This window comes from Muscardinus avellanarius (genome assembly GCF_963383645.1).
Source record: "Muscardinus avellanarius genome assembly, chromosome: 21".
NCBI classification, from domain to species: domain Eukaryota; kingdom Metazoa; phylum Chordata; class Mammalia; order Rodentia; family Gliridae; genus Muscardinus; species Muscardinus avellanarius.
This window is the reverse complement of record NC_137807.1, coordinates 24,484,368-24,547,599: the sequence shown is the minus strand read 5'-3', so window position 1 is coordinate 24,547,599 and position 63,232 is coordinate 24,484,368. Positions and strand designations below refer to the sequence as shown.

Sequence of the window (63,232 nt, the reverse complement as noted above, 5' to 3'; positions counted from 1 at the left end):
GGCCCCGTCCGCGCGGGCTCGGCCTCAGACGGCCCCGGAGCGGCCGGGGACGCGCTGCGGCCGTTGGCGCCGCGGCCCGGCGCGAGGCATCCCCGCCACCGCCCCGCCGGCCGCCGGCCCTTTGTTTTGGAGCCGCGGCCCGGCCCAGCTGCCGTTAACGGCGGCGGAGCGCGGCGCTGGCCAATCAGCGCGCCGCCCGGCGCCGCCCCGCCCACTTCCCCACCCCTCGCGCGCGTCCCCGCCCCTCGCACTCCGCGCCTGCTCCCACCCTGCCGGGCGGGGCGGAGACACACGTGCCGCGGGCGCGCTGCACTCTGATTGGTCGGCATGCCGGGCGGGGCCTAAGATCCAGCCTGTAGAGGCCGAGTTCTTCGGGGGCGGGGCCGAGAGGGCAGGGCGTGGGGGGACGGGCTCGGCTAGGAGGACCGCGCGCAGACGCAGATTGACCTGGTGGGGGGCTCTAGGCTCGCTGTAGTTTTGATCCTCAGGAACTCCGCACAGTAGAACCTTCTGGGTCACCATCTCCTTCCTCCCTTACGGGTGGATGGGCCGAGGACTTGGTTGCTCGCAGCTCCAGGAGTCGTGCGGGGTCTTCACTCAGTCCCTAGGCCATACCTGCAGGAGCTGCAAGAGCTCACAGTTGGAGCCCAGTGGTGCAGCCAGCCTTCCTCTGGGTCTGTGGTTGGCGAGGTCCTCTGGCTCCCGCCTCTCGGCCGCACTCCGAGCTCTCCGAGTTGGCCTCTCAGACCAGCATCTGGACCCACGCCGCGCCCCGTGAACCACTGTGGAATGGACGCTGTGGAATCGCCACAGGCCCAGGGCCCCAGGAAGCACTGCGCAGCAACCTCTGGGCACCATGGTCTCCTCGCCAGGTGACAGACTGGGATGGAGGCTCTCCCGAGCACCTTCAGTATTTGGTTTGGTTTGGTACTGCGGATAGAACCCAGAGGCATTCTACCTCCAAGCTACATCTTCAGCTTTATTTATTGCAATACTGGGGATTGAACACAAGGGCATTGTACCTCTGAGCTACACCCCCAGCTCTTTTATTTATCATTTATTTACTTATTATTTGCGGTGCTGGGGATGGAACCCAGGGGCATTCTACCTCCGAGCTACACCCAAGTCCTATTTTTTATTCTGTATTTTGAAACAGGGTTTCACTGAGTTGCAAAGGGCCTCACTAAGTACCTGAGGTTGCCCACAAACCGCAATCCTGGTCTCAGCCTCCAGAATGCTGAGATTACAAGTGTGTGCCACCATGCCCGGATCTATTTTTTATTTTTATTTTTTGTGGTACTGGGGATGGAACCCAGAGGCCTATTACCTTCGGGCTATACTCCCAGACCTGTTTTATATTTTATTTGGAACCAGGGTTTCACTAAGTTGCTGAGAGCCTAAGTGGCTTTAAACCCGTGATCCTCCTGCCTCAGCCTCTCAAGTACTGGATTACAGGCATGGGCCACCCCGGCGGCTTGAGCCCCTTGAATTCTAAATGCCTGACTCCTTATTAGTTTTCCTTTAGGGCATGACAGCCCTCTAGGATGTAGGCAGACGCCACTGGCATAGCAACCACAAGCCATCTTATGTCCTTTCCAAATTAAAAGCTTCCCAGCTTTAGGCTTGTGGAGTGCCCAGCGCAGACAGGAGCCCACAAGGCACTTTTGCCATGATGCCGGGCTGCCAGCCAGCTGCCACTCCACTTCTGCATACGAGGCAGGTGCCCGGGGGTGAAGAACTGCCTCCCACAGTGAGGGAGAAGAAAACGGCGTGTTTTAATTGGAAATAGGGAGTAATAGCAAGACATCTTCTGAGGGGCTGGCGTGGTGGCACATGCTTGTAATCCCAGCATTCGGGACGCTGAGAACGAAGGGCTGCACTAAGTAGCTGAGGCGGTCCGCGAACCGCGATCCTCCTGTCTCAGCCTCCCAGATACTGTGATTACAGGTGTGCAACACCCGCCCAGCTTCGATTTGTATTTATGATCTTTATTTTTTGTGGTACTGGGGATGGAACCCAGGGGCCTTCTACCTCCAAGCTACACTCCCAGACCTATTTTATATTTTATTTGGAAACAGGGTCTCACTAAGTTGCCAGTTGAGGCTGGCTTCGAACCAGCTGGCTTCTCACTCTTAAGCCAGTTGAGGCTGGCTTCGAACCTGTGCAATCCTCCTGTTTCAGCCTCCCATGCGCGGATTACAAGTGTGCGGATTACAAGTGTGCATCACCACGCCCTGCATAATCTTTTGTTTTTCTTTTTGTGGTACTGGGGTTTCTGGAAGCCCTTCTACCTCCAGGCTACACTCCCAGGCCTATTTTATACTTTATTTGGAAACAGGGTCTCTTAAGCCAGCGCGGCTGTTTTCAAACCTGCGAGATCCTCCTGTCTCTGCCTCCCAAGCGCAGGGATTACAAGCGTGAGCCACCACACCCTGCATAATCTTTTTTTAAGTTGTATGAATATTTTGTTGATTTTCACTGAAATGAAATAATTATACTATGTAATTCTAAAACTTAACCTTCCAGGTAAACTGGGATCTGCTGTAAAATTGTCCCCATGGCTCTTACCGGCAACATGCACCATTAACCTTGGCTATGAGGTGCGGTGTGATCATGTGACTAAATAGGCGAATGGAGGGGCTGGGGCCGAGTTCTCAAATAGCGGCCTAAGAGCCACCATCACGAACTCAGTCTGAAAACCCAGAACACACATCGTTGGTACTAATGGCAAAAAAAAAAAAAAAAAAAAAAAAAAAAAAAAAAAAAAAAAAAAAAGGCTGGGGCGTAACAGGCTGGGCACTGTAGTGCACATTGCAATGCTAGTACTTTGGAAGCTGGAACAGGAGGACCACAGGTTCAAGACTGGCCTCAGCAAGTGGTAAGACTCATCAACCGAGTGAGACTGCTTCCAAATAAGAAATGAAGTTGGGCTAGGCTTGTAGCTTAGAGGTAGAACGCCTAAATTCAATTCCCAGTGCCCCAACAAAAAACCAAATAAACAACACTTAAAACCAAGCTGGGGGTGGTGGCGCACGCTTGTAATCCCAGCATTCGGGAGGCTGAGACAGGAGGATCGCGGTTCATGGACAGCCTCAGCTACTACTTAGTGAGGCCCTTTGCAACTCAGTGAGACCCTATTTCAAAATAAACAAAAAATAGGGCAGGGGGCGTAGCTCAGAGGTAGAGTGGAACCCCTGGGTTCCATTCCCAGTACCGGAGAGAAAAAAAAAAAAAAAAAAAAAACCCGAAACAGAAATCCAGGAATCTTAGAAGGCACCAAGCAGATGTACCAACAGTCACATCCGGCATCTCGTATTCGTACGGGAGAAAGGCAGAGACAGGGAATCTTGAGGGAGGGCTTCCCTCCTCTCGGGTCTCTTCCCCAGGGCTCGTGGCCTCCTGGGCTGGCTGCGGAGGCTCCCACAGGCCCAGTGCTGCCACGGGGACGTGCCCTCACGGCTGCTTGAGCCCGCCAACGCCCCTCCTGTGCCCCAACCTCCACAGCCTCTTGATAAAGTCTGACTTCAGGTATTCCAGTATGGTACTGAAAATCAGACTAACAGACCTGCAGAGAAAGAACACACTGGATGTATCAGGAACCATGTAAGAAGACAGAGGGGACACGTTTTACTTTGGTGGTACTGTGAACCCAGAATCCTACCTTTAATCTACACTCCAGCCTTATTTTACTTCTTAAGCCAGGGTTTTGCTAAATTTCTGGGGCTGGCTTTGAACCTTAAATCCTATCTCAGCCTCCCAGGCATCGAGATCAAAAGCATGTACTCGTGCTTCCAGTTAGAAACATTCTTTTATTATTATCTTTTGTGGTACTGGGGGTTGAACTCAGGGGCATTCTACTTCAGAGCTACACCTCCAGACCAACTTTATTTATTTTTTTTTGGTGGTACTGGGGTTCCTGGAAGCCCTTCTACCTCGGGGCTACACTCCCAGACCTATTTTTACATTTTCATTTTGGAAACAGGGTCTCCTAAGCCAGCGCACGGCTGGCTTCGAACCTGTGCGATCCTCCTGTCTCCGCCTCCCAAGCGCGGGGATTACAAGCGTGCGCCACCACGCCCGGCAGACCAACTTTATTTGGAAACAGGGTCTTCGCTAGGTTGATGAGTCTATTTGCTGAGGCTGTCCTCAAACCTGCGTCCTCCTATCTCAGCTTCTAAAGCGCTGGAATGATAGGCGTGAGCCACTAAGCCAGGCTTAATTTTTGGAATGTTAAACCATACATGCATTGCTGAAATAAATCCTACCTGGTCATAATTTGAATTCTTTTTATAAATTTTTGAGGTGCTGGAGATTGAGCCCAGGCCCAGGGGCATTGTATCCCTGAGCTATACCCCGGCATGATTTTATGTCCTTTGGAAGCAAGGTTAATGAGAGTCAATACTTGCTGAGACTGTCCAGGTGTGGTGGTGCACGCTTATAATCTCAGCATTCAGGAGGCTGAGACAGGAGGATTGCGGTTTGAGAACAGCCTTAGCTACTTAGTGAGGCCCTCTGCAACTCAGTGAGACCCTGTTTCAAAGTTAAAAAAAAAAAAAAAAAAAAAAGACAGGGCTGAGAGTGTAGCTCAGAGGTTGAATGCCCTCGGGTTTCATCTCCAGTACTGCCAGCTGCAGTTAAAAAAAAAAAAAAGTTCCCGAGTCTGTTTTAAGGAGCCAGTGGATGATGCTCCATACCAGCAAGGCCCGGGGCCCAAGACTCTCAACAGGGCTCCCACGACATCTTCCTGTGGGCCGCTCAAGTCCTTGGAGACGGGGCGAGGATGGGGCTGCCTTCCTCCCTGCTGCACCCAAGGGCCCCAGCTGACTCCAGAGAACTGGCCTCTGCCCCAGTCACTAACTGGTGCAAGCAAAGCCAAAGGAGGCGCACAGGCCGTAATGAAGGATAAGGATCCCACTCTTTCACATGTCCAACTGCAGCTGAACTCTACATCACCATACTATGTGGTTTTGTAACACAGTGACACAATTTAATGATTCTACGGATTTTTTTGTAGTTTTTCTTTACAAGTCAGGTGCCATAAACATTCAAATAATCCATCTTTTAAAAAGTACGTTTACAACATCAAAAGAATTAAGATGAAATATAAACCTTTCTACTTACAATTTTTATACAGATTAACCAAATCACAAATACCACAAATAAATGTTAAGTTGTAACAATATAATGAATAAACATTCAGATTCTTAATAAAATCTTCCTTTAACATTTTTATCTTACCATTATACTAAATAATCTATGCAGAGTTTTGGGGTACAATACCAAGAAGGCACCAACAGTACAAAGCAGACACAGAGCAGTTTCAGAACTTTCTGGAGTGTTCTACACGGATAAACGGCACGAAGCGGCGGCCCGCTGTAGGCCACCCTGGCACGGCCCTGGAGAGCTCGCTCTGGATCGAGGCCGCCGAGAGCCGCAGGGCTGGGGCCGTCCCCGTTCTCAGGGCTGCACATCCGCGTCGCAGGACCATCACGTTTCAAACACCAGCACAACAATTTTAAAGCACAAATGCTTTAAAAATGTGTAAGCTAAAAGGATTGCTCAGATTTTCAAAACCACTACATTTACAAAAATATTTCCCTTAAACTTGGGATTGCTCCAAAACATTGATTTACAAGTATAAAAGTATTACAGAAGGACCCGAAGCATGTGTGCATGTGTGTGTGTTAACATACTACCACCATACTATAGAAAAGTTACCAGTTTAAAAACTGTTAACATAAAAGCAAATAAAGATACAACAGCTCCGCCTCGGCCTAGGTGGTCCACCTTCATCCTTCAGGCCGCGCTGGCCAGCCCGACGCCTCCCCAAGACGGGCAGCGGCACACGCGGCCTGCCCCTGGAGGCAGGCGCGCGCCCGGGGAGCGTGACATTCCCCAGTGTGCACGCATGCGGCCCCGCAACGCCACCCAGACGCCGTGGTGGGTGGCCCGCCTCCGAGCTCTGGACACCCATGCCGGGCAGAGTCTCCAACGAGGGACACGCAAATCCATCCCATCACCTTGCTGGGTGGCTGTTTCACACCAGGGGAAAGGACTGGAATGTTTCAATGGGAATTTTTTGCTTACATTTTAGACACCAAAAGAGACATCCACCTGAAAGTCGACGTGAGCATGCTAATGGTGGAGGTGTTCAGCGCCACCAGCATGGACCGAGAGGCCCCAATCTAAGCGCCACCTGATGAGCCTCCCCACACGAGAGCCAGAGGTTCCACAGGGGACTGGTCAGCGTGTGGCCTGGGAAATCACACCTCCACCATACGAAGGAGGAGCGTGCGACTGCGGCTACGGGGGCTCGGAAGCAGCAAGTGGCTTCCTGCCAGGGTGACTTGTAGGACGGCAAGGGGAGGGGAGAGCTCACAGGCCCCAGAGATCAGCAGACAGCTCTAGTGGAAGATTGCAAAGTAATCTTATAATATCCACACTGCATTTAAAAAGTACAAAGAAACAAAAGTAATAAAACTGTCAATGCTCTTTTAAAAATGAAACAGACTTATTTCTCAATGTATGAAGTAACAGTCAAGTCTCTGTGTCCTGTGGGCTGGGTGGCCCCTGCCTAGCAGCTGAGCGAGCACAGGGGAAAGCAGGGGTCGACATACGACCACCACCGAGGCCAGCCAGCTCCTTCTCCAGCCGCACGCACGGGCGGAGGCGTGCGTCCCACCCTGAGACCTGCCATCTGAGCCAGGAGGCATGCCGGGCTGCCTGCGGTGCCCACGGTGGGACAGCACCTGGGGTGGGAGGTGAGGCCCGTGAGCATCTGTGTGAAGCACAAACTGAACCTGGCTGTCCATCCAGACACCGATCCAGAGGAAATCAACACTGAATCTGAGCACGAGCGTGAAGGTAGCTGTACATTTATTCCCATGAATGACAAGCGCACCACTGTTCATGTTAGCAGGCAGTCTTTATAACCCAGTCCCCGCTGCTGTCCACACCAAATGAGAAAAGGACAGCTGAGAAATGAGACGCCAAAACAGAATTACTTTCCCTAACAATCTGCTGGATAGCATTTTCCGTGGAACACAACTCAGAGGGAACATAGATTTTCATTTCAATCATAGGCAAGTGGCACTTGCACAGTCATCTCTGCACAGGAAGCGTAACAGTCATGCGAGGGCACAGTAACTATGAACAAGGCATTTCTCACCAGAGAGCAGGGCGAGGAGGCACCGCACCGGGACAGAACACCGCGTTAACTCCACAGCACAGCACGGGGCAGGGGCCGAGACAAGGTACGGGCAGGGCTCCGACACGGCATGCCAGCTGCTCCACGGCCTCACCCCGCGGCAGGGAGCGATGGAGAGGACGCGACGACAGGACAGTGCCTCACGCCACGAGCTCCTGAAGGCTTTATTACAAACTGTTATAGCGTAGGTTGAAAATGAACTTGAGATGCTGACATGCTGTAGAAGGAAAGAGAATCGTACACTTTCTCGTTTAAAGACGCAGTGTTACTCTCTAAGTGCTCGGCACTGGCGGTGCTCACTGAAGCAGCGCGGGCCGCCGGGCCACGGCGCCCCAGCTGGGTGTCTTGGCCAGCCTGCTCGCTCGTCTCCAGAGCATCCACAGCTCAGTGTCGCGACCTTCCGCATCTCATCAAGTGCTGAGCATGGCTGCCACTTTAAATCTTTTCGTGTAGGTCTTGCAAACACTAAGTTGTGCATGGAACGCATTTGGCAAGGGTTACATCTCTCTAAATGGTTTAAGTAACCACAGTAAATTTGCAGAATGGCATTGCTGGGTGCAGCACTCCTTTTTATTTAGAAAAATGACTGAACGTTCTAAAAGCTGGGCAAATAGCACATATCTTAATTATGTTATCGAGGAACATGGTATGAGGAAGCTGCCGCGCGCTGAGGGCTCCTGACGCGGCCTGAGCAGGCGGCAGCGGCACCCAGGGTCTGTCCACAAACTCCCGCTCTGGAGATGCTCAGACCACCAGGTACCGTGCGCACTCGCTGCCGTAAAGTGCCCTAGGTGGAAGCCCCAGCCTCACGTGAGGCCAGTGCGGGAGCCCCGCTCTGCTGAGGCGCCGGAGGGAGGGCTCGGAGAGGGGAACCACTGCATCTTTCAGACCAGAAAGCAATTAGTGACGAAAGCGACGGCGCGCAGCGGGCGCACTACAAGTACGTCCTGCTGCAGTCACCGGAGAGCGACACACACAGGGGTGCCAGGAGGAATTCTCTGGCCTGAAGGAATTCTTTGAAAGCATAAAAGCCACAACTACCAGAAACTGCCCCTCCACACGGCTCAAAGGAGTCAAAGTGAACGAGCCGCGACGGGCTGGGAAGAAGAACACCGATGGCCAAGCCCGTCCAGTCCTCTGAGCCCCGGTCCTGTGGAAACAGACAAACCTCGGAGTTAGGACCGAACAAGTTAAAATAACACCAACAGCAGAACCCAGAACAGAAAGGCACAAAGAATGAACCACATTAAAATGCCACTGTCAAGCCAGCTGTGGTGGTGCACGCTTGCAATCCCAGCACTTGGAAGGCTGAGACCAGAGGATCTCAGGTTCACAGCCAGCCTCAGCCACTCAGTGAGGTCCTCCCAACTTAAGTGAGACGCTGTTTCAAAATAAAGATAAAATGAGGCTACAGGTAGAGCTCAAGAGTTTGAACACCCCTGGGTTCAGTTCCTAGCACCACACAAAAAAGTCACTGTCACTATGAAGAAAGAGAAGTTTCTATGTCACTATGAAGAAATCAAAAGCAAGGGAAACTCCTGTTCAAGGCACTTTCGTCTGCGCACACCGGGCGCCTGACTGAGTACACGTGGGTTCTGAAGCCTCAATTCACAGGGGCCCCTCCAGAGACTTCTGGGGAAGCTGTCCTCGAACCGCAGTTCTCCTGTCTCAGCTCCCAAACGCTGGGACTACAGGCGGGCGTCACCATGCCTGGCTTTCATTTCTATTTGGAAACAGTCTCGCAGGCTGGTGGGTCTCACTACTTGCTGAGGCTGGTCGTCAACCCGTGAGCCTCCTGTCTAGCTCACTGAGTTGCGAAGGGCCTCACTAGGTAGCTGAGGCTGCTGGCAAACTGCGATCCTCCGGCCTCAGCCTCCCGAGTGCTGGGATCGCAAGCATGCGCCCCCACGCCCGGCCTTTTTTCTTCCTAAAGGCATTAACTTATTCTTTCTCTTTAGGGCGCTTTAAGCTTTTCAGGTACCTGACAAATTTAAGATCTGTATCCTGGCTGGAACCTAGCGGTCTCTTCAAAGATGAGTTCTTTGAGCTTTTCTTTAGGCAAGTCATCCAATTCCATGTCAAACTTGAACGGCGCTTCAGCAACGGGCTTGAAGGAAACACAAAGCATTCAAGAGTCAGGAGCAGGTAGTTATGGCAGCGATGTGATGCTTCGTAGAGACTGGCTTCCATTCTGAAAGTGATACAAGACTGGGGCCTCATAAAGCCTGGGGGATCTGGGTTGTGGCTCTGTGGTGAAGCACACGCTGGCCGCGCACGAGGCCCACAAACGAGCCCAGCCCTGAATTCTGATGAGCATATACGCGTCTGCGGCACACTCCTGAAAGCACCTTCTCACAGCACTTAATAGACACACTGGGGGCTGGCTCAATGGCAGGTCTGGTGGGAGGCCACTAGCCTAGTATGTACGAGGTCCTAGGTTTAATTTCCAGCGCTGCGCGCGCGCGCACACACACACACACACACACACACACACACACACACACACACACAACTGGCGGCAATTCAATGCTGTATTCTGAACTTGCCACAAATCCCAGAATAATTATGAAATGTTTCCCAGAATTAAATTTTGCAATCAAGGAAAGTACTGTTGTGAGGGCTGTGCTATGTTTATGTAATAAGAACCAATAAAGCCGGGCATGGGGGCGCACGCTTGTAATCCTAACACTTGGGAGGCTTAGACAGGACGGTCTCACTGAGTTGCAAACGGCCTCACTAAGTAGCTGAGGCTGTCCTCGAACTGTGATCCTGTCTCAGCCTCCCAAATGCTGGGATTACAAGCATGTACCACCAGGCCTAGCTCTACTCTATTTTTTATGTGTTTATTTTTTTGGTGGTACTGGGTTCCTGGAAACTCTTTCCTGGCTATATTTCCAGGACCTATATTTTATATTTTTATTTGGAAACAGGGTCTCTTAAGCCAGCAAGGCTGGCTTAGAACCTGCGTGATCCTCCTGTCTCTGCTTCCCAAGCGTGGGGATTACAAGCGTGCGCCAACATGCCCAACTCTACTCGGTATTTTTTAAATTAAAAAAATTTATTTTTTGTGGTACTGGGGATTGAAACCAGGGGCATTCTACCTCCAAACTACATTCCCAACCCTATTTTATTTTTATTTTAAAACAGCACCTCACTAAGCTGATAAGTCTCACTATTTGCTGAGGCTGTCCTTGAACTTGTAATACCTCCTAACTACTAGGATTACAGATGTGTGCGCCACCAAGCCAAGCTATTTTTAAAATTTATTTATTTATCTTAAAGCCGGGCGTGGTGGTGCACGCTTGTAATCCCAGCGCTTGGGAGGCTGAGACAGGAGGATCACGCAGGGTTTCACTAAGTTGCTGAGAGCCTCACTAAAGAAGCTGAGGCTGGCTTTGAACCTGTGTGATCCTCCTGTCTCAGCCTCCCAAGCACTGGGATTACAAGTGTGTGCCACCATGTCTGGCCTTTTATTCTTTCTTTCTTTCTTTCTTTCTTTCTTTCTTTCTTTCTCTCTTTTCTTCCTTCCTTCCTTTCTTTCTTTCTTTCTTTCTTTCTTTCTTTCTTTCTTTCTTTCTTTCTTTTTTGGTGGTACTGGGGTTCCTGGAAACCCTTCTACCTCCGGGCTACACTCTCAGACATATTTTTATATTTTATTTGGAAACAGGGTCTCTTAAGCCAGCAAGGCTGGCTTCGAACCTGCGAGATCCTCCTGTCTCTGCCTCCCAAGTGCGGGGATTACAAGCGTGCCCACCACACGTGGACTTCTTTATTTTGAAACCTGGTCTCATTGAGTTGCAGAGGGCCTCACTAAGTAGCTGAGGCTGTCCGCGAACTGTGATCCTCCGGTCTCAGCATCCCGGATGCTGGGATTACAAGCGTGCGCCACCATGCCCGGTTTCCCAGTCCTATTTTTTATTCTTTATTTAAAACGGGTCTCACTGAGTTTCAAAGGGCCACACTAAGTAGCTGAGGCTGTCTGAAAACCGAGACCCTCTTGTCTCAGCCTCCGAATGCTGGATGTAGCCGAATCCTTCGAGCTACATCCCCAGCCTGATTTTATTTCTTATTTGGAACAGATCTGGCTAGGTTGATGACCTCACTACTTGCTGAGGCTATCTTGGAACCTGTGATTCTCTTGTCTCAGCTTCCCAATTAGTGAAATTTCAGTCATGTACCACAATGCTCGGGTCAAGAAAGCTATTTAAGTAAAATCTAAATTGTCTAGGCTGCTGAACCCCCAAATAAACCGAATGACAAAGACATGAACAAACGAATGCTGTATCGACTAATGTAATAGTACAGAACTAGGCTAACAAGGCTGCTAGCCCTCCCAAGCCACCTCATCCGCACACAACCCTGAGAGGGAGCACGGACCCCAGGTATGCAGCACACTTTGACCACTTGCAGGGGATTCATGTCCACCGAGAACAATAACCCTCCCTGAATTGCTCTGAATTTGCAACGTTCTACCCAGGTCACCACTGTCCAAGGCTGCTGATCAGAACACGGCCCGAGGCGATCTTGAGCTCACACGGCCTGACCTGCGCGGCTCTGCAGGCACCTCTGCACGCCGTCCCCAGTGTCTGGGAGGTGGACATGGAAAGGGAAGCTGGAGACCACTCTTCTGATTCCTATCTTCTTGAACTGGGGAGCTAGCTTCTCTCTTCCTCCTGCAGTCTACCCCTAAGAGCAGGCGTGGGGGCTTTGCTCGCTACGCCCGCGAGCTTCACTGGAGCAAACTCAGCGTCGGGCTTGCGTTGCAGTTGTTATCCTCCAGAGAATAAAGACTAGAACTGAACCGGGGCGAGCCCATGGCATCGAGGGTCTGCACTGGGGGCCGAGCTTGCGCTCAAGAGCTGCCTCACCCATGCCTCATGACGACAGGCTCCTTCCTCTAGAGACGGCCCCGAGTCAGGGGCACCACCCGCCACTGGCATGTGCCCGCTCCCTCCTGGCCTCCTCCCCCTCACCCCCTCAGCTGTCTCCTGGCCCCGAGTCAGGGGGCACTGCCCACTGCCTGCTCACTTGGCATGTGCCCGCCCTCCCCCTTTATCCAGGGCTGGCCCACCTGTTGCAGGTGACCTGAAAGTCTCCCAAGATGGCCGGAAAGGTCCCAGCGTGGGTGCTGGCCGTGTCCCACTGCTCACCCTCAAGGCAGAGGTGGTGGGCGGTGCCCCACGCTCCTCTCAGGACAAGCTACGTGGGCAGAGCGAGGCCTGCGGTGGGCTCATGAGGCGGGCAGGGCGAGGCCTGCGGTGGGCTCACGAGGCGGGCAGGGCGAGCCTGCCGTGGGCTCACGAGGCGGGCAGGGCGAGGCCTGCCGTGGGCTCACCTCGTCACTCGGGTCGTAATACTGCTCCAGATATGGGTGGGCCAGAGCCTGCTCCACCTCGATCCTCTTGTGAGGGTTGAAGGTCAACATCTTGTCCAGCAGGTCCAGAGCTGCAAAGGAAGTATTGCTGTGGTGAGAAGCAGAAGCAGTGGCCACAACTCTGTTTCCTGTTTAACTAAATGCACCTGCAGAACCAAGTAGCAAGGCAGCAGGGGTGAGGGGTAAGGGCAGCTTGCTGAGTCTCTGGAGGCTGCGAACGTAGGTGCTGACCACCAGGAAGCTGCACCCCCAGTGGCACAGAGGTGGGTGTCCAGCCGAAGGGCAAAGGCAGAAAAGCTCTAGATCTGTCCACGGAACCTGGACTTTCCTACATCATGCTCTGCTCTGCAGTCGACAAGAAAAGCACCTTGGGCAGGTCAGCTCCCAAGGCATCTCTATAACGCTCACTCTGTCTCTCAACATGCAGCAAAGGCCTCCAGGGTCAGAGAAGAGAGCAGCTGTGAGCGTCTCCTCTTGGCCCTGCTAGCTGCCAGCACTGAGCCCTGCCACGGCTGGGGAATGGAGTGCACGGCAGACCCTGTCTGTCCCCGACTGCCAGAGGACAGCCGCCCGGGGCCAGAGGCTCAGGCGGACATGCAGGAGAGCTTCCTGTGCTAGACAGAACAGCACACACTGGGCACATTGCTGCTCTGGAGAAGGGCAATGAAAGGAACTTCGTTTGGAACATTTTATGCTTCCTTGTACTTGAATTTGCTCAAATCAGTATTTTCAACTGAAGCAGCAACTCCTTGCTTCACACCAAATCCTATTACGAGCTCAAGATATGGATAAGAAGGTAGGCGTGGTGGCGCACACTTGTAATCCCAGCGCCGGGGAGGCTGAGACAGGAGGACGGCACAGGTTCCAAGGAAGCCTCGGCTACTTCACTGTACCCTTCACTGTATGTACCCTTTCTCAGGTCCTAGCTCACACCCTGAGACACCCTGAAAAACCCAAAGTTAAGAAACAAACTTAGTGAGGCCTCCGCAACTTAGTGGGATTATATCAAAATAAAGAAAAAAAAATGGAACTGGGTAGAATGCCCCTAGGTTCCACTTACAGTACTGCAAACAACAATAAACCCCAGGGTTTATGTCTCAAAACCTGCTGTAACGCCGGGCGTGGTGTGTGCGCTTGTCATCCCAGCCTTCGGGAGGCTGCACTGGAGGATCACGGTTCACAAACAGCCTCAGCTACTTAGTGAGACCCTGTCTCAAAATAAAGAATAAAAAATAGGGCCGGGCATGGTGGCACATGTAATCCCCGCGCTTGGGAGGCAGATACAGAAGGATCGCGCAGGTTCGAAGCCAGCCTTGCTGGCTTAAGAGATCCTGTTTCCAAATAAAATATAAAAATGGGTCTGAGAGTGTAAGGGGGGGCAGGGGGATGTACGTAGGTACAATGTCCCTCTAAGTTTGAAAATCTAAGAGCCAACAAAGAACACAAATTTTTACAGACTGTGAGTCTAAAACAAATCAAAAACAGATATAACAAAGCTCCTTTCCTTAGTTACCATTTCTTTTTTTCCTTTCTTTTTCATTTTTGCGGGTCTGGGGATGGAACCCAGGGGCATTCAACCTCTAATCTACACCACCTGCCCTAGTTTTTATCCTTTAGTTTGAAACAGGGTCTCACTGAGTTGCTGAGGGCCTAAGTAGCTGAGGCTGGCCTTGAACCGCGATCCTCTGGTCTCGGCCTCCCAGCGTGCCCACCGAGCCCGGCTTCAGTTACCATTTTGTAGTGGGTTATTTGCAGGTGGCAATGTGAATCTCAACTCACCTGCAAATCAGCATATTCTACTAAGCCCCAAGTGTAGAATGGCAAAGGTCACTTAGTAACGAGATGCACTGGTACAGCTGAATATTCATATTAGCTTATGGAATCAGGTCTAGTATTCTACCTAGGAGCTATACTCCCAATCCTTTACTTATTTATTTCTAACTCTGAAACAGGGTCTCAGCAGGTTGATGAGAGTCTCAATACTTGCCGAGTCTGTCCTTGCCCCTGGGTTCCAACCCAAGTACCGCAATTAAACAAACAAACAAAAAAATCCAACACTGAATGTTCTAAATATTTTTAAACGGTATGATTTTTTAAGAAAGTGTTTAATCACTTATTCTTTTGGAGCCACTTTCATGTGTGTGTAATGATTTTAACTGGTTCTCTTCCAGTAGCCCTCCCCAGCCCTGCACCATCTGCTGGAATCATTCTCCCCCTCACTGGAATCCCTTGTGGAGAGTTCTAGGCTAAGACTCCTTTGAAGAAAAATCTACAATATACTGGTTCAAGGGACTCAAAATGGAAAATTTCCAATATGAGAAAAAAGTTCAATCTCAATGAAAGAAAAACAAATTAAATGCCACTCCTACCCTATCTGGTTGGCAAACCCAAAAATTCAGTACCAGAACTCTGGACAGAAGGCATGTGATGGAGCTGCCAGCGGCCCTGCCCAGGACCCCAAGCCACCAACGTGGGCCCGCGGCCCTGCCCAGGACCACCAACGTGGGCCAACTGGCCCTGCCCAGGCCCACCAACATGGGCCCGCGGCCCTGCCCAGGACCACCAACATGGGCCCGCGGCCCTGCCCAGGACCACCAACGTGGGCCAAGTGATTCTGGCCAGACCACCAACATTGGCCTGTGGCCCTGCCCAGGACCACCAATGTGGGCCAAGCGGCCCTGCCCAGGACCACCAACCTAGGCCCACAGCCCTCCCCAGGACCACCAACGTGGGCCAACTGGCCCTGCCCAGGCCCACCAACATGGGCCCGCGGCCCTGCCCAGGACCACCAACATGGGCCCGCGGCCCTGCCCAGGACCACCAATGTGGGCCAAGTGATTCTGGCCAGACCACCAACATTGGCCTGTGGCCCTGCCCAGGACCACCAATGTGGGCCAAGCGGCCCTGCCCAGGACCACCAACCTAGGCCCACAGCCCTCCCCAGGACCACCAACGTGGGCCCGCGGCCCTGCCCAGGACCACCAATGTGGGTCAAGTGATTCTGACCAGACCACCAACATTGTCCTGTGGCCCTGCCCAGGACCACCAACGTGGGCCAAGCGGTTCTGCCCAGGAGGACCACCTACGTTGGCCCATGGCCCTGCCCAGGACCACCAACGTGGCTGGCTGGGAGGGAGGGAAGGAGGGAGGACGGCACTTTCCATGGCCTTCACCAGAGAGAGAGAAAGAGAGAGAGAGATGGGGAGAGAGAATGGGGTGGAGAAAAGAGAGAGACTACACAGTGAGAGAGTGAGAGAGAGAGAACGAGGGAGAAGAGAGAGCACGTGCGAGCCTGTGTGTGTGTGCACGTGTGTGCACCTGTATGTATCTGGCTGTGAGAACAGCCCTTTCCCCAGCCACACCACTTTGGGGAGAGACTGAGATGAGTCATGAGACAAATTTTCTTTTCTTTTTCTCGGTACTGAGGATGGAACCTGCACACTGTACCTCTGAGCTACACCCCAGCCTTATTTACTTTTTTAATTTTTCATTTTTGGTGGTACTAGGGGTGGAACCCAGAGGCTTTCTACCTCCGAGCTATACTCCCAGACCTATTTTATATTTTATTTGGAAACAGGGTCTCACTGAGTTGCAAAGGGCCTCACTAAGTAGCTGAGGCTGTCCGTGAACCGCAATCCTCCTGTCTCGGCCTGCCGAATGCTGGGATTACTAAAGCCACCACGCTCAGCTATGAGATGGAGTGTTGTCACTCTCAAATGCTTTATGTGAATGGAGGAATGCAGATACAAAGGCCACAGACTGATTCCGTTGATATGACATTCTAGAAAAGGCTACACCACAGGGACGGGAATCAGCTGAAGTGCTAGAGACCGGAGGGTGCTGGGGCCACAGTAGCTTCTCTGGTGGCAATACCTTCTAGACTGATCATATCAGTGGTTATACGACAATACACACTTGCCAAAACTCAAATCCACCCACTGAAAGGGTGAACTTTATGTAAATTACACCCCAAGAAACCGGACTTTAGAAATGATCAAATGACAAACAGTTAAAATGTTGAGCCTCTGAGTCAGTGTCTGAAATACTCTAATACTGCCAAGCTCTACATGTGCGCTGACATGCCTGGATGCCACAGAGGCAAACCCCACACTGACTGACCTCCACAGACCACTTGCTAAGACGACTGAACGGCTGCAGGCACGCACACGGTGGCACGAAGCGTACCTGAATTTCGTGCCTGCACACGGGTCCAGCCCATGACCTCTCCTGTCTGTGTGAACATTCCCAAAGCTGAAGACATCCCCAATCCCAACACTATGGCCCCTGCATTTCAGCTAAGGCACAGACAATCTGTAATTTGTTTTGTAGGAGACTGTGAAAATCCTCCACACTTTTTGAACCCCCAAATGTGAGTTTAACCCAAGTTAAAAAGTTACAAAGCAGCCAGGTGTGGGCGCTTGTTGTCCCAGCATTCAGGGAGGCTGTGAGGAGGGTCACAATTCCTGGACAGCCTCAGCTACTTAGTGAGGCCCTCCACAACTCAGTGAGACCCTGTTCCAAAATAAAGGATAAAAATAGGGTAAGGCGTATAGCTGGAAGGTACAATGTTCCTGGGTTCCATCCCCAGTACCACAAAAAATAGTCACAAAGTAACCATAGTAACCATAGCTAGAAAATTGAAGAATGATCCCCGGATGCTCTTACCCTACCATCATCCATTGCAAATATGGAAGAAGGCTGGGGATATGCTCAGCGGGAGAGCTCCTTCCTGCCTGGCAAGAAGAGGCCCTGGGTTCCACCCTTGAAGAGTGCACTCCAAAGGAGGAATTCCCTACGAGTTGAAGGCTGAGTTTCCAGGTTAGTGACCCAACAGCTTAACAAATACAACAAACAAACAATACGCTGAGACATAAAATTTACCTTTGGAATCGGCATTTGGGAACAGCCTGTTCCACGGCACCTTATTTTTGTGTGGCAGAGAGAGCAAATAGTTTCTAGCTTTTAAGTTTATTATACAATTCAGGTCTTCCTGTGATGGTGATCCAAGAATACCTATCAGATAAAGTAATTAGGTGTTAATTATCAAAATCAAAGCAAAACTACATGCCATAGCTGTGAAGAATGACTCTGGTACTAATGTCTCCCTTTTTTTTCCCCCAGCACTGAGGATGGATCCCAGAGGCATTCCACCTCCAAGCTACACCCCCAGCCCTATTTTTTATTCTTTATTATTATTATTATTATTATTATTATTATTTTGTGGTACTGGGGATGGAACCCTTCTACCTCCAAGCTACACCCCCAGCCCTATTTTTTATTCTTTATTATTATTATTATTATTATTATTATTATTATTATTATTTTTGTGGTACTGGGGATGGAACCCTTCTACCTTAGGGCTACACTCCCAGACCTATTTTTATATTTTTATTTGGAAACAGGGTCTCTTAAGCCAGCACAGCTGGCTTCGAACCTGCGCGATCCTCCTGTCTCTGCCTCCCAAGTGCCAGGATTACAAATTACAAGCGTGCGCCACCGCGCCTGGCACACAAGTTAAGTTTTTACACAAAAATCTTTAACATTTTAAACCAGAGAAGGTCACAAACTCATGTTTAACACAAGTTGTTATAACTCTTCTTCAGTTCATCATGTGACTTTGATATGAACTATGCTTAGGAACCTTACCCAGGATGTGGTTCAGCTGGTCAAGATAATGCTTCCCTGGAAAGATGGGCCTGTTAGACAGCATCTCGGCCAGGATACAGCCCACAGACCAAATGTCAATGGACTTGGTGTAGCCCTGCAGCAGAAGGGAGAAGAGGCTGAGAGTGCAATCTCCTGTTAAACAACAGCACAAGGAGATCTTCCTTTGTGACAGGGTGGCCGATAGAGTTTGAGCCAAGCCGGGCGTGGTGGCGCACACTTGTAATCCCAGCATTTGGGAGGCTGAGACCAGAGGATTGTGGTTCGCGGACAGCCTCAGCGACTCAGTGAGGCCCTCTGCAACACAGTGAGACCCTGTTTCAAAATAAAGAATAAAAAATTGGGCTGGGGGTGTAGCTTGTATGTTGAATGCCTCTGGGTTCCATCCCCAGACCCGGAAAACAAAACAAACAAAAAACTGTACCTCTGAGATACACCCCCAGCCCTATTTTTAAATTTTTATTTGGAAAAAGGGTCTTACTAAGTTGCAGAAGGCCTCACTAAATAGCTGAGGCTGGTCGCAAACCGCAGTCCTCCAGTCTCAGCCTCCCGAATACTGGGATTACAAGTGTGCGCCACCACACCTGGCTATTCAATCACTTCTTTATTTTTTATTTTTTTTGTGGTGATGGGGATGAAATCCTGAGGCTTTCTACCTTTGGGCTACACTCCCAGACCTATTTTGTATTTTATTTGGAAATAGGGTCTCAATAAGTTGCTGAGAGCCTAAGTAGCTGAGGCTGGTTTCAAACCTGCACAATCCTCCTGTCTCAGCCTCCCAAGTGCTGGGATTACAAGCGTGCCACCCTGCCCAGCTTCAATCACTTCTTATGACCAAAACTCAGGCCTTGTTAGCAGTCTGGGTACAACGTGGATATACTTTCCCTTATTCATTTGGATTTGTAGAGGAAGCAGGACCACCATATAATTTTGAAAGAATGCATTATAGCTCCCATTCTTTCCACACCTATGTTTCTTCAAGCACAACAAATTACATGATAATTGTACTGAAGCTGCATTCTTAGCTTATTATTATATATATATATTTTTGCGGGTCTGCGGATGGCCAGACAGGAGAACCCTCAACCAAAACTGAGGCTATGGACAGAGGTGTGCAGCTGTACGTTAAACTAATTAAAGTTAACTTTTTTTTTTTTGGTGGTACTGGGGATGGAGCCCTTCTACCTCTGGGCTACACTCCCAGATCTATTTTATATTTTATTTGGAAACGGGGCCTTTAAGCCAGCGAGGCTGGCTTTGAACCTGCGTGATCCTCCTGTCTCTGTGTGGATTACAAGGGTGCGCCACCACGCCCGGCAACTTGTGTTTTTTAAAGTTCAACAACGAAGCCGGGCGTGGTGACAGAGGCTTGTAATCCCAGCATTTGGGAGGCTGAGACAGGAGGATCGCGGTTCACGACAGCCTCAGCTACTTAGTGAGACCCTGTTTCATAAAAAATAGGGATGGGGGCATAGCTCAAAAGTAAATTGCCCTTGGGTTCCATCCCCAGTACTGCAAAATAAATAAATAAGTTCAACAATAATTTCATTGCTTGAATACATTGACAAGTTAACTTTTAATGCAAACTTGGTCCTTACCTTGGAATTCAACATAATTTCTGGAGCCCTGTACCAACGTGTGGCCACATACTCTGTCAGGAACCCTGTGTGATCGTGATCCGGATCTGCAACACGGGCCAGGCCAAAGTCACAGATCTAAGAGGGAAACGTGGACACTCTCTTAGGAATGCTATCCAGCTTGATATGAAAACATCATAAAAGTAAACTGGGGTCCGAAGCTCCCATGCTGAGTGCGTGGCCACCAGCGCGGCAGGCGCAGGCTGCCGCGGTGTCCCTGAGGACTCCACCTGTCCCTGACTGCCATCGATGAGCAGCTTTTCTGTGGAATGCCCATCACTGTGATGCTTGTCTTGGGGTCAGCTGACCAAGAACTGAACCTATGAACCAGAAGTCAAAGCAAACTGCCTACTCCATGTTGTCCTGGTCAGGGTGACAAGCTAACTCACACGGAAACTGGTACCATATCTGACCAGGAGGGACGTGGAAAGGACTAGAGCTGTATGATGGAGAAGCCTTAAAATGCTATAAGCAGAGCCAGGCATGGTGGCGTGTGTCTGTAATACCAGTACCTGAGAGGCTGAGACAGGAGGATGACAGGCTTGAAGTCAGCCCCAGCAACTTAGCAAGACCCTGTTTCAAAAGAAAGCATAAAATAGGGCTGGTGGTGTAGCTCAGATGTAGAATAGAGTTCGCCCCTCACTACCTTAAAAAAAAAAAAAAAAAAAGTAAGCCGAATGGGTGATTCTGGTGGGAGCTCAGACAGCTGGCATGTTGATAGGAAGTCAAACAGGAAAGACCGTGTTCATGAGTTTATAGATGGGAATGAGTACTGCATTGGGAATTAGAGGAGAGGTCACTCCTGTTACAGTCTGGCAAGAACTTCACTATATTTTGCCCATGTCCTGCCATTTTCTGTGAGGCGCATGGTGGCATTTGCTTGTAATCCCAGCATTCAGGAGGCTGAGACTGGAGGATGGAGAATTGCAGTTTGCTGACAGCCTCAGCTACTTGCTGAGGCCCTCTGCAACTCAGTAAGAGTCTGTTACTATTAAGAGTAAAAAATATGTACTGGGCGTGGTGGCGCACGCTTGGGAGGCGGAGACAGGAGGATCGTGCAGGATCGAAGCCAGCTGTGCTGGCTTAAGAGACCCTTTGTTTCCAAATAAAAAAGTATAAAAATAGGTCTGGGAGTGTAGCCCGGAAGTAGAAGGGTTTCCAGGAACCCCAGTACCACACACACACACACACACACACACAAAAAAAAGCTAGGCGTGGTGGCGCACGCTTGTAATCCCAGCATTCGGGAGGCTGAGACCGGAGGATCGTGGTTCGCGGACTGGAGGCCCTCTGCAACTCAGTGAGACCCTGTTTCAAAATAAAAAATAAAAAATTAGGCAGGGGGTGTAGCTCGGCAGAAGCATAGGTATTGCCGGTAGCTTTTAACCAGGTTTATTGTGATAATAGGGTGCAGAAAACAGAATGATTTTGAAATTCTGCAGTTTGTTGAGAAATTGGCCAGGAAAACATGTATAAAATTGGGAGAAGGAAGTTATGATGTCTGAAGAGATTATTACCACTAAAAAGGAGTATTCAGCTTAAAGGCAATAGGAAAGAGGCCTTATGGGCATCTCAGGGGCCAGCAAGACCACAACCGCTACAGGCTCAAGGGACCCTAAGAGTGGAACTTGTTTCAGAGAGTACCTCTGAGAAGAGGCCTTGGGAGCACTCGCTCCACAGGCCTGCTTAGGAGCTTCTTTCTTTCCAAGATTCATTCCACAGTGTTCAGCCACCAAGATACTCAACTGCATGCCTAAACTGCAATGGAGATGCCAGGAATTAAGAGTTCTGAGGAATGTGGAGCGCCTCTGGAAGAAGGTCGTAGGCTTTGAAAGAGCCAGCCTAAAAGAAGCCATGTGGCCTACTTCTGGCCAGCCATTAGGAGAGCAGATCTCACCACCAGTTCCTGGATGCTGAAGAATGGAGATGTGGAGCTCCGGGATTTCATGTTTGCCCTGTTGGGTTTCCAGTCTTACTTTGGTCTCATACATTCTTTCTATGCCCTATTCTTCTCTTTTGGAATGGGAATGTTTGTTTGTTTGTTTTTGGTGGTACTGGGGGTGGAACCCAGAGGCTTTCTACCTCCGGGCTATACTCCCAGACCTATTTTATATTTTATTTGGAAACAGGGTCTCACTAAGTTGCTGAGAGCCTCACTCAGTAGCTGAGGCTGGCTTTGAACCTGTGCGATCCTCCTGTCTCAGCCTCCCAAGCGCAGGGAGTACAAGCGTGCGTCGCTGGAATGGGAATATTTACTTGGTGCCATTGCATATTGAAAACATGTAATATGCTTTTTATTCTTACAGGGGCTTACAGTTAAAGAGTTTAAGTCTCAAAGAAGACAAGGAACTTCACTAAGTAGCTGAGGCTGGCTTCAAACCTACGCAATCCTCCTGTCTCTGCCTCCAAAGCAGCAGACAGAGAACTTTTGAAAGGTGGGCGTGGTGGCCGCTGCGGCTGTCCGTGAACCGCGATCCTCCGGTCTCAGCCTCCCGAATGTGAGATTACAAGTGTGCGCCACCACGCTTGGCTCCCTAAAAACTTTATACAATTTCTATGTGGTTAGCTTCTGGACTGTGTTAAATCACACTGTCACACAACAAAGAAAGTCCTGAAGGCCTGTTTGTTCCATTTGTGTCCCCCAGAACCCTCCTTCACAGGCACTCCCCCAATTACACGGGACTGTGATTGCCCTTCAAAGGGTTTCTGCAGGCTCAGTCTAGCAAACAACAGCGCAAAAGCCTGGTATAGACAATTTCTCCTGTTAGCTCCACTACAAATATGTCAGGAGAAGCTCCAAACAGGGTCTGTACCCCTGTAAGCTTCTGTGGCCCAGAAGAAAAAGCCTATGCGTGAGAGTCCCAATAGGGTCCTGACCTGCCGACGTCTGCTAGGCCTTGGGCTTCAGGTAACAAGGGCAAAGTGTGTTTACAGAAACGAAAAAGGAAGCTTACTTGCGTTGGCACTGTCTTCTGGTACCAGAGTCAAAAGCTAACGGCCAAGTCATGGAGAAGAGTAATACCCAGAGAGTTCAAGAGTAGAAAATGCTTTAATAACACAGACCTCAGCAAAGAAAGAAATGACAGAACTACCTGCTTAAAAATTCAGAAAAACCTAAGCCAGATGTGGTGGCTCACACTAATCCCAGCACTTGGGAGGCCCAGGCAAGAGGATCGCAGGTTCACCGCCATCCTCAGCTATTTAGTGAGGTCCTCTACAACTTCATGAGACCCTGTTTCAAAATAAAGAATAAAGCGCTGGGCGTGGTGGAGCACGCTTGTAATCCCAGCATTTGGGAGGCTGAGACAGGAGGATTGTGGTTCGCAATCCTCTTAGTGAGGCCCTTTGCAACTCAGACCTATTTCAAAATGAAGAATTAAAAAAGGGGGGGGGGCTGGAGGTGTCACTCAGAGGTAAAATGTCCCTAGGTTTTCATCCCTAGTACCTAAAACAAACAAACAAAAAAGGCCGTTTGGCTGTAGCTCCAAGGTATAGAATGCCCCTCTGTTCAATCATCCTCAGTACTGCAGAAAAAAAATAAAAAAGACCAAAGTAACAGGAGGTGACGTAAGGCGATAGGTTAAATAATTTCCGGCACAGGGGCCTGAGGGAGGGCATCAGAGTCACCACAAGAAACGGAGATTTGAGGCATTAAGGTGATTTCCAGAGTGAGAACTGTTACGTACGCACACGAGCTGCGCCACGGTGGTCCTGTTGGAACGTGCTCGCACGACAGTGCCACGCCACACCCGTCTTCAGAGTAAGATAAGCTCGTAAGCATTTATACCCACGTGAGTGACACATGCTCCGTGCACACATTCAAAAAGTCTGAGTCAGGCGTGGGGGCGCACGCTTGTAATCCCCGCGCTTGGGAGGCGGAGACAAGAGGATCGCGCAGGTTCAAAGCCAGCCTTGCTGGCTTAAGAGACTCTGTTTCCAAATAAAAAGATATAAAATAGGTCTGGGAGTGTAGCCCGGAGGTCGAAGGGCTTCCAAGAACCCCAGTACCACCAATAAATAAATAAATAAATAAATAAATAAATAAATAAATAATAAAAAGTCTAAGTGGACTGTACTAATTTAAATATCTAAAATAGCCAGGCGTGGTGGCGCACACTTGTAATCCCCGCGCTTGGGAGGCAGAGACAGGAGGATCGCGCAGGTTCGAAGCTAGCCGCGTGCGCTGGCTTAGGAGACCCTGTTTCCAAATAAAAATGTAAAAATAGGTCTGGGAGTGTAGCCCGGAGATAGAAGGGCTTCCAGGAACCCCAGTACCACCAAAAATAAAAATAAAAAAATAAATAAATATCTAAAATATCTTCTTGTGTTTCTGACTCTCAGAATGTCAAATTGGGTTTTGAAAACGATGCTTGAATTATGTAGATGTCCAACAACTCAAAACCCAGTGTGGGTGTAAATTCTGGTGAGTATGTGAATAAAAAGGACCTAAGTAAAGACATGTCCATTAATAGTAAGATGACAATAAAGAAAGTACTCTGGTTCTATTTGTTTTATTCTTTGCTTTTGTTTTGTGTAGTACAGGGACTGACCCAGGGGCATTCTACCTCCACGCCACCCCCCTTGCTTTTGTGTTGAAATAGGGTTGTGCTAGGTTGCTGAGTCTCGCCCTGCTGCAGAGGCTGTCCTGGAACCTGGTCCTCCTGTCTCTGCCTCAGCCTCCCAAGTACCGGGATTACCAAGCCCAGCCATTCTCTCACTTTTGATCATAGTCCGTCTAGTCTGCATGAAGATGTACCTCGCTGTGGTTTTTATTTGCATTTATTTTCCTACTAATGATGTCAAGCATCATTTCATATTATTTTTTGGGGAGAGCAGGTACTGGAGATTGAACCCAGGGGCATTCTATCTCCTACCTATACTCTCAATCTTTCCTTCCTTCCTATCTATCTATCTATCTATCTTTGTTTTGGTACTGAGGATTGAACTCCTAGACTTTTTAAAAAAAAAAAAAAAAAAACAGGTCTGGAGATGGAACCCAGAGGTATTTGACTTCCAAGCTACACCCCTATATTTTATTCTTTATTTTGAAATAGGGTCTCACTGAGTTGCAGAGGGCCTCACTAAGTAGCTGAGGCTGTCCGAGAGCCGTGATCCTCTGGTCTCAGCCTCCCGAATGCTGGGATTACAAGCGTGAGCCACCACGCCCGGCTCCTAGACTGATTTTACTTTTTATTTTTTGTGGTACTGGGGATTGAACCCACAGGCTACACCCTCATCTTTTTAAAATTTATTTTGAAACAGGGTCTCATTAAGTTGTGGAGGGCCTAAGTAGATGAAGCTGGGCACAAATCTGCCATCCTCCTGTCTCAGCTTCCCAAGTACTGGGATTACAACAGGGCACCACCATGCTCAGCTTTACCTTTTATTTTTAATTTTTTTTTTTTGCGGTACTAGGAATGAAACCCTGGGCATTCTACCTCCAAGCTATACCCCCAGCCCTATTTTTAGTCTTTTTTTTTATTTTTTGAAACAGGGTCTGAGTTGCGGAGGGCCTCACTAAGTAGCTGAGGCTGTCCGTGAACCGCGATCCTCCAGTCTCTGCCTCCCAAATGCTAGGATTACAAGTGTGCGCCACCATGCCTGGCTTTTACCTTTTATTTTGAAATAGGATCTCACTAAGTTGCTGAGCGTCTGGCCAAGTTGCTGAGACTGGCCTTAAACCTGCAATTCTCTGGCCAGCCTCCTAAATACTGGGATTATAGACACGTGCTACCCAACCAGCTCAAATCTCCCTCCATTAATCTATGCCTATCTTTATGTCAGCTACCATATTGTCTTGACTATTAAGTGCAAGTTCTCCAACTTTTAATTTTTTTTTCTAGAACTGTTTTGGCTATGCTTGGTCTTTTGAATTTCCACATAATTTTTTTTTTTTTTTTTGGGTGGTACTGGAGTTCCTGGAAGCCCTTGAACCTCCGGGCTACACTCCCAGACCTATTTTATATTTTTGTTTGGAAACAGGGTCTCCTAAACCAGCGCGGCTGGCTTCGAACCTACGCGGTCCTCCTGTCTCTGCCTCCCAAGCACGGGGATTACAAGCGTGCGCCACCATGCCCGGCTGAATTTCCACATAAATTTTAAGATGACCCTGTCAATTTCTTTCCTTTTCTTTTCTTTTTTTTTTTTTTTTTTGCAGTACTGGGGATGGAACTCAGGAGCATTCTACCTCGAAGCTACACCTTCAGCCCTATTTTTAATTTTTTTATTCTTTATTTTGAGACAGGGGTCACTGAGTTGTAGAGGTCTCACTAAGCACCTGAGGTTGTCTGTGAACCACGATCCTTCTATCTCAGCCTCCAAAATGCTGGGATTACAAGCATGCGCTACCAGACCCGGCCGGATCTAAGGTTTTCATTCTTATTTATAATGGCATGTTGGGGAGTAACGACAGTAAAGTTAGCTTTTGTGCTGATTTTTGAGTGTTTCTTGTAGAAAACTTGTTGAAGAAAATGATCACCAAAGAAACAGTTTTCTAAAACTTACCCATAATGCGTATAACCTTATATGTATATATAAACTATAAAAGTACACATATATCAAATAATATATAAAAATATAAAAAAATACACCAATCTGTTATAGTTGTTCTTTACCTATGAAGAGGAAAGAATGGGATGGAGAAGAGGAGGACTGGCATTCCGTACTTGCATTTTTTTTTGGTGGTAATGGGGTTCCTGGAAACCCTTCTACCTCCAGGCTACACACCCAGACCCATTTTCATATTTTTATTTGGAAACAGGGTCTCTTAAGCCAGCGAGAGTGGCTTCGAACCTGGGCGATCCTCCCAAGTGCGGGGATTACAAGCGTGCGCCACCACGCCCAGCTCTGTACTTGCATTTTTGCTTTAAGTATTTTCTGGTACAATTTTAAACATGAATAGTGATAAACAGAGATATTTTTTCAGCCTGTATCACCGCAGAGTAAAGAACTGGCCAACCTTAAGATCGCAGGTGGTATTGAGCAGCAGGTTGGAAGGCTTGAGGTCACGGTGCAGAACATTGGCTGAATGAATATATTTTAACCCTCTGAGGATCTGGTAGAGAAAATAGCAGATATGGTCGTTGCTGAGGTGTTGGGTCTTCAAGAGCTTGTAAAGATCTGTTTCCATGAGGTCCTGTACTATGTATCTGTTTGGATAGGTTAAAGTAAAATGCCAAATACTGGTCACACTTAGCAAAGCGTAAGGAACAAAACTTGTCCTCCTGACTCTCTTCTCAAACAGCTCATGATGGTATCAGGAGGCCTTCAATAAGGAGAGATTGAAGAAAACTTGATATACCCTCTTAGAAAGCATCTGAAGCAGTTAACTCTTTGTTTAGGTCCTATGAGAAAACAGGCATCATCCCTGATATGGCTGGTTATGAGCCTAGATTGAGACTGAAAGAGAAATGCCGGGCAGTCTTGAAGTCTCCATCTCCTTGTTCTTCTTTTTCTTTGGGGCAATACTGGGGATAGAACCCAGGGGCATTCTACCTCTCAACTGCACCCCCAGCCCTATTTTTTATTCTTTACTTTGAAACTGGGTCTCACTGAGTTACAGAGGGCCTCACTAAGTAGCTGAGGATGTCCTCGAACCGTGATCCTCCTGTCTCAGCCTCCCAAACACTGGAGTACAAGCGTGCGCCACATACCTGGCTCATCTCCTTCTTTAAGTTCCACCATCCACAAACCCTCTCCAGAGGTTAGAGAGGCAGTGGCCAGCAACCGTCATCTGCCCTTCATCGCTTTGGCCCAGCACTAACAATTAATGCTCCCATTCTTTCTCCTTTCTTTTCCCCACCCTCCCCGATTTCCTCAACAAGCAAACACGAAACTTTGGGAAATGCAAGTCTAGAAACAGACGCCACTAAATCCAACCCTGAGCTGATTGTCTTGATTCTCTGATTACTGTTGAGACCTTACACAAGTTAAGACCAAGAGAAGTCATGCGAAGAAGGGCGTCTGTGCTGGATGCGCTCCTCCGGCCGGCCTGTACCTGAGCACCTAAAGCTAGCTTATGGCTACATTCTTCCCCCATGGAAATTAAGCTAAATGACTTTTTTAGCTTTCACCTTCACCATCATATTTCCTGAGTGGTATTTTTGTGTTTCTCTTATTTCTGCATAAATAATATTCTGTTTCTAAAGGTTCATGCTAGATGAGACCAGCAGGGGACTCAAAGGATATGGAACTAAAACACCTGTCGTCATAAGCCAGTCGTGGTGTTCAATGCATGTAATGCCAGTACTTGGGAGGCGGAGACAGGACAATGGTAGGTTCGAGGACAGCCTCAGTAATATACTGAAACTTACCAACTGAATGAGATCCTGTTTCAGAACTTTAAAAAAGGGCCAAGGGTGTAGCTTGGAAGTAGAATGCCCCAGGTTCAATCCTCATACCCCCCCCCCCCCACACACACACAAAGTAAAGTAGGACTGGCAGGTGGTGGCAGAAGTAGCAGCAGGAGACATTTCACTTAAAATATCACTGCAGCTTATTAACAGAACTGTTTAAAATGGAAAGCACTGCCTAGAGACAGAGAGCTGGGCTCCCAGGGGGCGGACTGGTAGGAATGCTGCCACCTGACCAGTAAGCTCTCCCGGAGCTCTTCCTGAGCACGCCTCCTGCTTCCATCTTACACCTGGCCTCAGCCAGGGACCCCTAACCTGCTTGGTTAGTCCAGATTGCTAATACTGGTCGTAGCTAATCACAACTTCAGCTGTGCTGGCCTGAAAGATCACCACGCACTGTTCCTTCATGTTGCCAGGGGGAAAAAGACCTAAGAGGAGCTGTAAGGGCTCCAGACGCAGGGCAGCGCTGGCCTGGTCAGAGGTATCAGGGCGCCCGCTCCCTCCCTCCCTCCCTCCCTCCCTCCCTCCCTCCCTTCTCTTTTCCTTCTTTTTCTTTTTTTTGCAGGTCTCAGGATAAAACCCAGGAACATTCGACCTCCAAGCTATACCCCCTGCCCTATTTTTAATGTTTTTTAATTTTTTATTTTGAAACAGGGTCTCACTAAGTTACGGAGGGTCTCATTAAGTAGCTGAGGCTGTCCTCGAACTGCGATCCTCCAGTCTCAGCCTCCCAAATGCTAGGATTACAAGTGTGCCCCACCATACCTGGCCCCTCTTTCTTATTCTACTGCTCTTATCTTTCCTCTTAACATCTTTTTTTTTTTTCGTGGTACTGGGGTTCCTAGAAACCCTTCTACTTCCAGGCTACACTCCCAGATCTATTTTTATACTTTATTTGGAAACAGGGTCTCTTAAGCCAGCAAGGCTGGCTTCGAACCTGTGCGATCCTCCTGTCTCTGCCTCCCAAGCGCGGGGATTACAAGGGTGCGCCACCATGCCCAGCTCCTCTTAACAACCCCGCCACTGAATGGAAAACGCACCTGGAAATGATGCTAACTAAGACTTGCCATAGGTACATCTAAAAGAAAATCTGCACTAAAATCAACAGAGAAAACACTGGACTTAAAAGATACTAAAAACTTGTTACTGACATCTGATAAACAGCATAAGTATTACAGTAAACGGCAAGCAGATTACAATCTCCCCTAGATGCGTTCTATGCACTTCCTCTTCCTCGACGCCCTACTGCTCCACAGGTGACCCGAAGCGGGCCGCCAGTTGCCAGAGAAGGATACACATCTTTCATCTGCTCCGTGGTCGGCGCCCGGATGACGTCGTTGATGCCGATGATGTTCTCGTGTCTGAAGCGCAGAAGGATCTTGATCTCCCTCAGGGTTCTCTGGCAGTAAGTCTGGTGCTCAAAAGGACTGATTTTCTTGATAGCTACGCGAACTTTGTTGATATTGTCATAAGCCGAGCTTGAAGGAAGGGGGAAGGGAGAGAGATGGGGTTAAAACAGCCCACAGATACCTTCGGCAGAAGGAGTATTAGTGAAGTATTACATTTACCACTCTGCAAACACTTGTTTCCTAATTGTGAAGGCCACTGGTATGTTATCCACAAAAAGGTCTCAAAGAGGAAGGTGGCAGCTGACAGACAGTAGATGATTGAACCTCTACTTCAGAGCGGCACAGCCCTGTTCCTGGGGGGGTGCCCATTCTTATAACCCAAAGAGGGACTGCCCCCAGATATTCCCACTGTCTTAATCAGCAGCTACATCTGGTGAGAGCAATCACATCTGCGCCCCAAACAACTGCCTGCTGTTACACGGCTTCCTGACTCAGCAGAACACTCCGGTGAGCAGCCACATCTGCAGCTCCCGAACAGAGCCAGCTGTGCCAAACCGCGTCTGCATCAACTCGGGTCTCTCGCTTGCAAAATGACGTCGTCATTTCTTTTGGGGACAGTTTTATGACACAACCTATAAGGAGTCTTCAAAAAGGACTTTCAGAGCCATAGCAGTTCTTTCCGAGTTGTCCTGAAGGTCTGAGTTAATAAAATTCCTAAAGCCTGGCATGGTGGCACATGCCTGTAATATCCCAGTACTTGGGAGGCTGAGAAGGGAGGATTGCAGGTTCAAAGTCAGTCTCAGCTACTGTGAGACTCTTTGAAATTTAGTGAAGCCGGGCATTCGGCTCCGCCGTGGTGGTACAGTTCTCTTTCCTGGGCAGTGCTGGGGATGGAGCCCAAGGCCGCCAGGGAGACGCTCTACCGCTGGGCAGTATTCAGTCCACTGGGCTCACTTTTCAGGCCGTCTGTTCCTTCTCCACCAACTGTAAGTACCTGTGCTTATTTCTACACACACTTGGGTCCTTCCACGGCCCCAAAGTAGGGCACTGTAGCAGCAGCAGGGGCGGACTGGCAGCAGTTACCAGCGGAGGAGCGCCCGCACAAGCTGAGCAGGCAGCGAGCCGGCCTGGCTCCACGAGCCCACGCAAGCCGCCCGCCTGCACCCGCTGCCGTCAGCGGTGAGCGGCCACCTCCAGTCACGGCGCGAGCGCGTCCCAGCCCACCTCCTCCTGGCTCCTGGCCTTCCTTCAATACCATGTTTACTACCGCACCGCAAAGGCGGCAACTGCTAACAGGCTCATGGAGCACTCTCAAGTCTTCTTTCTTTTTAAACCTAGACTCCTGTTTTTGGCGTATTTTATGAAGCAGATGTGTAACTTAGCAACAATTAACGTACATTAAAAATGTGGGATACAAAGAATTCTTAAGTGTTCTAGGTTTTGTTTTACAAAAAAATGATTGATGGGCTAGAGGCATACCTCAGCAGCAGCAGGGTGATGCTAGGAAGCAGGAAGCCCTGGGCTCCACCCTCAACACCCGGGCGTGAGGCACCACTCTACACCTATCACGCCTAATTACTGCATAGCGGCATGATTAAATACCAAGGATAAAAATGTCCAGGTCTACCCGTTAAATCATTTTCTCACTGTACTCTAATGTAAAACCGATAAAGAAGCGGTTGTGGTGGGCACGCTTGTAATCCCAGCATTCAGGAGCCTGAGACAGGAGGATGGCGGTTCGCAGACAGCCTCCACTACTTAGTGATCCTCACAGCGAGGCCTGGTTTCAAAATAAAGAATAAAAAATAGGGCTGCAGGTGTAGCTTGGAAGTAGAATGCCCCTGAGTTCCATCCCCAGTACCGCAAAAAACAAACAAAAACCGATAAAGATTCAAACTGATATCAAAACAAAACCCTAAATGGGGCTCATTACGCAGTCGCCGTACAGTGCGCTGCCACTGACTGAGAAGCTGTTCTGCCTTGGTTCACGGGAGTACAGCACTCAAAATGTTTATTCGGAATCAAGTGGTGATATTAAAAGTTTTATTAACAATCCTTACTTAGCAATAGCTATAATTTGGGTTTTTTTGGTGGCACTGTGACTTGAACCCAGCACCCTGTCCATGATAGGCAACACTGAATGAGCTATATCAAGGCTTGTTTTATTTTTTATTTTTTTTGCACGTCTGGGGATGGAACCCCAGGGGCATTCGACCTGAGCTCACCCCCTGCCCTATTTTTTATTCTTTATTTTGAAGCAGGGTCTACGTTAAGAAGGGTCTCACTAAGTAGCTGAGGCTGTCCGCGAACTGTGATCCTCTGGTCTCAGCCTTCCGAATGCTGGGATTACAAGTGTGCGCCACCAGGCCCGGCTTTTGTTTAATTTTGAGACAGGGTCTTGCTCTGTTGCAGCTTGCAATCCTCCTGCCCTGCCTCCCAAACAGCTGGGATTTCAGGTATGCACCTGAGCTGAGCAGGCTAGTACTGTACAATTTACTGTGTTACCTATGTGTCAGCCTCATTCTTTTGTTAATATCTGCAGATGCAGCCAGGCGTGAAGGAGTGAGGCCCACCACAACTCAGTGAGGCCCTGTTTCAAAATAAAGAATAAAAACTAGTGCTGGGGGTATAGCTCCAAAGTCAAATGCCCCTGGGTTCCATCCCCAGACCTGCAAACAAACAAACAACAAAAAAACTGCTGACCTCTTTCAGAAGTTGGTATTTTAATGGTCAAAGGAGGCAAGGTGGGTATGGTGGCACAGGCACTTGTAAGCCCAGTACCTGAGAGGTAGAGACAGAGACAGAAGGATCACAGGTTCAAGGACAGCCTCAGCAACTTAGGAAGGCCCTCTGCAACTCTGGGTTCAATGCCCAATGACAGACAGACAGACACACATGTGCGCGTACACACACACACACACACACACACACACACACACACACACACACACACACGGCAGGATTTTTTTCCCTACAGTACTGAAATAGAACCCAAGCTCTCCTGTATACGAATATTAGATAAAGTGTTCTCTAGCCAGGTATGGTGGTGCACGCTTGTAATCCCAGTACTTGGGAGGCTGAGACAGGAGGATCGCAGGTGGCCAGCATCAGCTACTTAGTGAGACCCTGTTTCAAAATAAAAGAATAAAAAACTGGGGCTGGGCGTGTAGCTCGACGGTAGAATGCCCCTGCATTCCATCCCCAGTACTAAAACAAGAAAAGCAATTTTTAGCATATGCACTTTCTTTTCTTTCATTTGTTTTGGGGGGTGGTGGTACTGGGGTTCCTGGAAACCCTTCTACCTCCGGGCTACACTCCCAGACCTATTTTATATATTTTTAAAATTTGGAAACAGGATCTCTTAAGCCAGCGCGGCTGGCTTCGAACCTGCGCGATCCTCCTGTCTCCACCGCCCAAGCGCGGGGATTACAGGCGTGCGCCACCACGCCCAGCACATATACACTTTCTTAATGCCTGATTTCAGGCGGGGAGGCAGCAGTCTGGTCATATCTGGCTGTGCCCTCCTGGCAGTTGTGTCCGCGTCTGTGCAACTGCTCTCTTAAGAGTTCTAGGCTTCTTGGTTTCCTCGGGCTCCCGTTGCCTTCTGCAGTTCCCTGGACAGTTGTGAACTCCAACCATACTGATGACTAGAAGCTGCACCAGTCCTTCATGCTTTAGCACCTGCAGCTCTGACATCTCATTCTGAAATGTCTTTATAAAAATAAAATAGGCCTGGAAGCTGGGCGTGGTGGCACACGCTTATAATCCCAGCATGTGGGAGGCTAAGACAGGATGATAGTGGTTCAGCCTCAGCTACTTAGTAATGGCCCTCCGCAAGTTCGTGAGACCCGGTTTCAAAAATAAAGAATTAAAAACAGGGCAGGGGGTGTAGCTCGGAGGTCAAATGCCCCTCAGTTCCATCCCCAGACCTGCAAAAAAAAAAAAAAAAAAAAAAAAAAGGCTAGGGGGTGTCACTCTCAGAGGTAGAATGCCTCTGGATTCCATCCTCAGTTCCACAAATATAAAAAAAAAAAAAAAGAATAAAAAATGGTGTTGGGAATGTATCTTGGAGATGAATGTCCTTGGGTTTCATCTCCAGTACTGTAAAAAAAAAAAAAAAAAAAAAAAAAGGCTGGGGTACACGTGTAACTTGGAGTTAGAATGCCCTGGGTTCACTCCTCAGTCTCTCTCACACACACACTCAAGTTGTTCTAAGTCAGATGTTAGTGTACACCTTAAGTCCTATTGAGAAGCTGAGACTGGAGGATTGCAGGTTCAAAGCCAGCCTTAGAAATTTTTCAAAATTGTCAGTAACTTAGTATTGGACCGTTTCTAAATTAAAAAAGAAAAAGAGGTCTGAGAGTATAGCTCAAAGGTAGAATGCCCCTGGATTTCAATCCAATCAAATACTTCTAAGACGGGCGTGGTGGCGCACGCTTGTAATCCCAGCATTCCGAAGACTGAGACGGGAGGCTCACGGTTCGCGGACAGCCTCAGCTACTTAGTGAGGCCCTCTGCAACTCAGTTGAGACACGGTTTCAAAATAAAGAATTAAAAAAAAAAAAAGGGCAGGGGTGTAGCTAGAATATCAAATGCCCCTGGGTTCCAGCCCCAGAACTGCAAAATAAATAAATAAATAAATAAATAAATAAATAAATACTTCTAGAGCTGGGTGTGGTAGTACATGACTGTAATCCCAATACTTAGGAGATGGAGACAGAAGACCCTATTTTAAAAAAATAATAAAATAGAAGCCGAGCGTGGTGGCGCACGCTTGTCATCCCAGCATTCAGGAGGCTGAGACTGGAAGATCGCGGTTCGCGGACAGCCTCAGCTACTTAGTGAGGCCCTCTGCAACTTAGTGAGACCCTGTTTCAAAAATAAAGAATAGCCGGGTGTGGTGGCGCACGCTTGTAATCCCCGCGCTTGGGAGGCGGAGACAGGAGGATCTCACGGGTTCGAAGTCAGCCTCAGCTACTTAGCGAGACCCTGTTTCCAAATAAAATATAAAAAAGGTCTGGGAGTATAGCCCGAAGGTAGAAAGCCTCTGGGTTCCACCCCCAGTACCACTTTAAAAAAAAAAAAAAAAGCCGGGCATGGTGGAGCATGCTTGTAACCCCAGCATTTGGGAGGCTGAGACAGGAGGATCGCAGTTCTCAGACAGCCTCAGCTACTTACTCAGCATCTGTCCTGAGAAGACAAAAAGAACTCTCAGTTTCAAAATAAGACAACAAAGCAGCTGGACATGGTGACACACCTGCAATCCCAAGTGAGATTTTTTTCTGCTTTTGAAATTGAGACCAGAGAACTTAGCCTCAGCAACTCAGTGAGACTGCTTCAAATAAAGAAATAAACAACAAAAGCTTAGAGAAAAACTTGGAGGTAGACTGTTCCTGGGTTCCCAGGACCAAACAAACAAACAAACAAACAAAGAAACAAATAGAAGCAAAAGAGTAGACTTTATTTTTTTATTTATTTTTTATCTTTTTGCAGTACTGGGAATGGAACGCAGGGGCATTGTACCACCGAGCTACACCGCCAGACCTATTTTTTAGTCTTTTTTTCCTTTTGAAACCGGGTCTCACTGAGTTGCAAGGGCCTCGCTAAGTAGCTGAGGCTGGCCACCAACCACAATCCTCCGGTCTCCGCCTCCCAAGTGCTGTGATTGTAAGAGTGCACCACCATGCCCGGCAAGAACAGATGCTTTCTGTGTGACGACCAATGAGTTATAAGAGATGTCTAAGTTAAAACCACTTATGCCAGGCATGGTGGTGCACCTCTGTAATCCCGGTACTTGGGAGCCTGGGACAAGAGGAGACAGGCTCAAGGCTAGACTCAGCTAGACCCTCAGCCACTTAGGGAGGCCTTGTTTCAAAGCAAAAAGGAGACTGGGCATGGTGGAGCACGCCTGCAATGCCAGTACTTGGGAGGCTGAGACAGGAACCATAGGTTCCCAGCCAGCCTCAGCTACTTAAAACTTAGTTAGACCCTGTTCCAAAATAAAAGAATGAAATAGAGCTGGAGGTGTAGCTCAGAGGTAAAATGCCCCTAGGTTCCATTCCCAGTACCACAAAAAAATAAAATAAAATAAAATAAAAATTTTAAAAAGGGTAAATAAATTGGTACATCCACACAAGGGAACGGAGCTCAGCAATAAAAGGGAGACTCTACTGACACATACAATAACAGCATAAATTTGAAAAACATGATGCTAAGTAAAAGAAGCCAAAGAGAATGCACACCTTCTATTCCATTTATGTAAGATTCTGACAGTGACAGGGACTGAACTGTGGCTGCCTGCGGTACGGGCTGACGCACAGCCAGCCTTCAGCGATGCTGCAGGTGCTCTGGGTCTTCACTGTGGTGGCAGCTACACAAGTACACACACTTGCTAAGATTTAACTGTATACACAGAAGAGACACGTCTTACTTCTTTTTTTATTGAAGCAGAGCCTCACACATGCTAACCACCCACTCTACAGTTGAGCTACATCCCCAGCCACAAAAGATGCATTTTATTGCATATAAATTATACCTCAAATGGTGATTTTAAAAAATTGTGCTGTTACAAAATTATGGGGTTGATTTCCTTGCACGGTTTCTAAGCTCATATTGACGGCAATTGCAAGGGAAGTGTTCCAAGCAGGTCTGACTAATGCAGCATCGGTAGAACATACGGCCAGCCTCCAGCCTCAGCGGCCTGGACAGAGGATTTCTGGTGTGCTCAGGCGTCCTCCCACCCTCCCAGGCCCCTGTCATGACAGTCATGACAGCACAGAATCAATCACGTTTGTGAACAGCAAAGCTTGTCTCAATAAAATGGAAAGCTCATCACATGCAAGCACCACAGAACTGTGCGCGTTGTTACAGCAACTAAAATGCTACCTATCAACTGTGAACGGGTTATTTTTAGAGGAAGCTATTAAGCTGTTCTCTAAGCTACCCGTTTTGGTGAACTTTAATTATCTGAACACGAAACTACAGTACCTCGTTTCACAGATAAAAATTAACTTGTCTTCAGATGCTAAGTAACTAGAATGATCCAAATTAATGTTCCAAAAATAAGTAGGTAGATAATACTAATGACTGCTTTAACAGAAAATGTATTCCTTACTTTAACTTGTTCCTTTCATAATTCACTAGCTAAGAAAGCTAATGTAGAAGTTTTTCAGAGGGTGGAAGCCACTGAGTGAGCAATAAAAACTGGCCTAAAGTCGTGCTGGCTATAAAACCAAGAGGAGAAGATGCTTGGCACTTACTCAACATGTTATATTATTTTAAAAGTCAGAGTAATCCCAGTACTTGGGAGGCTGAGACAGGAGGAGCATAGGTCTGCAGCCAGCCTCGGCTACTTAGTGAGGCCCTCTGTAACTTAGTGAGACTCTATTTCAAAATAAAGAATAGAAAAAAGGGATGGGGATGTAGCTTGGAAGTAGAATGTCCCTAGATTCAATCCCTGGTACTCCCTCCCCCCCCAAAAAAAAAGAAGAGTGGTACAGACTTTTAAAAATTATTTAGAAACTGGATGTGGTGGCACACACTTGTAATCCTAGTAATTGGGAGGCTGAGACAAGAGGATCACCTCAGCTACTTGGTGAGGCCCTCTGTAACTTGGTGAGATCTTGTTTCAAAATATAAAGAATAGCTGGGTGTGGTGGCACACACTTGTAATCCCCGCACTTGGGAGGCGGAGACAGGAGGATCGTGCAGGTTCAAAGCCAGCCTTGCTGACTTCAGAGACCCTGTTTCCAAATAAAAATATAAAATATGTCTGGGAGTGTAGCCTGGAGGTAGAAAGCCCCTGGTTCTACCCCCAGTACAAGAAAGAAAGAAAGAAAAGAAAGAAAGGAAGAAAGGTTGAGGTACAGCTTGGAGGCAGAATGCCCCTGGTTTCCATACCCAGTCTTGCAAATAAATAAATAAATAAATAAAAATTATTATTTAGAGTCAGGGATGTGCCGGGTGTGGTGGCGCACGCTTGTAATCCTAGCATTTGGGAAGCTGAGACCGGAGGATCGCGGTTCACAGACAGCTTCCACTACTTAGTGGGGCCCTCCGCTACCTAGTGAGACCCTGTTTCAAAATAAAGAACAAAAAACAGGGCAGGAGGTGTAGCTCAGAGGTCAAATGCCCCTGGGTTCCATCCCCAGACCCGCCCCCCCCAAAAAAAAAATTGAGTAAGGGGTGGTAACGCATATCTATAATCTTAGCATTTGGAAGGCTGAGACATTCTGGAGGATTACAGGTTTGAGGACAACCTCAGCAACCCAGGGAGACTGTTTCAAATAAAAAATTAAATAGGGCTGACAGTGTAGGTTGGAGGTAGAATGTCCGTAGGTTCAATCCCCAGTACTTCCTCCATACATACATTATTGCGTTTTTCGTCTGATACCCTAAAAGAAAGTAATACCTGAAAAGAACATTAGACCTCAAAGCAGGTCTGCGCTCCAGTCCTGACTTGGCCATGTTATACACCTATGCTCTATTGTACAAATTATGAAAAGAATATTCCATCACTGTGTGATCAGGCTTTTGCCAAACATATGCAGCACAGAAAAGCTCAGTATGAATGTAGAGAATGAAGAGAAGCCCAGGCTCAGGGACCTCGGCTGCCCATTCGCATGTGATGAGCACACAGGAAGGGCTGCAGTGAGGAACGCGAGCAAAGGTCCAGCCAGGTGTGGCGGCGCACGTCTGCAATCTCCAATCACTCAAGCCACGTCAGTTACAAGATGCCCTGCTTCCCAGCGCAGGCTGCCCGCCTGGAAGACGAGCTATTTCCAGTCCTCATGACGAACCAGCCTGGCCTCCCTGAAACAAGCGTCTGGAAGTGGGGCATGGGCGCGGGAGGGCAGGCCGGCGGCAGCAAGAGCACCCAAGGCAGGTAGCAACGTTGAAGACACTGGAAATCGGACCTGGAGGTCGTTACTGGTGCCAATCATGGCAAATAAATGATTCTTCTCCAACACCTACCAGCACCTGTGCGCAAGACTGGACAAACCTAACAACTGGACTCCTACAGTGGACGGCAGGGATCAAGAGAACCTAGAATCTGGTGGAAACGGGGACATCAGCTGCGAGGCCCCCGGGGAGGCCGGGAGAAGCAGTGCAATGGAAGGTCCACGCTCAGCCAGAAGAGGCTGGAGAGAGGGCAGGGAGACAAGGCGGCAGTCTGGGAAGGAGGATGGTCTCTTCACAAGGGTGCCCTTCCCGGCTCTGGTAAGATGTTCCCCCACGATTCCAGTCAAGGGGGCAGACAGCGGCCATGTCACAGAAACAAAGAAATGCATGTCTCTGTGAACTGCTTTACTGTCAGAACGCTCAGCACCTGCTTCAGACATATGGAAAATAACTCTGTAAGAGGGGGACCTGTTCAGACTGCAAGTAGTATTATTACCTAAACTGAAAGGAGCTGCCTGCACAACTAAGCAGGTGGCCAGGTGTTATGTAACAGATGCTAAACTAGGCAAAGTAGAAAATGTAATACATAATTATGACTTTAAAATGGCAGTAAGATCATCTACAGGTAGCTCTAAGAAACCAGTTTCACTTTTTTCCATTAAAAAGTTTCTGTGCTTAGTTTCTTTTGTAACTCATCATGACAGGAGAGAGAAAGAGAGAGAGAGAGACAGAGTGTGTGTGTGTGTGTGTGTGTGTGTGTGTCATGGGGACTAAACTCAGGGGCCTCCTACCTCTAAGCTATACCCCAGCCCAATTTTATTATTTGGAAACAAGGTCTTACAAAGTTGCTGAGAGTGTCACTAAGTTGCTGAGGCAGGCTCTGAGCCTGTGATCCTCCTAAGTACTGGGATGACAGGTGTGTGCCACTGTGCCCAACTAGGTACAGTTTTAAAATATATTCAGGTAGCCGGGTGTCGTGGCGCACGCTTATAATCCCTGCACTTGGGAGGCAGAGACAGGAGGATCGCGCAGGTTCGAAGCCAGCCGCGCTGGCATAAGAGACCCTGTTTCAAAAATATAAAATAGGTCTGGGAGTGTAGCCCGGAGGTAGAAGGGCTTCCAGGAACCCCAGTACCACAAAAAAAATAAAAATATAAACCCCTTGGACCTATTAAAACATTGCCCAAGCCAGGCAGAGTGACACAGGTCTGTCATCCCAGTACTTGGGAGGCAGAGACAGGAAGATTGCAGTCTCAGCTACTTAGACCCTGTTTCAAAATAAGAAATACAAAACGGCTGGTTCCCAGCATTTGGGAGGCTGAGACTGGAGGATCGCGGTTCGTAGACAGCCTCAGCTGTCTCAGTTTCCCAGAGCACCTGGAGCTGGGCAGAGGCCTGTCCAGGTACCAAACCACCACGCTGGTAGAAGGCCATCTGTCTAGAGTGTCCTGGGTGCTGTGGTGGGCCAGGGGCACCCTGACTTTTTTACTTGCAAAAAACAAATACCAGCTACAGTTAAAACTAGATAAAAGAAGCAAACAGATCCCAGAGAAAAGAGACAAGCCAGGCATGGGCGCACACTTGTAATCGCCGTGCTTGGGAGGCTGAGACAGAGGATTGCGCAGGTTCGAAGCCAGCCTCAGCTGGTTTAAGAGAACCTGTTTCCAAATAAAATATAAAATAGGTCTGGGAGTGCAGCCCGGAGGTAGAAGAGTTTCATCCCCAGCATACCCCCCACACACACAAAAGATCCCAGAGACATAAAACATAAAATGTGAGATTAGGACAATGTGAAGAGCAATTACTATGGAGTAAAATGAAGCAAGGCCTCTAAATACAGAACGTGTGCGGGCGCGGTGGCGCACGCCTGTGATACCAGTGCTTGAGAGGCGGAGACAGGAGGATTGCAGGTTCTGAGGACAGCCTCAGCAAGGAGTGAGATTCTCATCAACCTATTTTGGAAACCATTTCAAAAATAAAACCAAAATAGGGCTGGGGGTGTAGCATGGAGGAAGAATGGTCCTGTGGGTTTAATCACCAGCACCAAAAAAAAAAAAAAAAAAAAAAAAAAATCATAAAGGTTAAAAGGCTGAATTAAAGGTTAGCAGTCTTAGAAACAATGAAAACAGAGTAAAGAATTAGTTGATGAATCTGATTATATAAATATTTTAATGGTTTTCAAGAAATAAAGATTAGTACCCAGAGCCAGGTGTGGTGGCACACACTTGTAATCCCAGCTCTTGGGAGGCTGAGACAGGCGGGTCATAGGTTCGAGGCCAGCCTCAGCTACTTAGTGAGGCTCTCAGCAACTTAGCAAGATCCTGTTTCCAAATAAAGAATAAAAAATAGGGCTGGGGGTATAGCTCAGAGGTAGAATGCCCTGGGTTCCATCTCCAGTAACACACACACACACACACACACACACACACACACACACACACGTTTAGTTTTACAAATAAACCCCAAAATAAGGCAACTATAAAGCTGTACCTACAACTATATGCTACTGTCTCACTTTTACTCAATTACAAGTAAAAGAATAACGCCATGCTGTTATAGCAAGTGGGGACAAGAGGGGCAAAGGGATTCTTCTAAAGACCGACGGCAGCATAAATCAAAATGCTATTTCTGGACAGCAATCTGGCCACATATTACAAAAGCTTTATTTTTTTAAATTTGACCCATCATCTCATTTTTAGGAAAAGTTATTCAAATAGGTGTGGGGACTATTATACTAAAAATGTCTATACCTGCATATTTAAAAACAGCAAGAAATAGAAACCATCTGCGGTGGTGCACGCCTGTTGTCCCAGTGCTTGGGAGGCCTAGGCAGGAGGATTCAGGTCCCGCCAGCCTCCTCAACTTAGTGAGACCTTGTTTCAAAAAGAAGAAAGAATAAAATAGGGCTAGAGTATAGGTCAGAGGTAGAATGCCCCTGGATTCCATCCCAGTACATGTGTGTACGCGCGCGCGCGCTCTCTCTCTCTCTCTCTCTCTCTCTCTCTCTCTCTCTCTCTCTCTCTCTCTCATGCACACGCACACGCACACAGGAGGTAACAATCTAAATACTCAACAAATCAGGAAGTTACATAAATGATGTTTTAAACAAAATATAATGTTGCTGACATGAGCCAAATTTATAGATCTGTGAGAGGGAAAAATAAACCCCAGGGTATAATAAGCACTAGGCAGGTTTAAGACCCCAGCAAGCCTTGCTGCCACAGGCCCAGCACAGCAGGGAGGTGAGGGGTGGTGCTGCTCTGCGGGTAGACTGCCCCTGGGAATCGGGATGATGGCGCCCGGGAACAGAGGGCCAAGACCTAGAACAAAGGGTCTAAGAGCTGAAAACCAGAGGTGCCCCAGCAAAATCACATGTTTGCTTGGGAGGCAGCAGAAGGAGGGTTTTCACAAAAAAAGTCACCAATCTAGAAGGAGCAAAGCTGAGAAACACCGTTCACCTTTGGAAGTGTGCACGGTGCCAGTTGGGAGCATGCGCAGGGGCAGCCAGCCCAGCACAGGCCCAGGAGGAGGGGTACAGGCCTCCCTGAGGAGAGCGAGTGAGAGAGCGAGAGTGCGCGTGCGTGCGTGCGTGCGTGCGTGTTGCTGAGGATGGAACTAGGATATTCTACCTCTGAGCTACAGTCCCAGCCCGTATTATTTTTTGTTTGGAAACAGGGTCTAAGGTGCTGATACCCTAAGTTGATGGAAATCGTGATCTTCCTGCCTCAGCCTCCCACTTATTCCCACCATGCCCAGCTAAAGGACATGAAGTTTCAAAAGAAAATCTTTCCCTATAAAACTGGCTAACACAACTGCAGAAAGAGATTACTTTAAATAGGAGCATGCCTGTAATGCAGTCCTTGCAGGCTGACACAGGAGGGTTGCATGCTCCATGTCAGCAGCAGCTGAGTGAGTCCCTGCTTCAAAGTAAAAATAAGAAGCTGGGCTGCAGCTCAGAGGCTGCACCACTGCCCTGGGTTCCTCCCACAGCACCACCAAGAAAACTAAACGAAACAAAAGCTGAAGCCCAGATCATCTCACCAGACTCGGTGACAGCATCTGACAAAAACCTTTTCATGATACAAAATGCTCAGTGAACCGGGAATGAAAGAAAGGGCGCCTACCAAAACGCCCCGTCATATAAAATGCTAAAAAACCAGGCGCCGGGCGTGGTGGCGCACACGTGTAATCCCAGCACATTCAGGAGGCTGAGACAGGAGGATCACGGTTCGCAGACAGCCTCAGCTACTTTAGCGAGGTCCTTTGCAACTCAGTGAGACCCTGTTTCAAAAAATAAACACACTAAAAATAGGGCTGGGGTAGTAGCTTGGAGGTAGGATGCCCCTGGGTTCAATCCCCAGTACTACAAAAAAAAAAAAAAAAAAAAGCTAGGTGTATAACTCAGAGGTAGGACACTCCTGGGTTCAATCACCAGTACCAGTACCACAAAAATAGCTATACACACATTATCACCCTATAACCCAACAACTACCCTCCTAGATAACTACCCAAGAGAAATGAAAACAAATCCACACTTAAAAATGAATGCTCAAGCCGGGTGCGGTGGCGCACACTTGTAATCCCCACGCTTGGGAGGCAGAGACAGGAGGATCGCGCAGGTTCAAAGCCAGCCGCGCGCGCTGGCTTAGGAGACCCTGTTTCCAAATAAAAATGCAAAAATAGGTCTGGGAGTGTAGCCCGGAGGTAGAAGGGCTTCCAGGAACCCCAGTACCACCACCAAAAGAAAAAAAAATGAATGCTCAACCAGGCATGGTGACCCACGTGTGTAATCCCAGTAGTTGGGAAGCTGAGACAGGAAGATTATAGGTTTGAGAACAGCTTCAGCAATTTAATAAGACCCTGTTCCAAAATAAGGGAATAAAATAGGGCTGGTGATGTAGCTTGGAGTTAGAATGCCCTGGGTTCCATCCCCAGCACTCCCGCCCCACACACATGCAAAGCCAGATGTGACGGCACGCATTTGTAATACCAGTACCTGGAAGGTTGAAACAGGAGGGTCGCGGCTTGGAGACCAGCCTCAGCAATTTACCAAGACTCTGTTTGTAAATAAAAGTGAAAATCGGGCTGGGGGGTGTAGCTTGGAGGTAGAATGACTCCAGGTTCACCCTTCAGTACACACAGGAGTGCGCGCACACACGTTCATAGCAGTATTGTTCATAAAAGAACTGGAAGCTGGGTGTGGTGGCACAAATTTGTAATCCCAGTACTTGGGAGCAGAGACAGGAGGATTGCAAATTCAAAGCCCACCCACATACTACCTGAGTTACATCTCCAGATTTTGTTTTTTATTTTGAAAGAGGGTCTCACTAAATTGCAGATCCTTGAACCTGTGATCCTCCTGTCCCAGACTTTCAAGTACTGGAATTACAAGCATGCATGTGCCACCACACCTGGCCTGGTTTTTTTATTATTTTGAAACAGGGTCTCAGTTGCAGGTGGCCTCACTATGTATCTGAGGCTGGCTGTGAGCCTGCGATCCTCCTGTTTCAGCCTCCCAAGTAGCGAGATTAATTAACAAAAGTATGCGCCACCACTCAGAGCGACAAACGTTTAAGAGAGGAAAACACCAGACACAAAAAAACAACATCTTGCTTGTTCGTTTTCATGAAAATTCTAACACGCAAAATAGAAAGGCGGGCCTGCTGTGGGTGAGTAGGGACTGATCGCTAATAGCAACGGAGGTCTTTCTGGAGATGGTAATGTTCTAAAACTGGGCTGTGGCTATGGTTGCGCAACTCTGCACATTTACTAGAAACAATGATTCTAACAGAATTTTATGGTATATCGGTAAAGCATTTTTAAAATAAAAGGCAGAAGGCTAGAGATAGGCTCCTTTGCCTACTGTCAGGTCCTTTGTTTTTCTGAACCAGAGGGGTGCAAATGCCTGTAGTCCCAGTATTTGGGACTGAGACAGGAAATCACAGATTCGAGAACAGCCTCAGCAAGTAGTGAGACTCATCCACCTAGCAAGACCCTGTTTCATTTTTAAAATTTATTTTTTATGTTTTTGTGGTACTAGGGTTGGAATCCAGGGGCATTCTACCTCTGAGCTACACCCCCCAGCCCTACAGGGTCTCACTGAGTTGCAGAGGGCCTCACTGAGTAGCTGAGGCTGTCTGCGAACAGCGATCCTCTGGTCTTCCCCTCCCGAATGCTGGGATTACAAGTATGTGCCATCATGCCCGGCTCCCTGTTTCAATAGAAAAATAAAAAATAGGGCTGAGTACTACTTGGAGGTAGAATATCCCTGGGTCCAATCCCAAGTACTACACCAAAAAAGGGGTGCATAAGGCTTCCTCTTAGCTTGTTTCGTGGTCTTTTCTTGAACTGGAGATGGAACCTAGGGCGCTTGCAAGCGCCAAAGTCAAGCACTTCACATTGCTGAGGCCTCATAAGGGGTCACAAGCATTTTAAAGACCTGTGAACCCAAATTAAATTTGCCTGGCCCCCTAGGAGGCTGGCTCATCTGCCATCTCTCCAGCACACCTGTCAATGCTAGTGATTAAATGACCCTGGCAGTAGAGCCAGACGTGGTGGTACAAGCACGCCTATATGCGTGGGAGGCTGAGACAGGAGGATTGCCAGTTTGAGGACAACCTCATCAATCTAGCAAGATCCTGTTTCCAAATAAGAAATAAGGTTCAGCTGGGGGTGTATCCTGAAGGCAAAATGTCTCTGGGTTCAATCCCCAGTGCCACACACACATTCAAAACTATTTTTTCTGTTTTTCTAGAAGTCTATTTTGCTGAGGCTGTCCTCAAATCTCCCAGGTACTGGGATGACAGGCATGCACTACCATGCCCAGCTGAGAAGCTGCTACAAGATAAAACAAGGCCAGGGGTGTAGTCAGGGGTAGAATGTCCCATTGTTCAATCCCTAATACCACCAAAGAAAAAATTACCCCCACACAAAACCACCATGCACACCAGAGTAACAAGGCATGGACTTGTGTGGAGGACCCAGAATGGCTGAGAAGAAACTAGATTTTCTTGATTAGAATGTACTACCAGCTGGGCGTGGTGGTAATTCCACTTGTAATCCCAGTACTTGGGAGGCTGAGACAGGAGGATCACACAGGTTCAAAGCCAGCCTCAGCTACTTAGTGAGGCCCTCAGCAACTTAGTGAGACCCCATTTCAAAAAAAAAAAAAGAGAAAATAGGTCTGGGAGTGTAGCCCGAAGGTAGAAAGTCTCTGGGTTCCATCCCCAGTAACACACACACACACACACACACACACACACACACACACAGTACTGCCAGAGCCAGGCGTGGTGACGCATACTTGTAAAGAGCCTAAGTAGCTGAGGCTGTCTGCAAACCATGATCCTCCTGTCTCAGCCTCTCTAATGCTGGGTATTCTTTATTTTTACTTTTTTATTTTTATTTATTTATTTTGGTGGTACTGGGGGTGGAACCCATAGGCCTTCTACCTCTGGGCTATACTCCCAGATCTATTTTTTATATTTTATTTGGAAACAGGGTCTCACTAAGTTGCTGAGAGCCTCACTAAGTACCTGAGGCTGGCTTTGAACCTGTGCGATCCTCCTGTCTCCGCCTCCCAAGCATGGGGATTACAAGTGTGTGCCGCCACCCCTGGCCTCAACCCTTTTTTTTTTTTTTTTTTTTTGCAGGTCTGGGGATGGAACCCAGGGGCATTTGACCTCCAAGCTACACCCCCAGCCCTATTTTTTTTTAATCCTTTATTTTGAAACCAGGTCTCACTGAGTAGCAGAGGCTGTCTGCGAACCATGATCCTCCAGTCTCAGCCTTCCAAATGCTGGAATTACAAGCGTGCACTACCACGCCCAGCTGACCCTATTTTTTATTCTTTATTTTTTGAGGTCCTGGGTATTGAACCCAGGGGCATTCTACCTAAGAGCTATAACCCTATTCCTATTTTTTATTCTTTATCTTGAAACAGAGTTTCGCTGAGTTGCAGAGCGCGTCACTAAGTAGCTGAGGCTGTCTGTGAACCTGGATCCTCCTGTTTCAGCCTCCCAAATGCTAGGATTACAAGTGTGTGCCACCACACCTGGCTTTTATTTTGAAACAGGGTCCCACTGAGTTTTGGAGGGCCTCACTAAGTAGCTGAGGAGGCTGTCCTTGAATCCCAATCCTTCTGTCTCAGCCTCCCAAATGCTGGGATTACAAGCGAATGTGCTGGGATTACAAGCGTGTGCCCCCACGCCCGGCTTCCCTTAAGGTTCTAGTTGTCCAAGTGCAAACAAGTGAACAAACAAAACCCTGGGGGTTTTGTTTTTATTTAAAATTAAATGAAGCACGTTTGTAATCCCAGCACTTGGGAGGCTGAGATAGGAGGATCGCAGGTTTGCAGCCAGCCTCAGCTACTTAGTGAAGCTCTCCACAACTTAGTCAGACCCTGTTTCAAAATAAAAAATTAAAAATAGGACTGGGGCCTGGTGTGATGGCGCACGTTTGTAATCCCAACATTTGGGAGGCTGAGGCTGGGGGATCACAGGTTTGCGGCCAGCCTCAGCTACTTAGTGAGGCTCTCCAAACGTAGTGAGATCCTGTTTCAAAATAAAAAAAAAAATAGGGCAGGGGGTATAGCTCGGAGGTTGAATGCCCCTGGGTCCCATCCCCAGTACAACAAAAAATGGACAACCATCCCGCAGATCGAGCGCCTCTAAGGCTAGGCTTTTGATGGTTTTGTTTTCATGGTACTGAGGAGCGAACCCAGAGGCATTCTACCTCCAAGTTACACCCCCAACCGGATATTATTTCTTATTTGGAAATAGGATCTCACTAAGTGGCTGAGGCTGGCCTTGAACCTTCAATCCTCCTGCCTCAGCCTCCCAAGTACTGGGATTACAAGCGTGCGCCACCTCGCCCAGCCTGTGCTTTTGTTTTCCGATGTGTCCACAACACCTCCAGCATCACCTGCTATGAGGAGTTTGCTGAATCAGTCAGAATCGGGAAGGCCCAGGTGGAGTCGGATGCTCTGTCCAGTGGTCTCATAGCCGTTCTGGGTTCTGTTAAAGGCACTGTGGTACACAGTATTTTATTTCCTGGTAGGTATGTCCCCAAAGACAATAGCGCACCGATCCTGAGGAAGGCAGGAATGTGCCCAAGCCTGGCACAGGAGAAGCTCTCTGCCCAGAATCAAAGAATGGGTGTGCAAGCTGCCTGCGATCACACAACTAGGACCTAACACAGGACTTCTTTGCCCCCAATCTAAAGAATCACTTTTGCTTTATATTCCAGAAGGGTGCTCCCAGAGAGGCGAGAGAGGATGTAGGTTTGTCAGGCCCACTGACTCCAAGGAGCACCAGCCAGGTGCTCTGCGCCGGCCCTCAGCCCTCTCATGGACTCCCCCCAACAGAGCGGTGTGTCGCTTCCCTCCTCGCAGATGAGGAGAGAGGTCGGGCTGGCTAGTTGGCCACAGCCACACCCATGCTACTGCCCTGTCCACTGTGCAGACAAAAGGGAGATAAGAACCTGGGGTGAGGACAATGGCCAGACCAAGAATCCTCGCCCAGAAAACCTGATCAGGAATTCACTCAGAGCTGGGCATGGTGGTGCACTTGTACTTGGGGGGCTGAGATGGGAGGATTCCAGACTCTCAGCAACTTAGTGAGATCGTTTCAAAATAATAATAAGCTGGGCATGGTGGTACACACCTTGTAATCCAAGTACCTGGGAGGCTGAGAAAGGGCTTGGTTTGAAGTCAGCTTCAGCGACTTCTGCAACTTAGTGAGACACTGTTTCCAAATAAAAAGAAAAATAGGGCTAGGGTATAGCTTGGAGATAGAAGGTCCTGGGTTCTACCTCCAGTAACACAAAATAAATTTTAAAAAAGGACTGGAGGTATGGATCAGAGGTAGGACAACCTAGGTTAAATCCTCAGTACCCCAACACACACACTCACAAAAGAAGTCACTCAGTAGTAGTGGGTTCTTAGCTATTTATTATTGGGCTGCAGAATACAGAGATAGTTATCCCTCAGATTCCTTGAGGGACTGGTTCTAGGTCCCTTGAAAATCCCCAAACACAGTACAACCCTACATACCTTCCCATCTGGGGATGGAATAATCCAGGGGCATTCTACCTCCCGAACAACACCTCTGGCCCCATTTTCTATTCTTTAACAGGGTCTAAGTTATGGAGGGCCTCACTAAGTAGCGGAGGCTGCTTGCGAACTGCGATCCTCCTGTCTCAGCCTCCTAAATGCTGGGATTACAAGAGTGTGCCACCATGCTAGGGGCTGACCTCCTCCCATCTTAAAGCCTTTCCTAAGCCTGGCCAGCCTCAGCTACTTAGTGAGGCCCTCTGCAACTCAGTGAGACCCAGTTGCAAAATAAATAAAAGCTGGGTGTGGTGGCGCATGCTTGTAATTCCAGCACTTGGGAGGCTGAGGCAGGAGGACTGCGCAGGTTCAAAGCCAGCCTCAGCTACTTAGTGAGACAGTTTCCAAATAAAATATAAAATAGGTCTGAGAGTGTAGCCCAGAGGTTGAAGGGTTTCATCCCCAGTACCACCAGAAAAAATAAAATAAAATAAAAATAGGGCTGAGGGTATACCTTGGAGGTAGAATGCCCCAGAGTTTTATCCCCAAACAGCAGGGACCAGCTTCCGTGGGGAGGCGCAGGGACAGCAGCAAGGATGTTGCCCTGGCAGCAAGCTGTCCGCCAGAGGCCTCACCCTCCATGGTCCCACAGGGCATCCAGGGGCCTTGCCCTCCTAAGTAACCTCCTGGGGCCTCAGCACAGAGGTGGACACTTGACTCAACTGGCTCGGATTCTCCCCCAGGAATCAGAGTGCTCTCCGCTGGTCAAGAGAACTGAAGGCTCGTACCCTTGGGGATTCAGGGTCAGCTCTTCTGCCAAGAGCAGGAGGAAGTAATGAGAGAAGGACAACACAGACTACTGCTCTTGAGGGTGCAGGGTGCAAGGAGACCCTGGACTGGGAGGGGGCCGTGGCCGCCGCAGCTTGTTGTCTAGTCCTGCTTCCACCACACCTGAGGCTGAGCTGCACTTCCTGGCCTGCCGTCCCGATGCTCCCGGCCAGGCCTGGGGACTGGCGCAGACTCGCCCCTAGGCCTGCATCTTAATCATGCTCAGCACCCGAAGCAGCGCCTGAAACACCCCAGAGCGCCTGCCCTGCCTCTACCCAGCTGGTGCCGCTGATCGTCCAGGCCCCAGCCTCTGCAGCCTTGCCCACGACCTTGGCCTGGCCTCTCCTGTCTAAAGGCGACGCTGTTCCTTGACCTCACCGTCCTCAGCGAGCGGGTCTCCACGCTGGACCATGAACACCAGGTAAGAACCACACCTGCTCACCACTGTGCTCCTGAAGCTTCACACATAGGTTACGTCCATCTGACAATATTCAGCAAGTAAGTGAAATTCAAGAAACCAGCGGAAGCCAGATGTGGCAATGCACACCTGTAATCCCAGTACCTGGAGGCTAAGACAGGAGGATCACAGGTTTGAGGCCAGTCTCAGCAACTTAGCAAGACCCTCAGCAGATTAGTAAGACCCTGCTTCAAAATGAAAAAATAAAATAGGACGGGCGTCCAGCTGAGGGGCAAAACATTCCTAGGTTCAGTCCCCAGCACAACAATAAAAGAAAGGGCAGGGTGTGGTGGTGCACACTTGTGATCCCAGCATTCAGGAGGCTGAGATGGGAGGATTGCAGTTTGCCGCCAGCCTCAGCTACTTAGTGAGGCCCTCTGCAACTCAGTGAGACCCTGTTTCAAACTAAAAAATAAAACTAGGGCTGGGGTGTAGCTCAGAGGTAGAATGCTCCTGGGGTTCCATCCCCAGTGCCACACACAAAAAAAAATAATAAAAACAGGGGAGGAGAGAAAGTGGCGGGGGGGGGAGCAGGCAGCTTGAGAAGGAACTGGCACACCCTCTGAGAAGCACTAGCGGCTCTGCCTCCCGTCTCCAGCCTCCTCCGAGGCTCCAGTGGACGGTGACAATCATCTTGCACTTCAGTGCCAATACCCAGAACCCAAGGCTGGAGGAGCACGTGTCCAGGAAACTTGGTGCCATGGAAGAAAGCCGACCACCAAAGACAGACGTGGCAGGCTTTGGGATGCAAACAAGCCCCAGCTCAGCCCAATTCTGCCGCATGTCTGTTAGGTACGGCCAGGGACAGGTTGCAGGAGGCCTGGCTTCTTTACCGTAAAGCGAAACGTCCTCAAAGATGGGACAAGAATGTGAAACTTCCTAAAGCAAGACAGACCTACAGCTAACGTCAGCTAACAGTGGCCACTGATACCCTCGCCACGCCACTCTCCACTTCACAGCTTTACTGGGCGTAGGTTCCGAACCCAGAGCCTGCCCTCAGCCTGAGAATCCGAGATGGACCTTCGAAAATCTCTACACTGTGGGTTTCCTAATGCTGTGTGTGTGGTGCTGGGGATGGGACCCAGGGGCATTCTACCTCCAAGCTATACCTCATGCCCCATTTTTTATTTTAAAACAGGGTCTCACAAAGTTGCCAAGGCTGGCTATGAACCTGTGACACTCCTGTCTAAGCCTCCCAAGTGCTGAGATTATAGGTGTTTACCACCATGCCCGGCTTCCTAATGCTTTTGTGGGGTGGGGGTACTGGGGACCAAACTCAGGAGCATTCTACCTCCAAGCTACACCCCTCAGCCCCTAATTCATTTTTATTTTTTTGTGGTACTGGGGATGGAACTTAAGGGCATTTACTAGGAATGAAACCCAGGGGCATTCTACCTCCAAGCTACTCCCCCAGCCCTATTTTTTTTTTTTTTTTTTTTTTTTTTTGAAACAGGGTCTCACTAAGCTGCTGAGGCTGAATGATCCCAGGATCCTCCAGCCTCAACCTCCCAAGTCCTGGAATCATAAGCGTGCACCACCATGCCCGGCTTCCTGATGCTTTTTTTGGTACTGGGGATTGAACCCAGGGCTTCTACCTCCAAGCTACAACCCCAGCAGGGCCGCACAAGGCTGATGAGAGTCTCACTACTCGCTGAGGCTGTCCTCGAACCTGCCACCCTCCTAAATACCAGGATTCCAGGCGTGTGCCTCAATACCCGAGATTCTTGGTGCTTTCTAAGCAACTGAACCCTTGTCCCAAGCAAAATCTCACCCTGCTGATCCAAATGCACAGGTGATGAATGAACTGAAGGAAAGGAAGAGGAAGAGGAAGGCTGGAAGGGAAAGAAAAAGAAAGAGCAAGGAAAGGAGAACACAGGATTGCTACAAATAAGGAAGCTGAAAACCAAAATATAGCCCAATCTTCCTTTTTATTTTTCTATGGCACTGGGGGTGAAACCCAGGGGCATTCTACCTCCGGGCTACACTCCCAGACCTATTTTATACTTTATTTGGAAACAGGGCCTCACTCAGTAGCTGAGGCTGGCTTCGAACCTGCGCGGTCCTCCTGTCTCAGCCTCCCGAGTGCAGGGATGACGAGCGTGCCCACCACGCCCGGCTCAGTCTTTTCATCTTTAGCTAATGACACAGGCCCACATGAATGTGTTAAGTTGCCTCTGGCTTTATCTTTCTGTGCCTCTGCTCAAACTGCAGAAATCCAGGTTAAAATCCTCCTGAACCCCTCTCTTTCTCTCTCTCTTTTTTTTTTTTTTTTTTGCAGTACTGGGGATTGAAACCAGGGGCATTCTATACCTCCAAGCTACACCCCAACCCTATTTTTTATTCTTTATATTGCAACAGGGTCTCGCTGAGTTGTGGAGGGCCTCCCTAAGTAGCTGAGGCGGGCCGTGAACCTGCGATCCTCCTGTCTCAGCCTCCCAAGGAAGGGATGACAAGCGTGCGCGCCACACTGGTCTCTTCTTCCTCGGGCACACCATGGGCCTTCTCAAAGCTCATGTAGTGGAGCTAAGCATGGTGGCGTCATTGAGCCTCTGAATGGCTACAAAAGCCTGACTCCTCCATTCTGGTTCTTTTTCCTATCATTTTCACCTGTGTTATCCACCTTGTCCCAAACTTAAAAACTGAAGTCTTTTAAAAATGTCAATGAAGCCAGGCATGGTAGCCACACCTGCAATCCCTGCCAGCCTCAGCAACTTAGGGCACTGTTTCAAAATTTAAAAAATAAAATAGGTCTGGGCTCATGGCTCAGAGGTAGAATGCCTCTTCTGGGTTCAATCCCCAGTACCACAAAAAAAAAAAAACAAAAACACTAATGTTTCCCGATGCACAAAATATAGCCTAACTCAGGTTTGCATTACAGGCGCTTTACAGTATGTCGCCTAAGTAGGTTTCCAGGATTAGATTTCACAGTTCAAGCTGCCACTTGCTCCCATTATCTGCTATCAAAGTCACACCCACTCTTAAAGGCCCAACCCCATTTTTTTTTTTTTTTTTTGGGTACTGGGGATTCAACCCAGGAGCAGTTTACCTCCAAGCAGAACCTTCAGCCCCTTTTTAAAAATTTGAAACAAGGTCTTGCTAAATTGCTGAGGCTGTCCTCAAACCCGTGATCCTCCTGTCTGACACCACCAAGTCCTGGGATTACAGACATAGGCCACCACGTCTGGCTGGCTTCATCTTTTTTTTCCCCTTCGGTCCTGGGGTGGAACCCAGGGGCATTCTACCTCTGAGCTACCCCCCCAGCCTGATTTCTACTTTATACACATATATATATGTGGTCCTGGAGTGGAACCCAGGGGCCTTCTACCTCTGAGCTACCACCCAGCCTGATTTCTACTTTATACACATATATATATGTGGTCCTGGGGTGGAACCCAGGGGCGTTCTACCTCTGAGCTACCCCCCCAGCCTGATTTCTACTTTATACACATATATATATGTGGTCCTGGGGTGGAACCCAGGGGCGTTCTACCTCTGAGCTACCCCCCCAGCCTGATTTCTATTTTATACACATATATATATGTGGTCCTGGGGTGGAACCCAGGGGCGTTCTACCTCTGAGCTACCCCCCCAGCCTGATTTCTACTTTATACACATATATATATGTGGTCCTGGGGTGGAACCCAGGGGCGTTCTACCTCTGAGCTACCCCCCCAGCCTGATTTCTATTTTATACACATATATATATGTGGTCCTGGGGTGGAACCCAGGGGCGTTCTACCTCTGAGCTACCCCCCCAGCCTGATTTCTATTTTATACACATATATATATGTGGTCCTGGGGTGGAACCCAGGGGCGTTCTACCTCTGAGCTACCCCCCCAGCCTGATTTCTATTTTATACACATATATATATGTGGTCCTGGGGTGGAACCCAGGGGCGTTCTACCTCTGAGCTACCCCCCCAGCCTGATTTCTATTTTATACACATATATATATGTGGTCCTGGGGTGGAACCCAGGGGCGTTCTACCTCTGAGCTAACCCCCCAGCCTGATTTCTATTTTATACATATATATATATGTGGTCCTGGGGTGGAACCCAGGGGCGTTCTACCTTCTGGCTATCCTCCCAGACCTATTTTATATTTTATTTTGAAACAGGGCCTCACTGAGTTGCAAAGGGCCTCACTAAGTAGCTGGGGCTGTCTGTGAACCGTGACCCTCCTGTCTCAGCCTCCCAAGTGCTGGGATTGCACATGCCCAGCTCTCCTCATCTTTATATCCTTCACATAATGATTTTAAAAGAAACTTTTAAAACAGGCATAATAACTAATAAACTGACTCATGAAATGAAAAACAAAACAAAAAAAAAAAAAGAGTAGCTGAGTAGCTGAAGCAGGCGTGGAGACACACACCTGTAATCCCAGTACCTGGGAGGCTGAGACAGGAGGGTCACAGCTTGGAGGCCAGCCGCAGCAATTTATGGAGACCCTGTCACAAATAAAAAATAAAATAAAATATGGTTGGGAGTATACCTCAGAGACAGAATCCTCTGGGTTCAGCCTCTATTAAAAAAAAAAAAAAAAAAAAAGCTGAAAATCCTTAAATCCTGGAAACATTAAGTTGTTTGTTTCCTTTTTTGTGGTACTGGGAATGGAATCCAGGGGCATTCCACCTCCAAGCTACACCCCCAGCCCAATTTTTTAAAATTATTCTTTATTTGAAACAGGGTCTTACTAAGTTGCATAGTGCCTCATTTAGTAGCTGAGGCTGGCTGCGAACCTGGAACCTCCTGTCTCAGTCTCCGAAATACTGAGATTACAAGTATGTGCCACCACGCCTGGCTGGAAACATCAAGTTTTTAGAGACTGCTAGGCAAATATCCATGTTTCAGCCAAGTCCTCCATATATAATCCCAGCAGTTAATCAACACTGATCAAATGCTAATGTATAATATAGACAATTCAGATATATCACTCACCTCAAGATAACAGGCTATAATCTGGATCCAGGATTCGCATTTTTCTTTTTTCTTTCTTTCTTTCTTTTTTTTTTTTTTTTTTTGTGGTACTGGGGATTGAACCCAGGAGCATTTTACCTCCAAGCTGCACCCCACAGCCCTATTTTTTTTTTTAATTTTTTTTTTTTTTGGTGGTACTGAGGTTCCTGGAAGCCCTTCTACCTCCGGGCTATACTCCCCACTCCCAGACCTATTTTATATTTTTTTAAATTTGGAAACAGGGTCTCTTAAGCCAGCAAGGCTGGCTCCGAGCCAGAGCAATCCTCCTGTCTCCACCTCCCAAGCGCGGGGATTACAAGCGTGTGCCACCACACCTGACTTTTTTTTTTTTTTTTTTGAAAGAGGGTCTTGCAGCCGGGCATGGTGGCCCACACTTGTAATCCCCACGCTTGGGAGGCTGAAACAGGAGGATCGCACAGGTTTGAAGCCAGCCTCAGCTACTAGTGAGGCTCTCAGTAATTTAGTGAGGCCCTGTTTCCCAATAAAATAGAAAATAGGTCTGGGAATATAGGCCATAGGTAGAAAGCCCCTGGGTTCCACCCCCAGTACCACACAAAAATTAATTAATTAATTAATAAAAATGAAAGAGGGTCTTGCTAGGTTGATGAGAGTCTCACTACTTGCTGAGGATGTCCTCCAACCTGTGACCCTCCTGTCTTAGACTCCTAAGTACTGGGATTATAGGAATGTACCACCACACATGGCTTATATATTTGTATTTCTTTAAGAGAAGAAAATTAAGCCGGGCATGGTGGTACATGCTAGTAATCCCAGCATTTGGGAGGCTGAGACCAGAGGATCATGGTATGCAGACAGCCTCAGCTACTTAGTGAGGTCCTCCGCAACTCAGTGAGACTCTGTTTCAAAATAAAGAATAAAAAATAGGGCTAGGGGTGTAGCTCGGAGGTGGCTTCCATCCCAGTACCATAAAAAGATAAAAGAAAAAAAAGAAAGAAAAAGAAAACTTTCACCAGGTGTGGTGGCGCACGCTTGTAATCCCTGAGCCTGGGAGGCAGAGACAGGAGGATCACGCAGATTCGAAGCCAGCCTCACTGGCTTAAGAGGCCCTGTTTCCAAATAAAAAAATAAATAGGTTTGGGAGTGTAGCCCGGAGTAGAAGGGTTTCCAGGAAACCAAGTACCACCAAAAAAAGAAAGGAAAGAAAGAAAAAAAAAACCTTTCAATTAATAAGTTCTAAATTAAAGATTTCTTTGAGCTGAGTGTGGTGGCACACACCTGTAACCCCAGTACTTGGGAGGCTAACACAGGAGGATTGCAGGTTGGAGGTCAGCTTCAGCAACTACCTTAGTGAGACTTTGTTTAAAAAAAAAGAAAATAGAGCAGGGCGTGGTGGCGCAGGCTTCTAATCCCCACACTTGGGAGGCAGAGACAGGAGGATCTCGCAGGTTTTAAACCAGCTGCACTGGCTTAAGAGACCCTGTTTCCAAATAAAAATATAAAAATAGGTCTGGGAGTGTAGCCTGGAGGTAGAAGGGTTTCCAGGAACCCCAGTACCACCAAAAGAAAAAAAAAATAGTGCTGGGGTGTAGCTCAGAGGTAGAATGCACCGGGGTTCAATTTCCAATCTCTCTCTCTCTCTCTCTCTCTCACTCACACACACACACACACACACACACACACACACACACACTAGCTAAGTTGGGGAGAGCCTAAGTTGCTGACGCTGGTCACAAACCTGAGATCCTCCTGTCTCAGCCTCCCAGGTACTGAGATTACAAGTGTGCACTACCAGGCCCAGCTATTAGCTAAACTGATTTTTAAATAGGCCAAGGAAGAATTTGTGAGCCCCTCCCAGTGAAACATTTGCTGACATGCTTACCAGAAGGTACAGAGCAGTAAGGTAAGAGAAGTGATGCTCTGGGCAGTAATTTCTCTCCATTACTTTTTAGGGCTTTATTTCTCTTAAGCCTGATCTACTTTAATGTCTCCTTTGGCTCCTAAGCCAATGAGTGCAAATCAGTTTTCACAGTTGTACACTGTGAAGCCTTTTGCTCCTAAGTAAGTGAAAAATTTGCCAGGTATGGTGGCATACAACTGTAATTCCAGTACCTGGGAAGCTGAGACTGGAGGGTTGCAGGTTCGAGGCCACTCTTGGCGACTTAGAAAATGAAAATATACACAAAGTCTTTTAAAAAGAACGTTAACTAGTCTAATTACGACACTTGATAAATAAAGCATGCCTTCCTTGGCATTCCTAAAATTACAACCATGCAAATTTGAGTGCATTTTTGGAAAAGACTCATAACAGCAAAATATGCTAAAATTCTGAAATTAATAATACTATTAAAGGAAAGCTGGGTATAAAAAAAGTGCTGCCAACATCTGAAATAGGATCTCAGTCTACAATCTGAGGCCTGACTGTTTAGTTCTTTGACCTTGGAAACTGGCTTCATCTAGATGTACTTTCTTACCAGAAAGAGGGATACCACTATCTCCCTTCCTCAAGGTGGCCATGCAGATAAAATTAAAGAATGTAGGTAGTACATAGAGTACCTGCCATAAGGCATTCCATAAATCTGTCTACTTCATTCAACACAAAAGACACAAGATATAGGTGTTAGGAGAAGCTACTTCCACAAGTCTTCGCCACCACAAAACACTACGGCTAGCTCATACTAAAAAAAAACAATACCGTCACCATCATTCCACGAAGGCTTGTGAGGGTTTCTGGATCACGATGAGATAGCCTGCATATGCTTGTGCAAGAATTCCATCAAGGCTGCATATACATTGTGACCACGAAAACAACAGCACAAGTCCACCGTCACTGGGCTAAAGTGTCCACAAGCATTTATGCTGTGGGGGAAGCGCCTGGAAAGGGGGGGGGTGTCGGATTAGACCCAATTTCAAACAGATTTTTAATAAGTCAAGACGGCGATGCTGGCTTATCGTGCCTGGAACGCCAACAGTCCGATACTGAAACCCGTTTAAAGACTTCAAGGTTGAAATATTCCATAATCAACACTGTTGCCACCTAATGCTTTTTTAGAAAGCCTGCGCAGAAAAGCACCATTAGCACTGGAGGTATTGTAATGAAAGCTGTTTGCGGTAGAGAGGAGGGGGAAATCATTATTTCGGTGTTCTCTGCACACACGCCCAGACCTCGGCCGCCGCCGCCACCATCGAAAAGCCTGAGCTAGACCTGAGTCCTGCCCTCGCACGTCAAGAAGGCGGCCATGATACTGGCGAACTGGGGGGCCCGGGGGCCGCCGCTCCCTTGCCGGGGATCCAGGCTGGAGAGTCCCGGGGCCCCCGAGCCTCCGCCCCGCGGCAGAGCAGCCGCCCGGGGATCCCTCGGCGACTCGCGGCCCTCGGCCGGCCCCGGGGCCGGGGCGCGCGGACCGCGGAGAAGCCTGGGGCCGGGGTCGCCGAGGCGGGCGAGGCCGCAGGGGCGTCCGCGGCAGCCCCGGGCAGCGGGGCGTCCGGGCGGGCGCGGACACTCACCACACCATGCCGTAGGCGCCCTCGCCGATGTAGGAGAGGTTGGTGTAGCGCGGCCCCACGTCGAACACCTGCCCGCGGACCATCTCGGGGCCCGCGCCCGCCGCCGCCGCCGCCGCCATGTTGGCTGCCGGGCCGCCTCGCTGGCTCGACGCTCCGCGGCCGCCGCTCGGCTCCCGCCGCGCCTCGGGAAGGGCCCGCGCCGCCGCCCGCGAGGCCGCCGCGGCCGACCGTGAGGGCACCGGAGGGCGACGCCCGGGAGCGCAGGGAGCCGCGGCCGCTCGGACGACTGCCGGCCGGAGTGACGGGCGGGAGGCGGAGGGCGGGGCCGCGCCGGCGCGCGGGGCGGGGCCGGCGACGCGCGCGCCGATTGGCTCCCCGCGGCGGGGGCGGGGCCTCGCGGCGGGCGGAAGCGGCGGGCTGGGGCGCAGCACTGCGGCGGCCGAGGCACCGCCCGGAGCGGTCACGTGCGCCGCCGCGGCCGCGGCGCTGGGGACGCGGAAGGGGCGGCGCCGGGCGAGCCGGCCCCCGCCCGAGAGGCTCACCCGGCCCGGGGACCCCGGGCCGCACGCCCAGCCCCTGCGAATCGTGCCCTGCACTGAGGCGCTGCCGACTGGGACGGAGGCCGAGCGATGTCTGCTTAGGAGAAAGTGCGAGACGCCCAGGTGGAGGCCGACGCGAGAGATTAGGGAGACTGGCTGATCGGAGGTCTGTGCAACGAATGAGTGGAGCCCCCGCCGAGCCTCAGCTGCTTAGTGAGGCCTTCTGTAATTTAGTGAGACCTTGTTTCAAAGTAAAGAATAAAAAGAGACGGGCGTGCTGGCGCACGCTTGCAATCCCAGCATTTGGGAGGCTGCGACCCGAGGATGGCGGTTGGCGGACAGCCTCAGCTGCTTAGTGAGGCCCTCTGCAACTCAGTGAGACCCTCTTTCAACATAAAGAATAAAAAATAGGGCAGGGGGTGTCGCTCGGAGGTCAGATTCCCCTTGGGTTCCATCCCCAGACCGGAAAAAAAATAAGTAAATAAAATAGGGTTGCAGGCATAGCTCAGAAGTAGAATGCCCCTGGGTTTTTTTTTTTTTGGGGGGGGGGTCTGGGGATGGAGCCCAGGGGCATTCGACCTCCGAGCTACACCCCCTGCCCTATTTTTAATCTTTATTTTGAAACCGGGTCTCACTGAGTTGCTGAGGGCCTCACTCAGTAGCTGAGGCTGTCCGGGAACCGCGACCCTCCAGTCTCAGCCTCTCCAATGCTGGGATGACAAGCGTGCGCACCGCGCCCGGCTTCCTGGGTTCGATCCTCAGCAACACATACACAATTACCTTCTAGAGAGAGGAGACAGACAAATCCATATAATATTTGGGATGTAAGTGCTATGTAAGTTCTATGAAGAAATGTCGAGCAGACTAAGGAATTAGCTAATAGTGGGTTGATGAACTCGAGAAAGAAATTGAGCCTCAGAGAGTGAGGCTGGAATCGTACCAATGAGCAGAATCACAGACGCAGCATACCAAAATAGCAGGGCAAAGATGGAATTGCTAAAACTGAAACATCAAGATTTACAGAACACTAGACAGAGACAGATGCTGAGGCCCAGAAACAGTCACAAGCACTGGGCGTTGAAGGACAAATTGGAGCTGGGCTTCGTAGCCCACTCCAGTAATCCCAGTACTTTGGAGGCTGAGACAAAAGGATCATAGGCCCGAAACCAGCCTCAGCAAGTTACTGAGACCCTGTTTCTTTTTTCTTTTTTTCTTTTCAGTACCGGGGAATTGAACCCAAAGGCCTTTTACCTCAGAGCTCCACCTCCAACCCTATTTTTTTTTTTTCTTCTACCTCCGGGATACACTCCCACGGGCTACACTTCCCAGACCTATTTTTTAACTTTTTTATGTGGAAACAGGGTCTCAAGCCAGCGAGGCTGTCTCCGAACCAGCGCGATCCTCCTGTCTCCGCCTCCCAAGCGCAGGGATTACAAGCGTGCGCCACCATGCCCAGCTAACCCTATTTTTTAATCTTTATTTTGAAATGAGGCCTGAGTTGCAGAGGGCCTCAGTAGTTGCTAAAGCTGGCCATGAACCTGAGATCCTCCTGTCTCAGCCTCCCAAGTACTGAGATTACAAGTGTGCGCCACCACATCCGGCTGAGATTCTGTTTCAGGGAAATAAAAAATTTAAAAAATAGGGCTGAGGTGTAGCTTGGAGGTAGAATGCCTTTTGCACAATCCCCAATTCCACCCCCCAAAAAAGAAGAAAAGTGAAAAGAAAAAGAAAAAAATAGAATCCTGAAGCAGACAGATGCGGAGGAAAGCTAAAAGAGTGAGCGGCTGACCCAGCTGCTTCCTCTGAGCCACTTCCCCGCCATGTCTGGAGGGTCAAGGAGAAGCGTCCAGCCCCTCATCCTCTTTGGCCAGCACTGAGGTCTTCCTAAAAACCATCAGCTCTGGACTTTCGGAAGCCAACTGCAAAGAATTGACAAGTCTTTTAAAAGCCTTGGGGGTGGGAGGCTGGGGTTAGCATGCTTAGCACATGGGAGGCCCTAGATTCAATGCCCAGCGCAAAATATTAAAACAGCCACGTGGGGGGTTGAATATATATCACCTGAGAAAAGGAATGAAGTGCTGCAGCCAAAAATGAACTCTTTGAAATATATTCAGCCCTCGAAGCAGAACCCAGGGTTAGAAAACACCTACTGCTTATGCTCACTAAAAGGGGGTATTTCAGCTTTTTTTTTTTAAAGGTCAAAATAAATGGAGAGTACTGCACAATTAAAACCGTAACAAGGCCGGGCGTGGTGGCGCACGCTTGTAATCCCCGCGCTTGGGAGGCGGAGACAGGAGGATGGCGCAGGTTCGAAGCCAGCCTCGTGTGCTGGCTTAAGAGACCCTGCTTCCAAATAAAAAAGTATAAAAATAGGTCTGGGAGTGTAGGCCGGAGGTAGAAGGGTTCCCAGGAACCCCAGTACCCGCCCCCCAAAAAAAACCAAAAACGTAACAAGGTAGCCCAGGATTCAGGAGGCTGAGAGCTAAGGATCTGAGGATCGCAATTCATTGACAGCCTCAGCTATTTAGTGAGGTTCTTTGCAACTCAGTGAGACGCTGTTTCAAAATAGAGAATAAAAAATAGGGCTGGGGTGAGGATCAGAGGTAGAATGCCCCTGGGTTCCATCCCCAGTACCACACACACACACACACACACACACACACACACACACACAATAAGATAGTGGGGCTTGGTGGTGCACGCTTGTAATCCCAGCATTTGGGAGGCAGAGACAGGAGGATCATGCAGGTTCAAAGCCAGCCTCACTGGTTTAAGAGACCCTTTTTCCAAATAAAATGTATATAAAAAAAAATAGGTCCGAGAGTGTAGGCCGGAGGTAGAAGGATTCCATCCCCAGTACCCCCCCCACACACACACACACAGTAGCCGGAAGCTTAGTGTGGTGCCACATGCTTGTAATCCCAGTACTTGGGAGGCTGAGACAGCAGGATTGCAGGTTTGAAACCAGCCTTGAAAACTTAGTGAGTCCCTGTTTCCAAATAAGAAATAAAATTGGGTTGGGCATGGTGGCGCACGCTTCTAATTCCAGAATTTAGGAGGCTGAGACAGGAGGATTGCACAGGCTCAAAGCCATCCTCAGCTGCTTAGGCCCTTTGCAACTAAGTGAGACCCTGTTTCAAAATAAAGAATAAAAGCCGGGCGTGGTGGCGCACGCTTGTAATCCCAGCATTCCGGAGGCTGAGACCTGGAGGATCGCGGTTCGCGGACAGCCTCAGCTACTTAGTGAGGCCCTCTGCAACTCAGTGAGACCCGGTTTCAAAATAAAGAATAAAAAATAGGGCAGGGGGTGTAGCTCAGAGGTCGAATGCCCCTGGGTTCCATCTCCAGACCCGCAAAAAAAAAAAAAAAAAAAAAAAAGAATAAAAAAATAGGGGCTGGGTGTGATGGCACACACTTGTAATCCCCACACTTGCGAGGCGGAGACAGAAGGATCACACTGGCTTAAGAGACCCTGTTTCCGCCAGGCGTGGCGCACGCTTGTAATCCCGGCGCTTGGGAGGCAGAGACAGGAGGATCGTGCAGGTTCGAAGCCAGCCGCGCGCGCTGGCTTAGGAGACCCTGTTTCCAAATAAAAATGTAAAAATAGGTCTGGGAGTGTAGCCCGGAGGTAGAAGGGCTTCCAGGAACCCCAGCACCACCAAAAAAAAAAAAAGAGACCCTGTTTCCAAATAAAAATATAAAATAGGTCTGAGAGTGTAGCCCGGAGATAGAAGGGCTTCCAAGAACCCCAGCACCACCAAAAAAAAAAAAAAAAAGAAGAAACAAAATTGGACTGGGGGTTTGTTTAGCTCAGAGGTAGAATGCCCCTGAGTCCTGAGTTCAATACCCAATTACACACACACACATACACACACACACACACATACACACACACACACACGAAGAGAGAGAGAGTGCACACGCTTGGAGGTAGAATGCCCCTGGGTTTCCTCCCCAGTATCACAAAAAAATAAAATTAAAATTAAAAATAGAGGCTGGGTGTGTTGGTGCATGCTAGTAATCCCAGTACTCGGGAGGCTGAGACAGGAGGATAGCAGGTTCAAAGCCAGACTTGGCACTTTAACAAGGCTCTCAGAAACCTAGTGAGACCCTGTTCCCAAATAAATAAATAAAAATGTGCGGGGGGTGTAGCTTGGAGGTAGAATGCCTCTAGGTTCAATCCCCAGTACAAAGAAGAATAAAAAATAAAAAGTAGGGAGATGGGCCTGGTGACACACACTTGTAATCCCCACATTAAGGAGGCTGAGACAAGAGGATTGTGGTTCATAGCCAGCCTCAGCTACTTAGTGAGGCCCTTTGCAACTCAGTGACACCCTGTTTCAAAATAAAGAATAAAAAAAAAAATAGGGGTGAAGTGTATCTTGGAGGTCGAATGCCCCTGGTACCACACACACTCAAAAAGGGCTAAGAATAT

General features: G+C 48.8%; 1 protein-coding gene across 1 annotated transcript; it reads right to left on the bottom strand.

Moving 5' to 3' along the window:
- Positions 1–9,197: 9,197 nt before the first annotated feature.
- On the bottom strand, positions 9,198–58,377 carry MAPK1 (mitogen-activated protein kinase 1; the record flags this gene model as incomplete). The annotated part of the gene is made up of 8 exons (XM_080717708.1): positions 9,198–9,314; positions 12,543–12,652; positions 17,463–17,594; positions 18,228–18,342; positions 19,844–19,960; positions 26,841–27,030; positions 29,529–29,711; positions 58,259–58,377. The coding sequence occupies 8 exons, from the start codon at positions 58,375–58,377 to the stop codon at positions 9,198–9,200; spliced, it is 1,083 nt and encodes a 360-aa protein (XP_080573834.1).
- Positions 58,378–63,232: the final 4,855 nt, after the last annotated feature.